A 72,089-nucleotide genomic window follows, 5' to 3' on the forward strand; every position below is an offset into this window, starting at 1 on the left:
ACTTCACCATTTAAGGATCAAATGGCTGTTGTGTTTGTCCTTTGCTCTCAAAGAGGACCATGACATCAAGGTGATGACATGACTTGCAGCTGACTTTGATTTGAGGGCTGTGCAAGTCACCAACCTCACTTTCTTCTCCTGAGCCATCTGGGTTCAATGGCCTGATATTCATCAGGATGGCTGGAGATGGCCCGAGATGCAATGGGGGACCCTGGCCCTTTCAGGCTAAGGTCTTGTCACATTCTCACTTTGAGTGAGATACCAAGGATCAAGTGAGATAATATACGTAAAGCACTTTGCAAATCTTAAAGCACTGTATACATTTTAGCTACTATTATGAAGACCATAGAATACAGTACAAAAGAGTGCTGGGGCAGAACCTGGATTGGGAAGACCTGGCTTTGAGTTCTGACTCGGTTGTTATTAGCTGTGTTGTTGATGTTCCTGTTCCTGTTATTTAGTCATTCAGTTGTGTCCGACTCTTTGTGACACCATGGACCATAGCATGCCAAGTCTTTCCATCATTCACCATCTCTCCAAGTCTCTCCAAGTTCATGCTCATTGTTTCATGATGCTATCTATCCATCTTATCTTCTACCTTTCCTTTTTTCTTTTGCCTTCAATCTTCCCTGACATCAGAGTCTTTTTTTTTAATAAGTCCCATCTTCTTGTTATGTGGTCAAAATATTTAAGCTTCAGCTTCGGTATTTGACCTTCCAGTGAATAACTTGAATTAATTTCTTCAAGTATTGACTGATTTGATCTCCATGATGTCCACAGGACTCTCAAAAGTCTTCTCCAGTACCACAATTCAAAAACACATATATGGCACAAAGCTTTCCTTATGGTCTAGCTTTCACAACTACGCATTGCTACTGGAAAAACCATAGCTTTGACTATGTGGACCTTTGCAACCAAGGTGATGTCTCTGCTTTTTCTTATGCTAAATAGGTTTGACATAGTGTTCCTTTCAAAGAGTGAACATCTTTTAATTTCATGACTGCAGTTGCCATCTGCACGGATCTTTGAGTTCAAGATTATAAAATCTGACACTGCTTCCATTTCATTTTCCTCTATTTGCCAAGGAGTGATGGGACCACTTGCCAACATCTTAGTTGTTTTTTTGATGTTAAGCTTAAAGACAGCTTTTGCACTCCTCTCTTTCATCCTCATCAAGGTTTTGTAATTCTTCTTCACTTTCTGCCATCAAAGTGATATCATCTGCATATTTGAGATTATTGATATTTCTCCTGGCAACCTTAATTCCAGATTTTGATTCATCCAGACTGGTATTTCACATGATGTATTCAGTATATAAGTTAAATAAATAAAGTGATAATATAGAGACTTGTCATACTCCTTTTCCTATCTTAAACAAATCAATTGTTCCCCATTTGGTTCTAACTGTTGCTTCTTGACCTACATACAGCTTCCTCAGGAGACAAGTAAGATGAAGTGGTACTCCTATTTCTTTGAGGATTCACCACATTTTGTTGTGATCCACAAAGTCAAAAGTTTTAGTGTAGACAATGAAGCAGAAATAGATGCTTTCCTGGAAGTGCCTTTCCATCCTCAGTATCCTAATATATGAAACTAAAATTTTTGACTAAATGATCTTTCACATTTCTGCTAATTCTAAATCATATTAAGGACTGGTAGGAAGGTAGGAAATAGATCCGACTGTGAATAAAATTGGTGAAAGAGGGAACAGAAAAAGAGGAAAATATAAGACATGTTGTGGTGGTAGAATCAACAGTCTTCTACAAAAGCCTCATACACATTCACTTAACTGCCAACATTTTGGGCAACGAATAGTAGAAGAATTAATATGCTTCTATGAAAACTGAACCAAATGAATATTGACATCCTTGGTAAAAAAGTGAAATAAGAATAATATTTGGTAAACACATGTTTTCAAAGTATTACCAAATGGAAAGACTATTCAATAAAAACATTCTTGGAGTAGAAAACTGCAAAAAGAATTTTTACAACTAATGTCTCTGATAAAGGTCTCATTTCTGAAATACATATAGAGCTGAGTCCAATTTGCAAGAATACAAGTCGTTCTCCAATGGATGAACAGGCAGTTTTCAGAAGAAGAAATTAAAGTTTTATATATTCATATGAAAAAATGCTGTAAATCACTACTGATTAAAGAGATGCTCACGAAAACAACTCTGAGGTACCACATCACACCTATCAGATTGGCTAACATGACAAAACAGAAAGATGATAAATGTTGGAGAAGATGTGGGAGCATTGGAACACTGATTCTTTGTTGGTGGAGTTGAGAACTGATCTAACCATTCTGGAGGGCAATTCGAAACTATGCCCAAAGGACTATAAAAATGTGCAGACCCTTTGACCCAGCAATACTGCTTCTAGGGCTATATTCCAAAGAGACCATAAAAATGGGAAAAGGACCCACATGTACAAAAATATTTATAGAAGCTCTTTTTCTAGTGGCCAAGAATTGGAAATCGAGGGGATGCCCATCAATTGTGGAATGGCTAAACAAGTTGTGGTATATGAATGTAATGGGATGCTATTGTGCTATAAGAAATGACAGACAGACTTCAGAAAAGTCTAGAAAGCTTTATATGAATTGATGCTGAGTGAACCAGGAGAACATTGTACACAGTAACAGACAGCGTGTGAGGACTGTTTATAATCAACTTAGCCCTTCACAGCAATGCAAGGACCTAAAACATTTCCAAAGGACTTGAGGCAAAATGCCATCCACATCCAGAGAAAGAAGTATGGAGTCAGAATGCAGAATGAAGAAAACTATTTTCTATTTTGTTATGCTTTGCTTTGGTTTGGTTTTTCTCATGGTTTCTCCCATTCATTTTAATTCTTCTATGCAATATGACTAGCAGGAAAATGTGTTTAATAAGAATGTATGTGTAGAACCCATGTGAGATTGTATGCCATCACAGCATATATATATATATGTATATGTATGTATATATATATGTATATATATATATATAAATATAAATATTTATATATATATATAAAATATAAAAACATTCTTGGGAAAATTGGATAATTCTATGCTGAAAAACAAAACAGAATCCCTACCATATATCACAATAATGTAATTGGGTTGGCAGTCTATTTTTTAAAATTATCTTAAAACTGGAAGAAAAAATAAATAATATAGTTTTGTGAAACATGGCAAGAAGAAATATGTTTTGCCAATCGAACAAATAGAAAAAAAATTAGCAATAAAAATTATTGAATTTGATTGCACAATGGATTTTTTATTGATGCTTATTTTTTGTCCCTTATTTTTTAAGAGAAACAATGACATCAGGAGGGTGAAGTCTTGACTTGCAACTGAACTAGATTTCAGTGAGGCAGGCTGTACAAAGTCATCAGCCTCACTGTCTCCTCCAGAGTCATTCAGAGGCCAGTGGCAATAGGTCAGTACAACTGGCCATCTCCCCAGGTGTAGTGGGGGATCTTGGCTTTTTTAAGTCAATGTCTTTCTTAGGTTTCAATTTGTCTGAGGCAAAACCCATTCAGTGATTAAAGGACTCGTAAGAATTGAGGCAGAAAGTGGACTAGTTTGCCTTATCAAAAGAATCAGTCTAGGAGAGGAAGACCCTCAGTTTATAAAAAAAAGTTAAAGGAATTTTGTACAACAACAACTTTTTAAATTTAAGAGAAAAGAAATGGATTGGGAAAAATATTTGAAGAAAATATATTAGACAAAGGTCTGATAATCAAAATCTACAAATAATTTATACATATTTATAGAAACAAATACAAACTTCACAATGGAACTAGGGCCAAGAGAAATGGAGAATCAATTTTCGAAGACAAATTGCAGTTACTTTAATAATTCCCAAGCATATTCCAGAAAAGGTCTGATTTTTTAATTATGAGCTTATCATCAGCAAACACAGATATATCATATAGACAAAGAGAAACAAAACTGAATCCTAAAATAACTGGTGAATTTCTATTCTGTACAATGTGGTTTTAAAAATATATGCATACGGGGGCGGAGCCAAGATAGCGGAGTAGAAAGACACACGTACACATAGCTCCGAACCCACAACCCACAAAACGGGTAGAGAGGACCAACTCACGGTGAATTCTGCCCCCAGAGGCCACGGAATATTGGAGCGAGGGAGATTTCTGTTCCAGAGAGACTTGCAAACCTCTCCGCCGGGACTGGGAGCAGAGGGCAGCCCTGCAGCGGCCGCAACCCCGTGAGGAAAAGATCCGAGCAGGCTATGGGGACAGGATCTCCAGCGGCCACGCGGGTCCCTCCACCCACAGAGGGACCTGGAAAACCTCTCGCAAAAGGTCCGTCGCGCTGCAGACGCGGAGCCCAGCCCAGACCTGCAGCGGCCACGGCTCCGAGAGGTACAGATCCGAGCAGGCTTCAGGGACGAGATCTCCAGCGGTGGCACAAGCGCCTCCACCCACAGGTGACGGGAGTCGGTGAGAGAGTCTCTTTGGCGGGTTGAGAGGGGAGTGGGGTGCCCCCATGGCTCAGGCCCCCCCGAGAGATAGAAGCTGAGAGGCAGCTGCAGATAGGGGCTCCCCAAGCGGGCGGGAGCCTGGATCCATTGTGGAAGGTCTGTACATAAACCCTCTGAGGGAACTGAGCCTGAGAGGCGGCCCTGCCCCGACCTGACCACCTGAACTTAATCCTCACACTGAATAGCAGCCCTGCCCCCGCCAAAAGCCCTAAGGTGGGAACCAGCATTTGAATCCCAGTCCCCAAACGCTGGCTGGGAGGACCAGGAGGTGAAGTGGGTGTGAGGAGAATATTCAGAGGTCAAGTCACTGGCTGGGGAGAATGCCCAGAAAAGGGAAAAGAAATAAAACTATTGAAAGCTACTTTCTTGGAGAACAGACATTTCCTCCCTTCCTTTCTGATGAAGAAGAACAATGCTTACCATCAGGCAAAGACACAGAAATCAAGGATTCTGTGTACCAGCCCACCCAATGGGCTCAGGCCATGGAAGAGCTCAAAAAGAATTTTGAAAATCAAGTTAGAGAGGTGGAGGAAAAACTGGGAAGAGAAATGAGAGGGATGAAAGAGAAGCATGAAAAGCAGATCAGCTCCCTGCTAAAGGAGAACCAAAAAAATGTTGAAGAAATTAACACCTTGAAAACTAGCCTAACTCAATTGGCAAAAGAGGTTCAAAAAGCCAATGAGGAGAAGAATGCTTTCAAAAGCAGAATTGGCCAAATGGAAAAGGAGATTCAAAAACTCATTGAAGAAAATAGTTCTTTCAAAACTAGAATGGCACAGATGGACGCTAAGGAGTTTATGAGAAAGACAGATATCACAGAACATAGCGAGAAGATTCGAAAAATGGAAGATAATGTGAAATATCTTATTGGAAAAACAACTGACCTGGAAAATAGATTCAGGAGAGACAATGTAAAAATTCTGGGACTACCTGAAAACCATGATCAAAAGAAGAGCCTAGACATCATCTTCCATGAAATAATCAAGGAAAACTGCCCTGAGATTCTAGAACCAGAGGGCAAAATAAATATTCAAGGAATCCACAGAACACTGCATGAAAGAGATCCAAAAAGAGAAACTCCTAGGAACGTTGTGGCCAAATTCCAGAATTCCCAGGTGAAAGATAAAATATTGCAAGCAGCTAGAAAGAAACAATTCAAGTATTGTGGAAATACAATCAGGATAACACAAGATCTAGCACCCTCTACATTAAGGGATCGAAGGGAATGGAATACGATATTCCAGAAGTCAAAGGAACTAGGACTAAAACCAAGAATCACCTACCCAGCAAAACTGAGTATAATACTTCAGGAGAAAAAATGGTCTTTCAATGAAATGGAGGATTTTCAGGTTTTCTTGATGAAAAGACCAGAGCTGAAAAGAAAATTTGACTTTCAAACACAAGAATAAAGAGAACCATGAAAAGGTGAACAGCAAAGAGAAGTCATAAGGGACTTACTAAAGTTGAACTGTTTACATTCCTACATGGAAAGACAATATTTGTAACTCTTGAAACATTTCAGTATCTGGGTACTGGGTGGGAGTACACACACACACATGCACACACACACACACATACATAGAGACAGAGTGCACAGAGTGAATTGAAGAGGATGGGATCATATCTTAAAAAAAAAATGAAATCAAGCAGTGAGAGAGAAATATTGGGAGGAGAAAGGGAGAAATTGAATGGGGCAAATTATCTCTCATAAAAGAGGCAAGCAAAAGACTTATTAGTGGTGGGATAAAGAGGGGAAGCAAGAGAAAAACATGAGGTCTACTCTCATCACATTCCACTAAAGGAAAGAATAAAATGCACACTCATTTTGATAGGAAAACCTATCTCACAATACAGGAGAGTGGGGGACAAGGGCACAAGCAGGGTGGGGGGGAGGATGGAGGGGAGGGCATGGGGAGGAGAATGCAATCCGAGGTCAACACTCATGGGGAGGAAAAGAATCTTAAGAGAATAGAAGTAATGGGGGACAGGATAGGATGGAGAGAAATATAGTTAGTCCTATACAACACAACTAGTATGGAAATCATTTGCAAAACTACACAGATTTGGCCTGTCTTGAATTGCTTGTCCTCCAAAGGGAAGGGGTGGAGAGGGAGGGAGCTAAAGAAGTTGGAACTCAAAGTGTTAGGATCAACTGTAATGTTCTTACCACTAGGAAATAAGAATTACAGGTTAAGGGGTAAAGAAAGCTATCTGGCCCTACAGGACAAAAGAGAAGACGGAGACAAGGGCAGAGAGGGAGGATAGAAGAGAGACCAGATTGGTCACAGGGGCAATTAGAATGCTTGGGTTTGGGTGGGGGAAGGGGATAAAAGGGGAGAAAATTTGTAACCCAAAATTTTGTGAAAATAAATGTTAAAAGTTAAAAAATATGTATATGTATATGTATATGTCTTAAATACAAATACATATTACTCATATATGTGTTCAGTGTGTATGATTGATGTGTATCTGTGTGTGTGTGTGTATGTGTGTGTATCACTAAAGGAATAAGAAAATGGTTTTATTTGTGTTTTCCCCTACCTATTTTTCCTGTGCTCAGCTTTCTAATATTAGCATTCTTGGTGGTAGGTACAGTGGTATGTTGGATAGAGCATTGGACTCTGAGTCATGAAGATCCAAATTCAGCTCTAGACTGAGACACTTATTAACTGTGTAACCCTGGACAAGTCACTTTTCTTCTGTCAGTCTGTTTCTTCTATAAACTGTAAAACTAGAAAAATAATAGTATCTTCCTCATATGGTTATTGTGAGGATAACATTAATTAAATTTGTAAAATGCTCAGCATAATGCCTGGCACATAGTAAGCACATATAAGTGTTCATTCCTTTCTCTCCTCCCTTCAGGAGTAGTTACATTACTCTCAGTCACAGGAACTGAAGCTGCATGTTACCCAAAGGGGAAAAAAGGACACATGACAGGTGTGCACAGGCTCCAGGCACAATACAAAATAGGAATTCCAAGGAAAAAGAAGTACTAAAGAGGTCAACAAAAATGTTTAAAGGAAAAGGAAAAAAATGGTCTGGCCACATGGCAAGAGTGAAGGATGTTTCATTTATTTCCTCACAATGTCAAAGGAAAGCAAAGAAAGTTCCCTTTACTCTGAGAAGACCACTTGCAACAAACATGGAGAACATAGTCAAAGATCAAACAAAATACTCAGGCATGGATGGAGTGTAACGTTCACCACTGGAAGGAATATCTATATGAATAAAATCAAAAGCTACTTGAATATTTACATTCATATCTATGTTATAATATAAAATAAATTAATTAAATACAGCATATCAACATGGTCAAATGGACTGGGACCTCTCTGGTACTACCTGAAGAAGACGAAAAAAAGAAGTCAGTAAATTTGAATTCATTGTGTGACCAAAGCAAAGATGGAACATCTTTGTATGGCACTTGCTCATTTTACCTCAGTGTTCTTAATGAGTATAAACAAAAAAAGTAAAAAATCCTACAAAGTTAACTGAATGTTATTTCCCAACATCTATCTATGCTTTACCTCAATAAAGAAATGGAGGATTTCTACAAGAACTAGAAGTTCAGTCAAGTCAATGGACTTCGATATTCAGTGACTTTGATATGAAGGTCAAAATATAGGAAGATGGAAGAATATTAAAGGAAAATATAGTTTGGGTTAATTTACAAAATGAGGTTGAACTAGATAATCTCTGAGATACTTTCCAGTCCTAAATTATGGTTTCTCTTAAAAAGGGAAAAATGGCAAAAGCTTGTTGACTGTTGAGCAGGCTCACACCTGTGTTCCATGAATACATTTTTCCCAAAAAGAACAGAATTACATTACTTAAAAAATAGATTATAATTTAATAGATGGAAATGACTGGTTTCTGATGAGAGATTAATTTCTAATTCATTGGTCTTTATGACTGAGGCCTAATTACATCAAAGGTCAAAATCATCATCAAATTCAAAGAAAGAATAATATAAATAGATACATATGCAATTATAAGAACTCCAATTCCATCATTAAAAACAAAAGTCTGTTGATTGTGAAAAAGACAAGAAGACTGAAAGTAATAAGAGGAAGGGGATGTTATGATCAGTTCCTGGATCCATCCAGCAGTTAATACCTAGTACTGTAGTATAGTGATCTACCTCCTACTGTTACTTTTCTGGGTTCATCTTTTCTGTCTGCATTACGTTTGTTTATTCAATCTCTGACTCATACCTCATTCCTACTTAAATCAAACCTATTACAAAGCCGCATGCTGTGTCAATCAAGTCTCAAAATGCTTTTATTTTAATAAGTAGTTTCCAAGAGTGGAGAAGTTGTGGCCTTAAGGCCACATGTGGCCTTCTAGGACCTTGTGTGCAGCTTTTTGACTGAGTCCAAATTTTACAGAACAAATCCTTTTATTAAAGGGATTTGTTCTGTGAAGTTTGGAGTCAGTCAAAGGGTCACACTTGAGGACCTATAGAGCCACATGTGGCCTCAAAGTTGCAGGTTCATGAGTCCTAGAACTTAAACCAAAAGGTGATAAAATCAGAAGCACTGCTTGCATATAGTAGACTATACATTTTTTTCTATCCCAAACCCAACAACACTCTATGGCAGGAAAACTCCTGTTCTCATTAGCATCTGTTTCTCCTCAGCCCCCAGATCTCCAGATGACTTAGATCATGGGAACACAGAAATCAATATCTGAGCATAAATGATCCAACTCCCAACTGGGGAACATAGGAAAACAAAGCATCTTGAAGTCACAACTGCCATCTTCTAGGAAGTACTTGAAGTCTCCCAAAATCAACCACCACAATCTGGAGTCCAAGACTACCTTTTCTCCTCTTTCAAATCAATTAATCTCCTAAAAAGTGAGGAGATGTGGAAGATGAGGGCAGTATCAGTACAGTAAACAAAACCCATTTTCAACTCATTACAGAAGAGCATGAAAGAAAAAAGGAATTGTTCTGCCCCATAGCAAACAATGAACAGCAGAAGGGAAGAAAAACCTGCAGAAAAATAAAGACCTAAATCATTTCAAGATTATTTATACTTGGAATTATAAAGAGAATAATAGACAAATATAAAATGAAAAGGATTGTGCAGTTGATCTATACTGATCTGCTAATATATTGCTCAGTCATTTCAGCCACGTCTGATTCTTCATGACACCATTTGGGGGTTGTCAGAGTTTTTTTGGGGGGGGGGTGGGATTTGGTTTTTTTGTTGTGGGTTTGTTTGTGTTTTGTGTGTGTGTGTGCTTTGTTTTTTTGTTTTTTTTTTTTTGACAATGATACTAGTTTTCCATTTCCTTCTCCAGATCATTTCATAGATGAGAAACTGAGGAAAACAAGGTTAAGTGATTCGCCCAAGATCACATAGGTAGTAAGTGTCTGAGGGCAAATTTGAACTCAGGAAGATGAGCCTTTCTGACTCCGAGTCCAGTTCTTTATCCACTATACCACCTAGCTATCATCTATTAACATAATTAACAACAAACCAGTCCCATTGAAATCGTCAAATTGAAGTAGAAATGGATCCCTACCAGGGATATTGACTTAGAAAACTACAAATGAAGATTAAGTATGCTGTAATGTATTTTTATTCATTATTGTCAAACATTTCCCAATTACATTTTAAACTGGTTTGGACTACACTCCTAAGCAACTCACCACCCATGAGTCTAGAGTGACGGTCTAGAATGAAGAAACAGAAAGGACCCTTACAAAGGTGAAGCCAGAAAAAGTAACTGGGACTCAACAAATACACATAAAAGTAATCTAAACTTAAAGGTAACACAACTTTAAGACACTGAGGTATCAATATTCAAGATATTCCAAAAAAAGGAAAAACATAGTATTAGAAAATATCAACAAACACCATTATTATCTTCAAAGTATTTTTTAGAAGACTCAAGAACTATTGATCCATAAGTGTATTTTTTCATCTCAATAACATTTTATAAGAATTTACTGTGCAATCATCTAGGGAATAATCATGATGAAAATATGAAGAAGTAACATGGAAACATTCTTTGACAATTTTCCACAGTAGATTACCTCTGTTATCTATACTGTTCATGAGATTACAGGATCATAGATTTAGTATAAGAGGGATCTTCATTTTCCAGATAAGGCAACAAACTGAGAGAGGTTGAATGACTTGAGCAATGTGACCCAGGTCATGAGATTCAGCAATGGAATTTAAAGCTAGGTCTTCTGGCTCAGCTGTCTTTCCCCTCCACCTCTATGGAACCCTTCTCCATTGATGAGTTCCTCCCATAATCACTTAGAGGAAAGGCCCATACCAGCAATTCTTTATTATCTGAGCTTATGCACTTGCATGAATACTTCTCCCTGCTTCACACATGTACTTTATGTCGCCTTTTATATGTTATCTTCCTCATTAGAATATAAACTCCTAGGTGAGAGGAAATAACTTTCTTTTTTGGTTGTATTTGTATCCCCTGTGCTTAGCACAGTGCCTGGCACATAGTAAGTGCTTAATAAATGCTTGTTTACTTGTTAACTCTTAGGACAATCTGCAATATTATGCTGTTTCTGACTAAAATGTATAGAAAACACAAAATATTACTGGACTTATTGTTTGTTGGTAACCCAAAAAAAGCATTTGAGTCAGGAGAATAAAAGATAATTTGAAAGCCTTTATACCAACAAAGGTTTCTACTACATATAATGTCAAGATCATAAAATTTTCTTTAGTAGATGCAACTACAGAAATAACTGTTTAATGGCCTTTTAACCTTTTAATTATGAGTTTCAAGGTATGAAACAGGAAAATGTATGATCTCTAAAATTATTCACAACTTTCATGGAAGATAGAAGATCTGAGCAGCCAAAAAGAGAGGAGATTCTTTGTAGTTAGTGAGATATACCAGATGTTCCTGTCTGTGGGAGACACTGTGTCAATTTTCAATGCCCAGAATATTACAGTATCTATCAAACGAGATTGATGGCCACTCAGATAGGTATTTATGTACGTGTGTATGTATACATACACATACACACACACACACACACACACACACACATATATGGAGGAGGGGAGCAAGGGAGACTTGAAAAGCTATACAAGAAGAAAAAAACAAATGAAGGAAGAATGTGTGTTCACCAAATGATGAAATGAATTTAAAAAGCTTACTACCTGAGATAGTCCATTGGTACATGTGTTGTATCTTGGACAGGATCTATAGATTAACGATAATTTGGTCTTCAGATCAAAAAGGAAGAAGGTAGAGGGTTGACTTGTTTTTGGAAAATTGTATATTTTCAATCACCATACCAAAGTACACACATACACACACACATATATACATATAAACATGCACACAGGTAATCATTAGAATTCATACTGTCATCATTTTTACAACAAATGTCCATGCCCTAACTTCATACCATTTTTGAACAGTTTCTTTGTCCTGCAGAAGAAAATGACCAATTCACCTGCTTTGAACAAACAAATGGTGAGGAGAAGTTACTTCACTTTCCCTGCTGACAGTCACAGAAAGTAGAACAGGTGAAGTCATAGCCAGGGGTGGGGAACCTATGGCCCATGTTTAGATTCAGTAGAAGAGCCTCAATTAAGGGCCTTGAGGGCCACAAGTGGCAGAGAGGTGGGAGGTTTCCTACTCCCTGTAATAGCCAATAAACGTGTAGAGAACGTTGAAGCAGAACTGATGACTGTCATTCAAGGAGCAATGGACTATCCAGATCCTATTGTCCAAAAAACACACTTTTTTTACCCTCTCAAAGCTTTCAGTCCTATGAGGGGGCAAAGATGAACTGGTAGGATTGGCTGATTTTGTTCCTGCATATTTCTTAGCACCTTTAAAACAAGCTTTTGACCCAGTGAATACACAAATAGTTTTGACTTTATCTGATTTGCAAAAAGGGGGCCCAGAATATGTTCAATATCTTCAGCAAGGATACCTCCCTTCTCTACAGGTAAATCCTGAAATAATACAGGAGTTCTGTCATGACTTTCAGTAGCTCAATGCTAAACAGCTTAAATATTACTTAAAGGTATTCTTTCAGAGAGCAAAGCCCTAAGGATGATACTGGAAATCCATGTATCAATTTCTGTGATAAGGAACCCAGTTAATTTATACAAATAGCACTTTTTTATTTGTGCCATTAATACTGGTGGTAGGGACTGACAGGGCAGTGGTGGCGTGGAAGGGAAAGCAGCCTCCTGTGGCTACTGCAGCACTAGGGTGTCAGTTGTTGATCCCATCCAGAACACTTCAGTTCTGCCCTGCAAGGATATATAGTACTGATTGTCTACCCATTTAATCTAAGAAAATGGAGACTGAGCAGCCAGAAGAAACTTTCCCCAATACTGAAACCAATGGTGAATTTGGTAAGCGCCCTGCTGAAGATATGGAGGAGGAGCAGGCCTTTAAAACACTGATGAAATGGTTGAACTGCACACTTTGCTTCAAAGCAAGAATGCTGAAGCAGTGATTGGGAAAGGAGGCAAAAATATTAAAGCACTTTGTACAGACTACAATGCCAGCGTCTCAGTCCTAGAGAGCAGTGGCCCTGAGCGCATATTGAGTATCAGTGCAGATATTGAAACAATTGGAGAAATTCTGAAGAAAATCATCCCTACCTTGGAAGAGGGCCTGCAGTTGCCATCACCCACTGCAACTACCCAGCTCCCAATCAAATCTGATGCTGTGGAATGCTTAAATTACCAACACTATAAAGGAAGCAACTTTGACTGTGAGTTAAGACTGTTGATTCACTAGAGTCTGGCAGGAGGAATTATTGGGGTCAAAGGTGCTTAAATCAAAGAACTTCAACAGAACACTCAGACAACTATCGAGCTTTTCCAGGAATGCTGTCCTTATTCTACAGAGTTGTTCTTATTGGGGGAAAGCCTGATAGGGTTGTGGGGTGCATAAAGATCATACCAGATCTTGTATCTGAGTCTCCCATAAAAGGACATGCACAACCCTATAATCCCAACTTCTACGATGAAACCTATGACTATGGTGGTTTCACAATGATGTTTGATGATGTACGAAGACATCCTGTCAGATTTCCCATTCAGGGAAGAGGAGGCTTTGATGGAACGCCCCCAGGTTGTGGTGGGTATACTATACCCCCATCTAGAAGAGATTATGATGACATGAGCCCTCGCAGAGGACCCGCACCACCTCCTCCTGGACATGGGGGAGGGGGTGGTAGCAGAACTCAAAATCTTCCTCTTCCTCCACCACCATCACCTAGAGGAGGAGATCTTATGGCTTATGACAAAAGAGGAAGACTCAGTGACCGTTATGATGGAATGGCTGGTTTTAATGCTGATGAGACTTGGGACTCTGCAATAGATAACATGGAATCCTTCCAAATGACAGATGGCTTATGAACCACAGGTTGAGTACCATGACTTTAAAAAACTCATGGTTCTAGATATGATTATTCCTACGCAGGGGGCCATAGCTCATATGATAATCTTGGTGGACTCATTATTACAACACAAGTAACTATTCTCAAAAATTTGGCTGGATCTATCATTGGCAAAGGTGGTCAGCGAATCAAACAAATAAGTCATGAGTCTGGAGCATCAATCAAAATTGATGAGCCTTTGGAAGGATCTGAGGATCGAATTATTACCATTACAAGAGCACAGGACCAGATACAGAATGGACACTATTTATTGCAAAACAGTGTGAAGCAATATTCTGGAAAGTTTTTCTAAGACTAGTGAAGAACTGAAGGGGTCCTGCATCTTTTTTTTTTTTTTTTTATCCATTTCTGTTTAAAAAGCCAACATTGCTCTGCTTCACAGGTGTTCTGCATCTGAGGTGTAGTGAAATCTTTGCTGTTCACCAGATATAATGTTTTAGTTCCTTACAAACGGGGTGGGAAGGGTGTGCAAAACTAACATTGAAATTTTGAAACAACAGAAGAGAGAGTGAATTTTATTTTTGTTCATTGTTGGTGGTAAAAATAATAATAATAATTTTTTCACCTCTTGTAACTATTGTGAACACTTTGCTTTGTGGTCACTATAATTTTTTTGGAGGGGTGGGGAAAGAGGAGAAAGAGTATCAATAGTCCTCATGTCCCTGGCATCCATTCAGAGCAGTGTGCAGAATGTAATGCTCTTTTGTAAGAAATGTTTTATGATTTTTAAAATAAATTTAGTGAACCTTAAAAAAAATACTGGTGGTATTTTTAAAGATGTTCTGTAGTTACTCTAACATGTATTTTATTTTATTAAGTGCTCAAAGACAAAAGATTTTATTATTTCTCCCAGGAGTTCATCCTCTTCTAATAAGAAAGGATTCAGGCTAGTACTTGGGGAGGAAATTAAAAATCACAGGATGATTACCTCAGATCACTAAAGACTATATGGAGCTTCCTTCAGGTTTTAAAAAATAAGTTATTGGAGGAAGTGGCAGCATGGTGGGACAGCATTCAGATTCTTAAAGGAGAAGTTAAGGGAGGTACGGGAAGAAATAGACAGCAAAACTATACTAGTGGGGGACCTCAGCCTCCCCCTCTCAGAACTTGATAAATCTAACCTTAAAATAAACAAGAAAGAAGTTAAGGAAGTGAATAAAACTCTGGATAAGGTAGATATGATAGATCTCTGGAGAAAACTGAAAGGGGATAGAAAGGAATATACGATTTTTTCAGTGGTACATGGCATATATATAAAAACTGACCATGTAATAGGTCATAAAAACCTCAAAATCCAGTGCAAAAAAGCAGAGATAGTCAATGCATCCTTCTCAGATCATAATGCAACAAAAATCATATGTAATAAAAGGTCATGGAAACACAGGCCATAAACTAATTGGAAACTAAATAATATAATCCTAAAGAAGGAGTGGGTTAAACAACAAATCATAGAAACAATCAACAACTTCATTCAAGAGAATGGCAATAATAAGACAACCTACTAAATCTTATGGGACACTGCAAAAGCAATTCTTAGGGGAAGCTTTATATCTCTGAATGCCTACATGAATCAAATAGAGAAAGAGGACACCAGTGAATTGGGCATGCAGCTGAAAAAGCTTGAAAAAAAAAACAAATTGAAAATCCTCAAGTAAATACCAAATTAGAAATGCTGAAAACCAAAGGAGAGATTAATAAAATTGAAATTAAGAAAACCATTGAACTAAAAAATAAAAGTAAGAGCTTTTATGAAAGAACCAATAAAATTGATAAACCTTTGGTCAATTTGATTTAAAAAAAAAGAAAGAAGAAAACCAAATTACCAATATCAAAAATGAAAGGGGTGAACTCACCTCCCATGAGGAGGGAATTAAAACAATAATTAAAAATTATTTTGCCCAACTTTATGCCCATAAATTTGACAATCTAAATGAGATGGATTATTATTTTAAAAAATATAAATTGCCCAGATTAATAGAAGAGGAAGTTGAATACTTAAACAACCTCATCTCAGAAAAGAAATTGAACAAGCCATCAATGAACTCCCTAGGAGAAAATCTCCAGGGCCAGATGGATTTACAAAGTAAATTCTATCAAACATTTAAAGAACAGTTAATTCAAATAGTATATAGACTATCTTTCAAACTGGGAGAAGGAGTCCTTCCAAATTCTTTTTATGATACAAGTATGGTTTTGATACCTAAACCAGGGAAAGACAAAATGGAGAAAGGAAATTATAAACCAATGTCTCTAATGAATATAGGTGCTAAAATTTTAAATAAGATTTTAGCAAAAAGAATACAGCAACTTATCATGAGAATAATACATTATGATTAGGTAGGATTCATACCAGGAATGTAGGGCTGATTCAATATTAGGAAAACTATTAGCATTATTGATCATATCAACAACAAATCTAACAGAAACAACATGATTATCTCAATAAATTCAGAAAAAGCTTTTGACAAAATACAACACCATTCCTATTAAACAACACTGGAGAGCATAGGAATAAAGGGAACTCTCCATAAAATAGTAAGCGGTATCTATCTAAAACTCTCAGCAAGCATTATATGCAATGGAGACAAGCTAGATGCATTTCCAATAAGATCAGGGGTGAAACAAGGATGTCCATTATAACCACTATTATTCAATATGGTATTAGATGTGTTAGCTGTAGCAATTAGAAAAGATAAAGAAATTGAAGGAATTATAACAGGCAAAGAAGAAACTAAGTTATCATTCTTTGCAGATGATATGATGATATACTTAGAGAATCCCAGAGATTCAAGTAAAAAGCTACTTGAAATAATAAACAATTTTGCAGTTTACAAAATAAACCCACACAAATCTTCTGCATTTCTATATATTACTAACAAAGCTGAACAGCAAGAGACAGAAAGAGAAATTCTATTTAAAACTAGGGCAGACACTATAAAATATTTGGGAGTCTACCTGCAAAAAGAAATCCAGGGACTATATGAACACAATTACAAGACATTTTTCGCACAAATAAAGTCAGATTTAAGTAAGTGGGAAAACATCAGTGGCTTATGGGTAGACAGAGCCAATATAATAAAAATGACAATTCTACATAAATTAATTTACTTATTTAGTAACATACCAGTCAGACTATCTGATAATTATTTTCTAGAGCTGGAAAAAATAATATCAAAATTTATCTGGAAGAACAAAAGGTCCAGAATATCAAGGGAACTAATGAAAAGAAATGCTAGGGAATGTGGCCTAGCTCTACAAGAACTCAAATTGTATTATAAAGCAGTAATTATCAAAACCACTTGGTACTGGCTAAGAAATATAAGGGTAGACAAGTGGAATATGCTAGGTACTCACGACACAGTAGTCAATTAATATAACAATCTATTGTTTGATAAACCCAAGGACCCCAGCTTCTGGGATAATAACTTACTGTTTGACAAAAATTGCTGGGAAAAGTGGATAAAAGTATGGTGGAAACTAGTAATAGGCCAATGCCTGACACAGTACACAAGAATTAAGTCCAAATGGGTACATGATCTAGGTATAAAGGTTGATACTATGAACAAATTAGTGGAGGAAGAATTAGTATAGTTATAAGATTTATTGAAAAGGGAAGAATTTTTGACTAAAGAAGAGATAGAAAACATTATGAAGTGCAAAAATGGATAATTTTGATTACATTAAACTGAAAAGTTTTTGCACAATCAAATCCAATGCAACCAAGATTAGGAGGGAAGCAGAAAACTGGGAAATAATTTTTGCAACTAGTGTCTGTGATAGAGGCCTCATTTCTAAAATATATAGAGAACTGAGTCAAATGTACAAGAATACAAGTCATTCTCCAATTCATAAATGGTTAAAAGATATGAACAGGCAGTTTTCAGAGGAAGAAATGAAATATATTGATAGTCATATGAAAATATGCTATAAAAAAATATTGATTAGAGAGATGCAAATCAAAACAAGTCTGAGATACCACATCACAACTATCAGATTGGCTAACATGACAGAAAAGTTAGATGATAAATGTTGGAGAAGATGTGGGAGAGCTAGAACACTAATTCTTTGTTGGTGGAGCTGTGAGTTGAGCCAACCATTCTGGGGAGCAATTTGGAACTATGACCAAATGGCCACAAAAATGTGCATCCCCTTTGACCTGGCAATACCTCTTCTAGGACTGTATCCCCAGGAGATCATAAAAATGGGAAAGGGTCCCACATGTACAAAAATATTTATAGCAGCACTCCTTGTGGTGGCCAAAAACTGGAAATCAATGGGATGCCGATTAATTGAGAATGACTGATTGTGGTATATAAATGTAATGCAATACTGTTGCACTATAAGAAATGATGAACAGGAAGACTTCAGAGAGGCCTGGAAAGACTTATATGATCTGATGTTTAGCAAAAGGAGCAGAACCCGGAAAACTTTGTGTATAGCAATAACCACAGTATATGAGAGTTTTTTTTCTGGTAGACTTGTAACTTCATCGAAATGCAAGGACTTAAAAAAAATTTCCAATGGTCTTTTAAGGCAAAATGCCTTCCATACTCAGAGAAAGAACTTTGGAATTCAATCGCAGAATGTAGTAGATCATTTTTTTTGTTTTATATTTTGGTTTATTACATGATTTCTCCCATTCATTTTAATTCTTCTACACAACATGACTGTAGTGAAAAAGTATTTAATAGGAATGCATGTATAGAACCTATATAAAATTGTATGTTGTCTCAGGGAGGGAGGGGGAAATAAGTTATATGGTGGTGATTGTAGAATACTGAAAAAAAAATAAAAAATAAGTTATTTCAGCTATTCCTTTACAGCACAAAACATTGCGTAGAATCTCCCTTCAGAATTTAACAGAATCAGTTGTTAGTCTCTATGAGCTTAGCATGCTACCTACTGTTAAAGTGAACTTAAAGACCACTTATTCATCTAGTGAAGGCAGCAATGATTTCACAATTCAGCAACAAGCCACAATCTTTTCTGAAAAGACAAGTTCACTGGTAGGGGATAGCAGAACAAATCTTCTACTTCAAGTCCTTAACCAAAAGACTAATACCTTTCAAATATCTTTTAGATAATGTCACAAAACAAGAAACAACAGACTTCCAACATACTTTTCCTGTTAAACTACTGCCTCTCTATTCTTGACCAAGAAGGAAACAAGAAACAGGGCTCTTGAACCAGTGCCTTGATTCTAGAGTAACAGTCTTCTTTAAGAAGAAGCTCTTACTAGTAGCAACTAAGATGGAAAATAGGAATGTTCTTTACCAAAGAAAAGAAGTGTCAAATATTTATCTTGCATTAAATATGCAGAAAAAGTCTACTAGAATTATTTCCCTTGCCCCCTGCAATCTAATTATATCGATCGATAATTGGCTGTAGTTAACTGTACTTTGAGAAATCATTCAGACTAACTTTGGGATGTTACAGAATAGGTCTTCCTGCATTAGAAAGATTCAAGCTTTGCACAAATATTTAAAGAAACAATCACTACCTCCCCAGGAATATTATCCTCAGCAGAATTGTAAATGGATAACATCTTTTCTGTGTCAAGTGGATGGTGGATGGGGAAGAAAGAAATGTTTAAGATATTCTCTCTGTGTAACAGTGAGTGGGTTCACCAGGGAAAGAAACTTTGCTCATGTGAAAAGGGAGCTTTAGAATCCTGTAGTAGCCAACACATTCATGTCTCCTGGTTTAATGTTATGGGTTTGTAGAAGTTGTTTCTTCCCTCCCATCACTGGAAGGTCCATCTTAGGTGACTTGAAGGCTGCTGGGTCTTCTGCAATTTTAGTAGCGTGGACCCAAATGAGCTCCACTGGTGATGGCTTCTGAGCACCTCTGTAGGACTGGACACTGAAACCCAAATAGGATTTCTGAAGGGTTCTTGGTCCAAAAATACTCCATTTTTCAGATGAGGGTTTGTCTCTATCTCCATTTCCAGAGTCCATGCTGCTGACATCTAGGCCAGGTAAGGAAGTAGAAGATCCATGAGTAAACCAGACTCTGGGCCTTTGTCTGGGAGAAGAAGGGGGTGTACTACTTGGAGAAGACTGGGTTGAAGCAATCAGTCTATCTTCTTTTGTCATTTTCCATTTTGTAACTTCAATTTATGGACAGCGTCTGCTACATGGTAGTACTTCATTTCTTCTGTGGTGATATCTTTATCAAGAGTGTATCCTACATCTGTCAACCCTGACTGCTGCTCAAAGCACTGGATGCTTGTGTCTGCTTTGTAGAGAATTCATGTTGATGCCCGTAGCCTTGGTGTTCACCACTGGCTCCTTGTTCATTTGGTCACTGGAAGTTGAGGGGGTTACAGAGAAACTATTCGTTCCTTCCTCAACCTTGGAGAGCTGTTGGTACTTCTGATCTGGGATGACTGGCTTTTTCCACAGAACCTTACTACACATGTCAGATGAAGTTGGAGTCATCAGTGTGGGATCCTGCAGGACATCATCATTACTGAATGTCCAATGATGCATTCCAATTGGCAAAGACATCTTGCCTAGAAGCCTACCTGTACTGTGCTCAATAGCAGGCACATCTGGCCCTCTGGATGGTGCCATGAAAGATTGTGATCCAGGTATTTCTCTAGACAGATACTCAGAACTCTTATTGCCATGGTGGGAATTTACAGAAGTTATGCAGGTAAGACAAAGATGTCAAAAGGGAACATTCTGCAAATAGTGATGGACTAGCAAAGAGTTCCAAGCAGCTGGCATGCAGAGGGTCTACAGACATCTGAGTTTCCATGAGGAGGGGGGTAGAAGTAGGAAAGGGGAGTGCGGGTTTGGAAGAGACCATCAGCAGCCTGAGGCCCGCCATGGACAGCAAGCTGAGACTAACAAGGCTCCAGGCCCCCATCACTCCCTAAGCGCCAAAGCATGGAGGGAACCAAAGCCATATGTGTCATGGCCAAGACTCAAACGGACCTCAGGGAGAAGTAGAGCAAAGCCTCTAAAATGTATTTTAGTATTTTACTGTAAAAATGAGGTATGACTGAGTTGGCCTAAATACAGGTATGTAACAATAGGAAAAGTTGACCTGCATGCATACTCAGAGATTGCTGTATAGTAAAAAAAAAATTTTTTTGCTGTAAAAAAAATACAACAAAGTAGTCATGGTATCTTTAATTTTTCATCTGAAACTTAATTTTAAGTCTATAAAGATATATTGGTAATTTAAATGGGGAGATCTTTCATAGTCAATAATAGGCCCATGTGGCCTGCCTGGGTCACATGGAAGTTTGAGTCACATGAGTCTGTGTCACATGGAGCCAGTGGTGGGAGGAGTTTGCTTCATGGGTGTAACAGGAAGAGGAAGAGCTAGAGTACAGCTGAGAGGAAGGAAGTTGTGAGAGCAGTCAGAGCTAAGAAGGATGCAGGCTCTTAGGTAATGTGAGAGAGCTTGCTTGTGATTGTGTTTAAAGGAGCAGGTTTGTGGGAAGCAGAGCCGGGGGAAGGCTTGAGGATGATGTTGTTCTCTGCATTGTTGTTGTGTATAGATTTTTATTACTGTGATGGATTTGACTTTCTGGTGTCTGAATAAATGTTTTGGTTCTGTCTTCCACTTAGAGATTCTGCGGCATTTCATGATACAGAATTGTGCTGGGCTATTCATGGCTGCAGGTAGGCACTGTGAATATCGCATTGGCTCTACTAAAGACCATAGCAGTGATTAAGCAATGTACATTCTTTTCTTTTTTTATTTTTCATTTTTAACACAGTTCATATCACATAACACAATTCCAACTTTTGGTCAGATGATATTTCTTTTAAAGCATTTACAATATAGACCAGAAACAGATTTTTTTTTTTTAATTAACCAACTGAGACACAAATAATAGCTATGTATGCTAATTTCACAAACCCTTGACCTAATTGTCTCCACAGTATTACTAAGAATTAAAGGACCCTAATTTATTGTTGTTGGTCTAAAATCCTAAGCCTACTAGCTTAATTCTAGACTTGACCTCAGATGTTCCCCTACCAACAATCTATAATTTAATAGATCTGGTATTAAGCTTACAAACCTTTTGATTATAAGAAATTGCTACTAAAAGTAGGGACATTACAGGAAACAATATCTCCCCAACTTCATGTCAGTTCCAGGCAGGAGCAGAATGTCAACTTATATTCAGTGAGGCTTAGAGTCTTCCAGGTATCAGTGGAGAAATTGAGTCAGGAGAATCCTACCTCAGCCCAAGCTGAACAACCACTCTCCCACCCTTCCCATGAGATCATCTTTTACAGTTCATACCAGCATCTCACAGGCTTACTGGCATCATGGATTGGAGGCTCAGACTGTCTTTCTTGCTATCCATACCTGGAATTAGACTCAGAATAACAGTCACTTAATAGTCCCATAGTATCTTAAAATATCAAGTTTTAATAACCAGGTTTCATATATGACTATAATTTCACATTGCCTAAGGAACATCTTTTGAGGCAAGTATTAAGTGGCTTACATGTCTTTCTATACCTGTTCTAGATCCTGCTTAAATAACAATCATAAAATCAAATTTACCATTAAAACCTTAACTTTTCCATCAATGCCAAATTTTACCCAAAGTTATCTGCCTCTAGGAGACTTAGACTAAAATTCATTTCCCCAAACTAAAGATGTCTCTGATTTAGTCTCAGTGATTAGTTCAGTCAATTGTTTTAATACTAATTGCTTTTACATCACTTTGTAACACATACAATTTTTCTCCCCATCTCTCCCCTCCCCCTACTCCTTAATACTTTGCATTCTGATTACCCCTTCCCTCAATGAGCTCTCCCTTCTGTCACACCCTACCCTTCCCTTATCCTCATCTTCTCCCTTTTCTTGTAGGGCAAGATAAATTTCTATACGCCCATTACCTGTGTTTCTTACTTCCCAGTTATATGCGATGATAATTCTCAACATTCATTTCTAATACTTTGAATTTCAACTTCTCTCCCTCCCTACCACCCTACCATCCCCACTGAGAAGGCAAGCAATTCAATACAGGCTATATATGTGTCATTTTGCAAAAGATTTCCATAATAATCATGTTGTATAATACTAACTATATTGCCCTCTATACTACTCTATTCTCCCTTATTGTTTTATTCCCCCATTTGACTTTGTACCTTCCCAAAAGTGCTTATTTTGAGTTACTCCTTTCTCCCATTTGCCCTCCCTTCTCTCATTACCCTCACCCCACTTGTCACCTTCTCCCCTACTTTCCTGTAGTATAAGATAGATTTTCATACCAAATTTAGTGAGCATGTTATTCCCTCCCTAAGCCATATGTGGAGAGAGTATCTTCGCTTTTCCCCTCTCCCCTTTTCCCTTTTCTCCTCCATTGAACAAGATTTTTCTTTATCTCTTTTATGAGTTATATCTTGCTCCATTCCATTTCTCCCTTTCTCCTCCCAGTATTTTCCTTCCTCATCCCTTAATTTTTATTTTATATATATTTTTTGGGGGGGATATCATCTCCTCTGAGAGTGTGTGTGTGTGTGTGTGTGTGTGTGTGTGTGTGTGTGCGTGTGTACAATCCCTCCACCTACCCAAATACTGAGAAGAGTCTCAAGACTTATAAATATTTTCTTTCCATGTAGGAATGTAAACAGTTCCACTTTCAAAAGTCTTTTATGATTTTTCTTTCCTGTTTACCTTTTCAAGCTCCTCTTGATTCTTGTGTTTGAAAGTCAGATTTTCTACACAGTTCTGGTTCTTCCAACATGAATGCTTGAAAGTCTACTATATCATTGAATGACCATTTATTCCCTTGAAATATTATACTCAGTTTTGCTGGGTAGGTGATTCTTGGTTTTAATCCCAGCTCCTTTGAATTCTGGAATATCCTATTCCAACCTTTCAATCCCTTAATGTTGAAGCTGCCAGATCCTGTGTTATCCTGACTGTATTTCCACAATACTCAAATTGTTTCTTTCTAGCTGCTTGCAGTATTTTCTCCTTGACCTAGGAACTCTAAAATTTGGCCACAATATTCTTAGGAGTTTCTCTTTTCAGGTCTCTTTCAGGAGGTGATTGGTGGATTCTTTCAATCTTTATTTTGCCCTCTCCTTCTAGAATATGAGGACAGTTTTCCTCGATAATTTCATGAAAGATGATGTCTAGGCTCTTTTTTTTTTATCGTGGCTTTCAGGTAGTCCCATAATTTTTAAATTGTCTCACCTGAATCTATTTTCTAGGTCAGTTGTTTTTCAAGTGAGATGTTTCACATTATCTTCTATTTTTTAAAACTTTTGGTTTTGTTTTCTAATTGCTTGGTTTAACTCATAGTCATTCATTTCCCCCAACTCAATTCTCTCTTTCAGAGAGAATTGCAGTGAGCTTTTGAACCTTCTCCTCCATTTGGCTAATTCTACTTTTTAATGCCTCCTTCTCCTCATGGACTTTTTGAACCTCTTTTTCCAATTGAGTTAGCCTCTTTTTAAAGGTGTTATTTTCCTCAGCATTTTTTTGGTTCTCCTTTAGCAAGCTGCTAACTAGCTTTTCAAGTTCTTCTTTTGCCTGAGCTCAATTTAAGTTCACTTTCGAGGCCCTGGAGGCAGGGGTCTTGACTTCCTGGGACAGTAAGCCTTGTTCTTCCTCTTCTGAAAGGATGGGAGGAGACACCTGTTCACCAAGAAAGTAACCTTCTATGGTCTTATTTTTTTCCCCTTTTTTGGGCATTTTCCCAGCCAGCTACTTGACTTCTGAATCCTTTGTCAAGAGATTAGACTCAGCTGCTTGGTTCCCCTGGGCTTTGGGTAAGGTCAGGGCAGTCCCTCGGGGCTGGGTTCAGATCAGCTGCTCCCTGCTATTGCTTGGGGCTATTGCTGGAGAAACCCTGCTCTATCTCACCCAACTGAGAAAGCCCTCCCCCCCTAATCTTTGGAGCTTTCTTTCTTGCTGGTGGGTTGAGGTATCTGGGACCTTCCCTGCAAGAACTCTGCTTGAAGGTAAGTTCAGGTCCTGTTGCTCCCAGTACAGTGTGGCCAAGGCTGTGCTCTGCTCTGCTCCGTGTCCCATGAGATAGGCCCTTCCTCTATATTCTTTTTTTAAAAATTGCCTGATATATCATGATAGATACAAGGATTTAATTTTCCCTCATATATGTCAATATTAAAATATGGAAAAAAAAACATCAAAACTGATTTTTTTGTAGATAGGCATGACATTTCTTTAAACTGTTTTAATTCTAATGTGTTTCCTATGGAACACAATGATTTCATAAATTAATTGATTTAAAAGTAGGTGAGAGTTTTGCATTTTATATTTTAAAAAAATTTTATGTAGTATGAAAAAAACCAGAAATTCCCCAAATCCCCCAATTAAATGTGAGGTGGAGGAAGGGTGGAGGGGAAAGGGAGAAAAGGGAAGTAGGGGAGAAAGAGAGAGTTGTTTAATGGAATTTCTAATGAAAAGACCTCAGTTGAGTAGGAACTTTGAAATGCAAACAGGAGTCAAGAAAGGAAAGTTTAATTAACTGGGAGGAGCTATAAGATAATGTAGAATTAACATTCTAATGGGGAAAAATACAAGTATCCTCTCAACACCTTAATGTTTTTAAAAGGAATTGGAAGGGGTTTGTTAAAGAAGAGAAACAGAAATACTAGTGGTATATTGGTTCTATTTCTAGGATTAGAATAGGAGAAAGAAAAGGGAGGGTAAAAGTAATACTTTTTTAGAGAAAGAAGGAAGAAGAGAGTGCAATTTTCTATTTCTCATATTTTGAGTGCATGCGTAAACTATATAAATATGGAGAAAAGCAATACAGGGAATGGGCTTCAGATGTACCTCACTCTTATTCAAAATAGACAAAGGAGTGTAAATATATATATTCACAAAAAGAGAGTGATATAAAAATATGTCAAACTTAACCAGGAAACAACTGGAAAAAAGGTGATGTGGAATAAGATGGGGGATAATACTGGGGAGGAGTAGCTGTAAGCAAAATAAACTTCCTGATCCTGAAAAGAGGACAAAAAGTAGAAAAACAAAAAGGAAATAACTAGAAATTAAAGGGATGTACTCAACTGCAGCTTAAGTAGCTATGGAATGGTAGAACAAATTTTAGTATATTCATGTAATGTAATATTATTGCACTATAAGAAATACCAAAAGATGACTCAGAGAATTCTCACCAATATGAAGTGACAAAGAGTGAAGTGAGCAGAAGAGGAAAATAATTTATATATGGAAAGCAATATTGTAAGGAAAAAGTAAAGCTTTGATCAATACAGGGACCAACAATGGCTCCAGACATCACCCTATGATGCAGCATGGTATTACCTACTTTCTGCTAGAGAGGGGATGACAAAAGGTACAGAGGCATCCATTGTCTTTAAATGGTCATTGTGTAAATTCAATTTGTCTGACAATGCTTACTTTGTCACTTTTCCTTTTTTTCTTTCAGTTTTTTTTTTAATAGAGCAACTCAGAGAGGAGAAAATTTTTAAAAAGTCCACTAATTTCAAATTTTTTTTTAATACACAAAAGTAAATTCAGAAGGAAGTGTATACAAATGGAGTAGTTTTTAAAGCAATGTGTAAAATATTTTGCATATGTATGTGCATGTTTATACATACATGGACATATATATACATGTGTGTGTCTGTGAGTGTGTGTGTGTGCGTGTGTGTATGGAAGTGGATTAAAATGAAGATTCAGAATCCCACAGGCAGTCTTTGAGGGTTGTGCAATGTGTTTGGCAATGCTCATTTTGGGTTTTTATTTTCTGAATAAAAATAATGAAGTATTAGAGAAAAGGATTGTGAAAGATTAGAAGCACTGCCTTACACATACACACACACACACAAAACATAGTCTTTTAAAGAAACAGAAAGCATTAGAAGTGGAAGGAAAGAACTCTAGAAAACTTATGATGCTCAAATGAACCACATTATCACAGGTGCATCCACAGATAAACCTAGCACAAAGACAATAAACAGACATAAAATGAGTATATGTCAACATTTTTCTAATAATATACTTTCATCTTCAGTGCCATTTAGAGCCTTACAAACTATGACTTCAGTCTCTGGTGTGTTAAATGAAAAAGTTGTAATTAAAATTAGTAATAAAGTTGGAAATGTGCCTGGATAAGGACAAGTATACTATAATTTGAGGAAATCTATGCACATAAAGTGCAATATTAAAGTATGATGGAATCACTTTAAATGATAGGTCAGTAAAGGTAAGATACCAAAAGAAAAAAACTATGGATTGTATGGCTCTCAAAAAGGTAACTGACCTACATGCCTACTATGTTGTCCTTATAAAATCTTTATAAGATTCATCACCATCTTTTTTCTCCAAGTCTTTTTTCTCCAATTCACTCATATATTAGAGGGGAGTATGGTCAGAAAAGAGAAAGCTGTCACAATTTGGGATATTACTCCCTGGAAGATGCCCTTCTGAGCTGCTTTTGAAGAATAGCCTAACTTATGGCCAGAATTATCAATTGTGGGGATTCCCATCTGAATCTCTCTCATCCCACAACATGTACATTGAGAATCTCTTCAAAGGAAATATTAGAAGGAAAGAGATAAATTTCCACAAATGATTCTCTATAATAGATCTTACCATTATGGTCACACTGCAAGATATAAATAAGATACACCCATGTTTATTGTTTATTACCCCCATGAAAATAATTTTACTTGGCAAAATAAAATAGATTCTTAAAGGTTTACTTACACAAAAATTTTAACATTTCTTATGAGATAATAGGTCCTTTTCTGCCCCTTCCAGCCAACAAAGTGTTCACCTATGAAAATGGCATTACCTTGAATTCTTCCAAAGTTGATTTATATTATTTCTTCAAAAGCATGGGTTTTTTTAGCCTGCCTGACTTTCTTCCTTCCTAAGAATGTTCCAGGCTCAAAGATTGGGTGGAGGTTCCTAGGTTTGAGGCTCACAAGTTGAAAAGATTCTAAGCTTAACTGCCAAGGAACTGCTGTTCATCTCTTCTGGCTTCCCTGGCTTCCTTCAAGTCTCAGCTCCAGTTTGAAGGAGCTGTAAGACGGCATGACTCCACCTAAAGCCATGGCTTTCGCATGGCCACGCTGGCCTGGTGAGAAGAAGACAGGTGAGTTGCCTCTAGACATCAACATCCGTGATCCACGATGGGACCAGAACACCTTTATGGGCCGAGCTAAGCATTTCTTCACTGTCACCAACCCCTTGAACCTTCTACTATCTGAAAAGGAACTGAATGATGCCCGAACCATTGTGAAGAACTACAAGGCAGGGATTGTGACCCCTGGACTGACTGAAGATGAGCTATGGAAAGCCAAATATAAATATGACTCTGCCTTCCACCCTGACACTGATGAGAAGGTCTTTCTCATTGGCCGAATGTCAGCCCAAGCACCCATGAATATGATCATCAGTGGCTGCATGCTCACTTTCTATAAGAACATTGCAACTGTGATATTCTGGCAGTGGGTGAACCAGTCCTTCAATGCTATTGTCAATTACTCCAATAGAAATGGAAATATCAAAGTTACTGAGAAGCAGCTTGCAGTAGCTTACATGAGTGCTACCACTGGGGCTGTGGTCACAGCTGTGGGATTCAGAAGCCTCACCAAATATCTACCCAGGCTTGTTGGCCGCTTCATCCCGCTAATAGCTGTGTCTGCTGCCAATTGCATCAATATCCCACTGATGCGGGAGAGGGAGATTCAGATGGGAATCCCTGTGACTGATGATTCTGGCCATAAGTTAGGCTATTCTTCAAAGGCAGCTCAGAAGGGCATCTTCCAGGTGGTGATATCTCGGATTGCCATGGCTTTTCCTTCTCTGACCATACCCCCTCTAATTATGAATGAATTAGAGAAAAAAGACTTCTTGAAGAGAAGACCGTGGCTCTCAGGCCCTGTGCAGGTGGGCATGGTTGGCATTTCTCAGTTGATTGCCACTCCCTTGTGTTGTGCACTTTTCCCCCAAAGGAGTTCCCTTCTAGTGAAATACCTAGAGCCAGAGCTCAGAGCTCAGATCAAGGAGCACAGCCCGAATACTGAGACTGTTTATTTCAACAAGGGACTCTGAGGGAAGTGGGGCCCATCCCAGTATTCTCCACTTCTGCGCCAGTCTCTAGCTTCCTGTCACTGATTTTGAGGCATCTCTGCTGTGATATCTCTTCTACCCTCCCTAATCTCCTCTCGTGCTCTCTGCTCTACCCTGCTCTCAGGGAATGTACCTCCAGTATACCCTAGAACCTAACAATTGGAGCTTATCTTTCTCTTGTGCTAAAATGGCATATGCCCTCTCCTCCCATCAAGTACTAAAGATCAAGGAAAGACACATAGTCTTTAAGGGTAATGGTGGTGGAGAGTTTGTCAGGCTGTTAGAGAGGAATAAAAAAACAGCCATTGTGAACTTTCAGGACCTTGCCCATATTGGACTAGGGAGGCGGGGACAGGGAGGGGTGCGGGGAGGGGGGTAGCATTATGGCCTAGAAATTGTTTACTCAGTTCCTGGCCTGCTTAGGTTTTCTGTATAAACTCAAGATTTCAAGATTGAGGGTGAGGGGACTAGAAAAGGAAATTCCCATAGGGATACCTGAACCCTTCTTTCCCATTAGAACAAAGTGTGTACATGTGTTTTCTTGTGTTCCCTTGATTCTCTGGAGAGAGTTTTTCTCTCAAATGAAGCAGAGCAACTACAGGATGTACAATAAGTTGTAAAGACTGAGAGGCAGATGGTGAAACCAGGACCTGAGTAGTCTCCAGCTTAAGAACTCACCTAATCCTATGGAGGATCCAGGAGGGATGAGTTCATACTGGCTCCCCACCCTTACCCTATCCTGTGGAGAACAAAGGTCATGGAATCACTTGTGAATATGTATCCGTAGTTTAAGCGATTGTGCTTGTGTCTCTGTGATTATGACATAAGTTTGTCTGTTGTAAGTGCATGACTATACTGGAATATCTATGAGGGTCTAATTGTATGAGTCTGGCATATCTATGTTTCTGTAACTATATTCTCACATGTGATTCTGTTGCTATCAGAGGCAACATAGTCCTGGGGAGCCCATTGCATTAGCAGACATTTTCTGTTCTCTGAATATTGGGTTTCAAATTAATTAAAAGTCTCTTTCAGCCCATAGTTTAATGCCTTCTTTAATTTCAGCCTGGCCTTAGACTCTGGATAGTTAGTAGTGATGGGATGTGAATGGTAGAGGATATCTGGTGTGAATGGGTATGTCTCTGTGTCTGAACTTTCCATCATTCATCTCAGATAACATAAGACCATATTGTCATGATTGAGCTCAATCAAAGCCCTTCACACCTATCATCTTGCTCTCTATCTCCCCTTACCCTTCTCCCAACTATTACCAGCAATGACTCCCATCATACAAGTGTTTGTACCAAAATAAAATTGATTCTTTTAAAAATATGTACTTGTTTTTACACTTTCAGCATGCAAACTGCAACCATATTAAACTATACTTACACTATTTTACAACTATATGGTAAAATTGAGGTGACAAATGTAAAAATACTTTTCCTAAAATAAAAGAATGAGATTGGAAAGTTGGTAAAGTGAATATTAGAGTCAGGGGCGGTGTTTATTACAGGGGAACATGTTTGTAGATGGAAGGGAAAGACTAATTGAGAGAATAGAAATGAAAGAATTTGAGGATTAATTAATGGAACAAAGTCTCAGAGGAGGTAGGAAGAAATGGGGTAGGATCAAGGGTAAAGGAGTAAGGTGAGAAAACCTTGGGATGAAAGAAGAAAAGGATGAAAACATAAAAAAAAAAAATAAGCTTCATTAATGTACAGTCTTTTTCCTTTTTCTTTGCATCCCCACCACTTAGCACAGGGATCCCTGCTGCTTGAAACTTGGTTTAAATGTTGAGAGCAGGACTTGAGGAAAGGTAATCTGGAGAGAATAAGAGATGGGGGTAACACTGGGACCCTCAAGAAAGTGAGGCTTTGGAATAGTCACTACACAGAACACTGTGAAAAACTGTTCATAAATGAAAATGTAAAGGAATTCCCAGCCCTAGCCCTAGTGAAGGCCCTGGCAAAGGTATGAAGCAACAGTTTTTTCATTGACTTAATTTGCATAGTTTTATAGGTGTTTTCAGGAATGTTTTGCTTTCAGGGACTTGGAGCAGAGCATGTGGGCAGTGGTGAGTTTGGAGTGGGACGAAGGTCCTCAAATATTGTACTAACAAGGCATATGTTAAGCAAGGGAAAGAAAATAAGAAATTACACAGTAACATCAAGAGTATTAGTGGCTGATAATGATGTACTAACTAAGAAAGGAAGCATATGAAAACAGAATAGAATCCATGAATTGGAATCAGAAATATTCATTCACAAGTTGATGTATGTTGACAGAGATTCTTTGTACATTTAAAAATATTTAAAGATGCTTTTTTAAAAAGCCAATTGGGAAACTGAGGAAATGAAGTTAAAAATATGTGCAATGGAAGGAGAGAACACGTAGGAGCTTGGGTATAAAAAACTATGAGAGATGAGAGAGACAGAGACAGAGAGACAGAGACAGAGAGAGAGAAGAGAAAAGCAGCATAGAACAGTAAATAGAGAGCTGGCCTTAGAAACAAAAAGACTTAGGTGTAGGTCCTGCTCCTGAGACAATAGAGTTTATGTAACTCTTTTCAAATCACTTAACCTCTCAGTGCTCTAGGCAACTCCTTGACACTATAAATTGTAGAGAAGGTGCCAAAAGTAATGGGTAATACCATTTTATATGCTGTTATAATTTTTACCTATCACAGAATGAATGGAGACTGAAATAAATGTCATGTTGAGGTCTTTGGAAATACTACAAAAATGAGGGGAAGCTAGATTGAATTTTGAACTCCAGAGTTTTTTTCCCTTCCCTAAATTCAGCATAACACTAGAAAAAAATCCATCTTCGTATTACCACTTTTCCCAGTCCTATTTTCTATCATACATCTAGCCCAAAAGATTAGTCAATACTGAAATACATGAAAAGGTAAAATGAAAACAACAATGTAAACAGTTTCTAAATGAGTTAGACAGTGAGAAAGTGAATAGTAGGCAATAAATTGTGCTTTTAAGTTAGCAAAGGAGTTTACATGCATTATTGCAAGTTCATAACCACTCAGCAAGGTGGGATACTGCAAGCCATTATTACTAGTCCCATTTTATAGATATAGAAACTGATGTTCACAGAGGTTAATGACTTGTCCATCATTACAAATCTATTAAGGTTCACAAACAGAATTCAAACTTAGGTCATTTTGAGTCTGTGTCCTTTAAGCAATCCTATACACCATGATGCCTCTAAACTGAAAAAAGCCAGAATGTGGGGAAACTTTTGTGATCAAGTAATGATTTCAGGGCGCTCAGATGGCAGAGTAAGCAGTAAGTTGCTATCACTCTCCCTTTCTGACCTCTTAAAAAAACAGAAAGCCCACTCCCCCTCCCCTAGGAAAAATCCTGGAACAAGAGAGTCAGCAAAAAGACAGAGTAGAGAAGTCTCTTAATCCAGGATATTTGGAGGATCAGCAAGAAAGGTCTGTAAGGTAAAAGAGGAGCACATTTCTGGAAAGCAAGTATCCCAGAAAGCCCCACCTCAGCAAACCAGGAGATGATCCTGAGCCCCAGGGTGGTGGAGCAGGCAAATATTAACAGTAAGATCCCTCACATGCTTTAGTATAGTCAGGGGAACTGGCAGACTACAGTTCAGAAATTATCACATGTGCCAGCAAATCCCAGAATTGTCAGGCATCTTCCAGCAGTAGATCTCTCCCACTTCAGCACAACAACAGGCAAGCAGGTATCCTCATGCTTCAGCTCAACCCCAGGGAAAGGCAGAAAAATCCCACCTGGTCTCAGCACATGCCAGACACCACCACTAGGACCTCAGCTAAGCACCAGGTAAACTGCCAGACCTCTAGAGCTCCCAGATGTCAGCACCTGAGGCCCTACCACACAAAGTCAGTGACCAGGCCCCTGGCTCCCAGCACAAGAAGCTTGGGACAGTGCTCCCTGTGCTCCAGCAGGAGAACTCAACTTTAAAAGCCAGGAAAGAGGCAAACATCATGAACCAAAAAGCAGAAAAGAATACTGAATGCAGAGAATTATGATGGTAACAGGGAAAATCAAAACACAAATTCAGAAAAGGACTACATTGTCAATATACCTACATCTGAAATCTTAAAGGCAAATAGGAATTGGTCCCAAACCCAAAAAACCTTCTTGGAAATGCCCAAGAAGGATCTTAAAAGTCAAATAAGAGAAGTAGAAGAAAAAATGGGAAAAGAAATGAGAGGTATGCAGGAGAGAGTCAATAACTCGGAAAAAGGACAAAAATTTAGTAAAGAAAAGAGTGTCTTAAAAATATAATTGGGTGAATGAAAAAGGAGGTACAAAAACTCACTGAAGAGAACTCCCTAATAAGAAGAACTGGCCAAATGGGATAGGAGGTACAAAATCTAACTGAAGAAAACAATTTGTTAAAAATTAGAATTGGGCAAGTGGAAGCCAATGACATTCTGAGACATCAAGAATCAGTCAAACAAAATCAAAAGAAGGAAAAAGTAGAAAAAAACATAAAATACCTCATTGGAAAAACAACTGAACTGGTAAATAGATGCAGAAGAGATAATTTTAAGAATTATTTCTCTGTCTGAAAGCTATGATCAAAACAGACAGCGTCTTTCAAGAAATCATCAAGAAGAACTGCCCTGAGGTCCTAGAACCAGAGGGTAAAATGGTCATTGAAAGAATCCACTGATCACTTCCTGAAAGCAATCCCAAAATGAAAATGACAAGGAATATTGTAGCCAATTCCACAATTATCAGGTAACAGAGAAAATACTGCAAGCATCCAGAAAGAAACAATTTAAATATCATGGAACCACAGTGAGAAATTCACAGGACCTAGTAGCTTCCACATTAAAGGATCAAAGGGTTGGAATATGATATTCCAGAAGGCAAAGGAGATTGGATTACAACCAAGGATCAACTACCCAACAAAACTGAGCATAATTTTTAGGCGAGGAGATAAACATTCAATGAAAAAAGGGACTTCTAAATCTTCCTGATGAAAAGACAAGAGCTTAGCAGAAAATTTGATCTTCAAATACAAGACCCAAGAAAATCACAAAAAGGTAAACAGAAAAGAAAGAAAAAACATGCTATTCAATAAGGGTAAACTATTTACATCCCTGCATGGAAAGATAGTACTTATAACTCTTCAGAGCTGAATCATTATTATAACATTTAGAAGGGATATACATAGTGTGGGTATAAGCTGACTTTGATACGATAATAAAAATATTAATTAAAGGATGAAAAAAAGATTGTACTGGGAGAAGAGGAAAGAAGGAGACAGAAAAGGGTAAATTACATCATATGAAAGAGACACAAAGATCTATTACAATAGAGGAAAAAAGGGAGGGAGATAAGCAGTCTGTATCTTACTCTCATTAGATGTGTCTCAAAGAGAGAATAACATACAAGCTCACTTAAGTATAGAAAACTATCTTACCCTACAGAAAGTAGGAGGCAAAAGGGGAAAGAAAATGGAGGGGGTGAATAGAGGGGAAAATAAAAGAGAGGGAAGAGAGAGGGGAAAGAAAAAAAGAGTGGGGCTGATAGAAGGGAGGGCAGATTGAGGGAAGTGGTGGCGAGTAGCAAAATTCTTGTGAGGAGGAAAAGGGAAAAAAGAGGGAGAAAAGCATAAAGGAGGGGGTGGGGGAAAATAGGATGGAGAGAAAAACAGTAATCATAACTGTGAATGCGACTGGGATAAACCCTCACATAAAGCAGAAGTGGAGAGCAGAATGGATTAAAAACCATAATCCTATAATATATTGTTTATAAGAAACACATTTGAAGCAGAGAGATATAGAGTAAAGGTAAAAGGCTAAAGCAAAATATATTATGCTTCATCTAAAGTAAAAAAGCAGGGATACTGATGATCTCAAACAAAGCAAAAACAAAAACAGATCTAATTAAAAGAGATAAAGAAAATATATCCTACTAAAAGGTACCATAGGCAATGAAATTATATCAATATTAAGCATATATGTACCAAGTGATACCGCATTCAGATTCTTAAAGGAGAAGTTAAGTGAGTTACAGGAAAATACAGAGAGCAAAACTACACTAGTGGGGTCCTTGAAATTCCCCTCTCAAAACTAGATGAATCTAAACACAAAATAAACAAGAAAGAAGTTCAGAAGGTGAACAGAATTTCAGAAAAGTTAGATATGACAGGCCTCTGGAGAAAATTGAATAAGGATAGAAAGAAATATACCTTCTTCTCAGTGGAACGTGGCACCACCACAAAAATTGACTATGTACTCAAGCATAAAAACTTCATAATCCAATGAAGGCTGAGATATGAAATGAAATATGAAATGCATCCTTTTTAGATCACAATGCAATGAAAATTACATGTGATAAAAGGCTATGGAAAGACAGAATGAAAATTACTTGGAACTTAAATAATCTAATCCTTAAGAACAACATGCCAAAAGCAATTCTTAGGAAAAGTTTTATGTCTCTAAATTCTTACATGAATAAAATAAAGAGGAATCCAATGAAGTGGATATGCAAGTAAAAAAACTAGAAAATGAACAAATTTTTAAAAACTCAATTAAAATAACCAAATTAGAAATTCTGAAAATCAAAGGAGAGATTCATAAAACTGAAATTAAGAAAATTATTGAACTAATAAATAAAACTACACACTGGTTTTATTAAAAAAAAAACACAATAAAATAGATAAACCTATGGTCAATTTGATTAAAATGAGGAAAAGCTAAATTACCAGTATCAAAAATGAAAAGGGTGAATTCACCACCAATGAAGAGGAAATCAAAATAATAATTAGGAGCTATTTTGACCAACTGTATGCTAATAAATGTGATAATCTAAGTGAAATGGATGAATACTTACAAAAATATAAATTGCCCAAATTTACAAAAGAGGAAATAAAATACTTAAGTAACCCCATTTCAGAAAAAGAAATTGAATCAGCCATCAATGAACTCCCTAAGAAAAAACATGTCCAAGATCACATGGATTCACAAGTGAATTCTACCAAACACTGAAAGAATAATTAATTCTAATGCTATATGAGCTAATTGGAAAAATGAGTAAAGAAGGAGTCCTGACAAATTATAGACCGATATCCCTCATGAATATAGATGTGAAAATTTTAAGTAAAATATTAGCAAAGAGATTGCAGCAACTCATCATGAGGATAATATACTATGACCATGTGGGATTTGTAGGGTTGCTTCAATATTAGGATAACTATCACCATAATAGACCATATCAATAGCAAAATTAAAAGAAAGCATATGATTATCTCAATAGATGCTGAAAAGGCTTTTGACAAAACACAGCACCCATTCCTATTTAAAACACTAGAGAACATAGGAACAAATGACGATTTTCTTAAAATGATAAGTAGAATCTACCTTAAAACCATCAGCAAGAATTATACGTAATGGAGATAAACTAAAAGCATTTCCAGTAAGATCAGGGTGAAATAAGGATGTCCATTATCAAACAACCATTATTCAGTATTGTACTAGAAATGTTAGCTATAACAAGAGAAGAAAAAAGAAACTGAAGGAATTAGAACAGGCAATGGAGAAACAAAGCTATCACTCTTTGCAGATGATCTGATGGTATACCTAGAAAATCCTACAGAAACAACTAAAAAACTGCTTGAAATAATTAACTTTAGCAAAGTTGTAGGATACAAAATAAATCCACAGAAATCATCAGCATTTCTATATATTACTAACAAAGTCCAGTAGCAAGAGATAGAAAGAAAAGTTCCATTTAAAATAACTGTGGACAACATGAAATATTTGGGAGACTACTTGCCAAGATACAATCAGGAATTATATGAACACAACTACAAAACACTTTTCACATTAATAGTGTTACATCTAAATAACGAAAAATATCAGTTGCTCATGGGTAGGCTGAGCTAATATAAATAAAAGGAGAGTTCTACCTAAATTAATTTACTTATTTAGTGCTATACCAGACTATCAAAAAATTAATTTATAGAGTTAGAAAAAATAACACAATTCACCTTGAAGGACAAAAGGTCCAGAATATCAAGGGAAATAATAAAAACAAATAAAAGGAAAGGTGGCCTAGTCACACCAGATCTAAAAGTGTATTATAAAGCAGCAATCATCAAAACTACTTGGTACTGGCTAAGAAAAGGAGTGATGGAACAGTGGAATAGAGCATTCATTGACTATAGTAATCTACTGTTTGATAAATCCAAGGCTTCCAACTTCTGAGATAAGGACTTATAATTTAACAAAAATGGTTGGGAAAACTGGAAAATGGTATGGCAGAAACTAGGCATAGACCAACATCTTACATTGAATACCAAGATAAGGTCAAAATGGGTACATGATTTAGATATAAAGGATGAGACTATAAGCAAATTTAAGAGAGCACAGAGTAGTTTACCTGTCAGTTCTATGGAGAAGGGAAGAATTTATGTCCAAACAAGAGAGAGAGAACATTATGACATGCAAAATAGATAATTTTATTACATTAATTTTTTTTTTTGCACAAAAAAAGCCAATTCAACCAAGCTTAGAAGGGAATCAAAAAGTGGGGAAATAATTTTGACAACCAGTGTCTCTGAAAAAGGCCTTGTATCTAAAATATATAGAAAACTGAGCCAAATTTATAAGAATATAAGTCATTCCCCAATTGATAAATGGTCAAAGAATATGAACGGGCAGTTTCTGGTGAAGAAGTTAAAGCTATCTATAGTAATATGAAAAAATGTTCTAAATCACTATTGATTAGAAAATTTCAAAACAAAAGAGTTCTGAGAAACCACATCACACCTATCAGATTGGCTAACATGACAAAACAGGAAAATGATAAATGTTGGAGAAGACACGGGAAAATTGGAAGTCTAATGCATTGTTGGTGGAGTTGTGAACTGGTCCCACCATTCTAGAGAGCCATTTGGAGTTATGCCCAAAGGGCTATAAAACTATTCAGACCTTTTTGACCCAGCAAAAGCACTTCTATGGGGGAAAGACACCACAGGTGTTTCCTCAATCTTTCTCTTTTGACAGAGAAGGAAAAATCAAGGAAGGGATAGACCTGGATTATGATAATTCCTCCTAAGAGTTGAATGCTACTTGAGATAATATTGTTTAGCTAAGACCGGGATATGCAATTAATGAGTGGGTGTTAGTGGTGAGGGATAATTCAATTTTTTCAGTTGAGATACAAAATCATAAAAAGTAAAATATCAAAAGATCCAAGGGGATAAATTGGAATGCCTTCAGATTCAGCCACAAAATGTGAAACAAATATCATTGGAAATCAAATTACCGAGTCTTATGATATAAAAATTCAAGTTAATCCAAAATTAAAGAAAAAAACATTAGCTTTATATCTATGATATATATAGATAGATATACAAATATATTTCATATGCACTTATTTCCACTCAAATTAATATGTAAGCTCATTGATAATAGAGGTTATTTCATTCTGTGTAATTTTCATTTACCTAGTGCCTAATATAGTAGTAAACGCTTAATAAAAATTTGTTGATTGATTGATTGATGTTATCTATAGAGCAAATACAATTTTATTTTGTAAGGAGATAACATGGTGTAGTTAAATAAGCATTACTCTTGGAATCAGGACATCTGGGTTGAGTATTGACTTTTGAATTATCTGTGCAACACTGGACAATCATTTAGCTTCTCTGGTTGTTAGTTTTCTCACATATAAAATAAAGGTAATTATTTAACATTATTTATCTGGAAGTTTTATTGTGAGGATAGTGCTTAATAAACACAATCATTGCAACTCTGAGTTGGATGAGATCTCAGAGGTCATCTCATCCAACCTATGCCTTAATGAGAATCCTTTATCAAAAAAAAAAACCCTAGGAAGTGGTTATCTAGACTCTGTTTGAGAAAAGGAGAACTTTTGACTTCAGTGACATTCATTCTACTTTTTTGATAGTTCTAATTCTTAGGAAATATGTTCCCTTATATTGATCCTAAATCTACCTCTCTGTCAATCATTACTCTTACATCAGTCTTCTAGGCAGAAGCAGAACAACTTAATATTTCTTCCATATGATAGTCCTTCAGATATGTGAAGACAGTTATCAGGTTCCTTTCCTTCCCAAGCATTGTCTTTACCAAACTTAACAGCCCCATCTCCTTCAACTGATCCTCCTGTGGCATTATCTGAGGTGTTCTCATCATACTGGTACCTCTTCTTGGATGAGCTCTACTTCATCAGTATTCTTCTCGTACTCAACCAAATCTGACACATCCAAAATTGGATTGGCCAGAGGTGCTCTAACCAGGGTAGTGTATACAGCAGATTACCTCCTCCAATATACTAAATACAATATAATAAACACATTCATTAATGCGGTCCGTGATACCTTTGACATGTTTAGGTGGTTGTCTGCTAAAACCCTCAGAGTACTGTCAAACAAATCATTATCTAATCATCTTGTATTTGGACAGCTTATTCCTTGGATCCAAGTGCAAGATTTTACATTTTAGATTTCATATCTATGTATTTGACTCTTTGTTCTGGACAATCAAGATTTCTTCAGATCCTGTCACCATTATTTAATATGCTTGCTATCCATCCCAGCTTTGTGTCATTTAAAAGTCTGAAACATATCCCATCTGCATGTTATCTCAAGCTAGTAATAAAAATGTTGAACAACAGAGATCCAAGGATAGCTACCTAGGATATTTCACTATAGACTTCCCTCTAAAGTGACAGAAGACTCAGTCACTGCTATTTGTATTCAATCATTCAACCAATTCCAATCCAGCTGTACTGTCATCCAGCCTTCCTTTGTCTGTCTTGTCTATAGCATTGTAATGGTAATTTAAATGGGAAGATTTTTCCCATTCATTAATAGGTTCATGTGACCTGCCTAGGTCACATGGAAGCCTGAGTCATATGGAACCTATGGTAGGAGGAGTTTGCTGAATGGGTGGAACAGGAAGAGGCAGAGCTAGAGCAGAACTGAGAGAAAATTTTGGTCAGAGATCAGTCAGCACTGAAGGAGGCAGGCAAGCCCCTCAGCGGACTGTGAGTGAAGGAAGGGCATTTTGTTTAAAGGAGCCTGTTTGTAATTTGTTTAAGGGAGATGGTTTGTGGGAAGCCTGGCAGAGGGAAGGCTTGGGGCTGGTGTTGCCCTCTGTATTGTTATTGTGTACAGATTATGGTGGATTTGGCTTTCTGATGTCTGAATAAATGCTTTGGTTCTGTCTTCCATGTGGAGAGTCTGTTGTATTTTGAGATTCAGAATGATGCCTGCACACTCATTAGTCCCATAGGCACTGAATATTGTGTTGGCTCTACACGTATAAGGACAAAATGAAAGACTTGCTGGAATCCAAGTAGAATCTACCACTCTAGGGACCCTGTTAAAAAAGGAAATGAGACTTTTCCTGATGTGATTTATCCTTTTATGTAGCCATGATGGGATCCTCAGGCCTGAGGAATTCTTTACATATTTAAAAAATATTGACAACCCCAAAGAGTTTGTTTATACGGTTTATATCCATCAATATTTATTATCTTAGAAATTAAAATATTTTAGTATTATAAAAACAGTATTGAATTTATAGATAACTCTGAAAGGGTTTCAGGGACCCCAGAGATACCCAGGCCACACTTTCAGAGTTGCTGTTTTATTTATCTCATTTCCATAAATTCTTTATAAATAAAAATCATCATAAGGAATTCACTGACAACTGTGTTTCGTAAGTATCTTATTCTTCATATGAACCTTCCTCTCTAAGCCTTTATATCACAATCCATGGTGCCTAGAAACCAATAGTTGTCAGCATCTAGGGTAACCAGGAAATCAGCAACAGCAGCAGTAACAACTAGAGGTCAGCACTGAGGATCAAGGTGGTCAGTTTTTACTATATACTGATATGGAAGTGAAGGCAGATGGGAAAGTGAGTAAGAGTCCTGATATGAAGTGCTTTAAAATAAACATCAGAGTGTTGACGGGGATATGGTGAGGCTAGCAGAGCAAGGGAAAGTCCAGGTCAGAATTTCTGTCATGTATTCAACAGGAGAATGTCCAAGGAGAAAAACTCAGATTGTCCACCTCCAATATGGTAAGGATCCTAACAACTGTTTTTAGTTACTCTGAAAGAGTTATCATGAAGATATCTTTGGAGCTGTCAAAATCTAAGTGGAAAGTAGTCATATATCTCCTTGTCCTTGATTGGCATTTGCCAGTTCTATCCATTCTGAGATTCTAGTAGAGATTCTGACTGGTCCAGTAGTTGTGACCTCCACCTTTCCCTTACACTATTCCTCCAGGTCTGGGTTGTGCCGTTGTCCACAAACCTGTACCTCCATACCTTGGAGTAGAACTATGCCTCCTCCTAGTGAGTCAGGAAAGCTTTGTTTAGTAAATATTTATAAAATCATCATTAGTTATGATATCATTATGATTCTATCAGTGTTTCTGCTTCCCTAGGTGGATCTTATTCCACAAATGAATTTGTCATTCAGGGACAAGGATCATGTTCTCTTCATTCACCATATGGCCCAGGCCAAGGTCACTGGTAAAGGGGAGGGGCTGAGCAACGATTCAGATACCACCTCCTTGGAAGCGGACATGGAGGGGAGGGGGAAATGTGCCATGGATGAAGACAAGGAGGGAGAAGGTCTCCAGGTCACCAGCTTCCTCATTCAGTCAGAAGTCCTGAGTTTTTCCACAAGGTGGGGGAGAGGGAGGCAAGGAAGAATGAGGAAGGGGTCTTGCCTGTCACCTATAGGTTATCAACCACTTCTGCGTCCACCTCTAAGGTTCTGCTCTCACCACACCCACTGAGGGATTCATGGAGACAGAGAAGCAAGGAGGGATGATCTTTGGAGTCTATAGGGCCCTGAACTTGATGCCCTTTCCCTGAGTCCCTCTTGCCCACCCACCCACTCACATTTCTTTCTAAAGGTTCACAAAGAATCCCTTTTATGAAAAATTATAGAATTTTATCAGAAATCAAAATCAGGATCACCTGCCTGTATCCTAAAGACTCATTGCTCTTTTGAAAAGCAGAACAATTCTGTCCTTCAATCTTAGATTGCTCTCTCCCATGCTCAGGGATATTTTTTTCAAGACTCATTAGCAACATTGTGGCATAGCAAGTACTTATTCTTTCAGAATTCTGGCATGTGGTTTAGTTCATGGCTGATGATTTGAAGCCTCAACATATTGTATAAATCTTATTATTACTGATGTCAATTTTACTTTTTTTGCCACTTCCTTAACTACTTGCCCTTTTCTGTGCAATTTCATACTTAGATAGTTACCTGCTACCTATATGTATAACAGGGTTATATACTAGATTAAAAATTCTTTAAGTGTTAATACCTATAGAATAAATTGTTTTGTTTTATTAGTTTTGTAAGTTTGAAATTTTATAAATGCATTTACTTAAGATGAAAATACCATGTCTCAGAGACTGTGTGAAAGTATCATATAGCTATGTAAATAGAGGATTTAGCATCCTACCTTTGTCCTGTTGGTTATGTGGCCATGGACAAGTCTTGTACTCTTTCAGATTCAATTTCCTCATCTAAAAAAGAAGGGAGCTGGATTAGATGACCTCTAAACTCAGTTCTAGCTCCAGATCTAAGATACATCTCTATGATACTATCTATAGCTCAAAAGAACTGTGATTTCTTTTAAAAGGGTTGATAGTTCTGTTAAGTTATACCCTTCCCTTTGGTCCATGCTCTTGGGGCATATGGGATATTCAGGGGCAACTAGTACCGCTGGTATGAGGGTTTGTTGGGCCCTTTTCTGGGCTGCTCATCAACCTTTAGTGTCCACCTTCACCCAACTCTCACCTGTGGCATGTGCAGAGGCCACACCTCAATAAACTATTTTGGCAGAAGGGTTAAACCAGGCGGGAGGTATCTGACAGGCCTCAAACTTGTCAGTGAGTTAGAGGGATGTCTATCCTAAGCATGTGAAGACTTTCCCAGTGGAATGGGCAATGAAAACAGTTTGTTGCTCATGCTCTTTTCATGCTCTTAGCATGATGGCAGTTGATGCAGGCACTGTAGAGAACTTAGACTTTGGTCAGGCATCAAAGATGTCAAGATCATCCACTGCATCCTGGTCCATTGCCAAACATCTTAACTTTTCTTCTGCTATTGGACTTCAGTAACTCAGGAAGATAGCGTGAATCTGATGACTTTGTGCAACTTTGCCTCACTTAAATCTAAATCACATGCCACTCAAAACATCACTTGTGATATCACTGGTCTTCTTTGAAAAATGAAGGACCACCACCAACAAAAACAGCCCTTCTCTAGAAATCTGAGAAAGATCTCTACAATGAGCAGGTCAGTGAGCTAGCTAGAGCTACCTAAAATTCAAACACCACACCACATTATTATGACAGAAAATATTATTTTAAAAAACACACCAGCAATAATTACATACTAACTCACAATTAAATTAGCTTTTGATTTTTCTTTGTCATTGTAAGCTTCCTAACAATAAAAAATACAAACCATTCATTATTCAAAGAAGAAAAAAAGGATTTTATGTGTAGTAACAAAATTGTCCTGTTTACTTTCATCCCTTCCTGAATTTATTTTTGTCTTCCTCTGTACATTTTAAATGTTTTATTTTTTTTTTCTGTTTTTTAATTGTATTCTATCATTACCCATTAAATCATCCTTCCCTTGAAAGCCATCCCTTCTAACAAATAAGCAAAATAAAGAAAAAATCAAGATTAGCAATTTTGGAAAATGTATGCCTCCTTCTACACCTCTAATCCATTTCCTCTCTCCCAAGAGGTGGGGGTGGGTGACATAATTCACTATACACCTTTTAGAATCATAATTGGTCACTACTTTGATCAACATTCTGAAGTCTTTTACATTTTATGTCTTTTCCAGTATTATTATCTTCATATAAATTATTCTCCTGGTGCTGCTTATTTCACTCTACATTCATCCAAATCTCATTTATCACTTCATATAGAGTCATAATATTCCATTCCATTCATATTCTACAATTATACAAATACTCCCAAATTATGGGCACCTAGTTTGTAGCCCTTGCTTTTGGTTGTTTTAAATTTCATGTAATCTCTCCATTTGATTCAGGGATCACACACAGAAAATATACTGCATAGACATAGATGAGTCAGTGACCAAAAGATGAGTCCTATCTCTGATACATATTTTCTATATGATTCTGGGCAAATGATTTAACCACTCAGTACCCTGGACAACTTTCTAAGATTAGAAATTGCAAGGAACATATCAAACTTCATTGGTAGAACTTCCTATACCAATGAAATCAATTTGTGCACCTATCCCAATAATGTTTTATATTATCAAGTGACCTGAATTTTTAAACAATTCTTTCTACATGCTGCACATTCAATGTAGTTGTAACTGGTCAGAGGACCAAGGTGAGTCAAATTAATTGACTGAAAGATATCAGGTTATTATATCTATCACGAAAAAGTGATTCATAGAGTTCTGAGAGTTAAGAATTTGTTTCTAGTGTACAGGAATCTTGAGAAGGTAACATATAAGTGGAAAGAAGGCCACAGAAGATGTGTACAGAGGATAAGTAGCAAGCCACAGTTATGTCACATAGAGGTGAGGAAGCTAGGGAGTTGGGAGTCTTTCTCTGTTATAACAATTCAGTAAGACTGTTCAAAGTGATCACTGAGACAGATCTTGGGGAAAGCAATGTGTCCCCAGGATAGGTCGTCATTAGAAGACTTCAAGTGGATTCTGGATGATGACTTATCAAGAATATTTATGGAAGAGATTCAAATACAGGCTGGACTAGATGGTCTCTGAGGCCTCTTCCAGTTAGATTCTAAGATTCTATGTCTCTAATAGGGAGAAAAACAGAGCCAGTAAGGACCTTAAAATTCACGATGTCCTACAAGGAATATTTTCCATTTCTATTTATAATTTCTAAAGAATAATAATTTTCAATAGGGCCCTTCAATATACTCTTAGGTTCTGGATTAAACTCTGTAATACCATCTTTTTTCCAGAACCTTATCTTCTGCTGAGTTCTTTGCTTGCTCTAGTCTGGGCCTCCTCATTTCACTTCTTGGTCTATTTGATCTTTTCCGGGGCCATTTTATATTTTAATATGTTCACTGGGACTAGCTTCTACCTCACAAGATTCCCCCTAAGCAGCCATCAAAGAGCTCCTTCGGCTTGTTGTTGGGCCCAACTAATATAAGAAATTCTTCCTTCTGATGCATGGTGAATTTCTAAAGCAACATCCAAGAACTCTGGCAATTTGTTCCTCTCTATTGAATGATATGTCCCCTGGCTTTTTAAGCTGGGGAACATGGAACTAGACCAGCCTCTCTGATCTTCTGGGCAAGACAGAAACACTAGTGGTGCAAACTTGAGTATTTATTCTCCCAAATAGGTAGCAGATAAGTTACAGCTTGGAACAGATATTTCAGTATTGACTTTTACCCACTATTGTACTGTTTTGCTATTACTGCTTTTCTTTTGGCCTAAATTTGCCATTTTTTTTGTAATTTATAATATTGGAGAATTGCATGGAGTAAATGAAAGGCTAAATGAATTGAGTACAATCACATAAGGAGCACAGGTCAGAGAAAGGTCTTGAACCCAGGTCTTCTTGACTCAGAGGCTAAATCCCGATCTACTACATCACACTACCTCTTGTAGCATAATTATTAAAAGATTTTCTTTTAAGCAAAAATAAAAAACAAAACACTTTTTTGGCTTCTAGCATAAACTGTCAAGCCAGAACATATTTATTAAATTCTTGTTATGTGCCAGGCACTGTACTAAATGTTGAGAACACAAATACAAGCAAAAAGAGAATTATTTCCCTCAAGGAGTTTATTATATCCTACAATGTTCTGACTAGAGAGTCAGGAATATAGCCTGGAGAGGAAGGAAAACATGGCTATCTTTGGCATCTTCCTTAAAATGGAAGTTCTGGAAGGAACCAGGCAATCAGAGGGAGTGAGTGCAGAAGAGTGGGTCATTTACACTATGTGAAGTCACGGGGGTAGCATGAGCTCCCTAGGTAAAAAAGTCTGTGGGGCATTGTAGAGAAAATCCAGAGTCATGAGTGGAATCTGGAACAGAATAAACTACTACAAATAAATTATTTTAAAGTTTTGAATTCAAATGTTTTATTTCATTTTTTGTTTTATTGATGCTGACAAGTACATTTTTAGAAAAAATAGTATTGAACATATATTATATCAACAACGATTTCTAATCCCTCTGTAAGGGGGACCTAGAATGTCTTTCCTTGATTTCTTCAATACTATTAGCAAGGAGAAATCCTATATTACTTATAATTTGAAAAGAAAGTACATGATGCAATGATATATATGCAGCTGTTTTTATAATGCACAGTCTTCTAGCGTCTTTCTAGGAAAAGCCTAGTCTCTTTGTAGTATGTCAGAGAGCATATTTAAGAAATATCAAGACAAAATCACCATGAGTGCATATACTACACTATAGAGAACTTTATCTGTTGCAATGTTTCCTAACTTTGTTGGGCACTTTATCTCTAATGAATCCCCTTTCTTGAATGTACTAAATAAAGAACTTGGCATATAACATATGATGCAGATGGATCAACTCTATCAGTTTCATAGATATTGAAGTATGAATTTGCCAGCTCCCCAGCTAACAGGCAGATTTTTTCATGGATAATAAACAGTTTTTTAGAGATGAAAAGTTGCCCTCTTGAACTACTAGCAGTGATAATCTTCCTATTAAAGAGCCTGGGTCATGAGCTGAAGTCATAATCTGGGAACCAAAATGTCAGCATAGAGATGCACAGACGGGGCTGGGACAAGCCCTGACCTTCAAATGACTTTCTATGATGAAGCAATAGACAAACACAGAGTAGGAAACCATGGATTCAAAGTTTGAGACCAAACAGAAATTCATTTTCTGTTTGGGCCATCTTTATTGAATTATTTTGAAGTTCAAATTGAATATTTTAAAATGACACTCACAGAAGTCTTTAAGAGTCTGTGGTTGTGGTGGGCTGTCAAGAGATGGGAGGATTTAGGAAGGATTATACTTTTCATGAAAATAGGAAGTGAATTTTTCAGTTCTGAACCACCACCAAATTGAACAGATAAAAACAACTAGATTCTTATGAATTCATTTTATTAAGAATGAGTACAAAACTAGACTTTGTCTTTTACTGAGCAAGAAATATTTCAGTCTTTCTTTTCAATAAGGCTTTGAAAAATAAAACCTATTCTTTAATGGAGAAAGTATCATTGCTGGTCTGAAAAAAAAAAAAACAGATACACAAATTAAATATGATTTTGTGAGACTGCTCCCTGAAAAATTTACTAACATTTTAACATCTGTCCTGTGTTATACATAAATTATTTTAACTTTATTTTAAGTTATTTTCTAAGCAAGTACAGGAAGTTTTACTCTTACAAATTCAAGACTCAAGTACCATACAAATTACTTGCATTGTAACATTCTCAAATTAAGAAATCCGAATGTTTACATTTTTGTCTTACATCTCAGCTTTCATAGTATATGTTACTACAGCGTTTCCCTATTGCTGACTACCTTATTGGGAGCTTGATAATGAGTCCAACAAACAGATGAACAGGAGGAATTGGAGAAGTGTCCTTGAATTTAGCCAAAGCCTAAGGAACACAAAATGGATAACTAAAGCCCGATTCTACTTTGTAAATCCACTTCAATTTAGCACAAAGTCAGGCAGTAATAGAGAATGATCCACATATTTTGCACTTTTCCAAAGTTGTTGAGAATAAATATGTCTTGTCCCTTGAGAATTTCATTTTGCTGATTTGAAATCACGGAAACAATTATATCAGAGTGTCCTCTCATTCCGAGGAGGCTGGGGAGCCAGCTTTCAGAAAAGCAAGATCATATATAATGCAAATCCTTTGCTCTTTAATTTGGATTGTAATCATATGTCTAATAACTGGTTCCAATCTGCTACCTATGATAGTCAATAGTCAATAAACATTAATTAAGTCCCTGTCAGGCACTCTGCTAAGTGCTGGGAATACAAAGAAAGGTAAAAATAGTACCTGTCTTCAAGAAGTTTGCAATGTAAACATAAAAAGAAGCTGAAAAGCCAAGAGGGGTAGGGAGAGTATTTCTTATTGGGGATAAAGACCTATAGATAAGATAGAAAATGGCAAGACAGCTGCACTAGACCTTCTCTTTAAAAGGAAGATGAGAAGACCACTCTCCTTTCTATGGTCTCCCATCTCCACAGAGGGAGGAAGATGTCCCAGGACCAGGGGGTATTAAGGAGGTGCAAGTTTTAGAGGTGATGACATCTTGTAGGAAGATAAAGAGAGAAGCGGTTGATTAGTTGCATAACCTGAACTCTGGTGCATTTAAAAGGAACCATTGAAGAATGTCCTTTTTGTCACTGTAATTTCCCAGACTGGCTAGCACTGGAGAAGTCAAAGACTAATTCCTCAATAGTGAAAGAGGCTGTAGGGTCTCTTCCCCCTTCCCGGACTACTGAATAGAGACTACTGTTGTTTCAGTCTATTCTTTCCGAGGAGAATGATGTTGGAGATGACTATGATCCTGTAAGTTCCAAAACATCAGGAGAGTGAGTCACCAGAGCAGGTAGAATAGTCCTCACTGGAACTTGCTAGAAGCCAGACTGAGGAGAAAAAACATGAACACTTGTAAGAAATAGCCCATGATAGTTGAGATGTAGGCTCATCCAACAGTTCTTTCACAACTGAGAGTGAACTTCGTGGGACCAATACTATATATAAACTTGCATTAACTTTGAGGCCACTCTTGCCAGGGACCACAGTGGTGTAAAAGAGCATTTGGGAAAACAGTTGTACTTTTGTTCTTGCTACATAGTTAAAGTCAATATTCCTTTGTAGGATCTAATTGAGGTTAAATGAATGTGAGGGGCTAATCAATGTGGCTAAGATTGGCGGTACACCAGAATAGGAACTCAAGATGATAGCATTAAAGATATCTCCACCTCCTCAAGGATACTCTTAAAATCCTGAGGAAAGTGAAGACAGAATAAAATTTAAGTCCCAATCCAAACTTGAGAACAAAGATAAATTTTTAAAATTAAACACCAGTGTTATAAGTTAGTCAAATGCCATACTGCTCGATCTAAGTACAATTGTCTTTTTAAGAAAATAACTATTTTTAAATTATTCATCATTAAATGTTAAATCATTTTATATAATACAGGTTAGAGAAGGGGAAAGTATGGGGGAAAAAAGTAACCAGTCTGTTCATCACATGGCTAAGTAGCATATAGAAAGCTGCATTCCTTTGGAACTAAAAGGAAGCTTGGCTCAGGAAGATATAAATATTGGGGAGCAAAAAGGGGTAGGCTTTTGCCTTTGATTTTTAGATACATTGAACCTATCTATGTGACTCTGCGTGTATGTGTCTACTGACACCCTTCACTCGACTATACCTGTCTCTTAGTTTGGTATGTCTCCCTGAGATTCTCCAGATCACAATAAATACTTAGAGAGGTAACTAGGTATGTTGCATAGACATACAAATTTGGTATTAGGAAGACCAGGGTTCATAGCACTAGAAAGTACCTTAGGAGCCATTTAGTCTAAGACAACTATTTTGTAGATGAGGAAATAAAGACTTAGAGTGGTTAAGTATCTTATCCAAATTCATACAACTAGTAAACATTAGGCTTGGTATTAGAACCTAGGACATACAAATTCACAATTCAACAACTATCTAAATTCTCCAGGTTCATATCTTCCCTCTGACACACACTACCTGTAGAATTGTAGGCAAATCACTTGGTTTCTCTGAACTTCAGTTTTCTTACTTCATATAAGATGAGGAATGCCTGCCTGAATAGGTTGTTGCAAAGGTCAAATGAGAGACTGCATATAAAGTCCTACATAAATATGTTGTTATCACTTAACGGAAATTCCCACAAATAAATTTTACATGAAATATTCTATTGCTGAGTTATTCATTTTGTAAAAGTATATCCTGAGATCTCCAAGAGTTTACTGCTTATTGAATCACAAGGCTTCAGAACAGATGCAAAAAGGAACATGTAAGTAGAACCTAGTACTACATTTCACAATGGAGTTCACAGAGTTCTTAGTGCAACCTGTAGCAAGAAATAGATGAGCTTAACAAAGTAGTCTTTGCCAATGGAAGCTTTATCTGTAGGCAGAAATTCAGAGAGTCTATAAGAGGATGGAAGGATCTACAGTCAGACAACTTGGGTCTCAATCCTAGTTTTGCTAATTGCTAATTGTATGACATTGGGAGTTGCATGTTCTAAGTATAAAATGATGTGGTTTCTAAGTTCCCTTCAAGTTTTAAATCCTATTCTCTAGAATTCCTGGTCATCTAAAAGTCCTCTATTTCATTCCCTCTGATTCCTTGTGTTCTCTCTTATCTAAAGGCAAAAGTTATGTAATTGTGCAATGACCTTCTACATTCATACTTAATGAGTGAAGCCTTTTTGAAAAACATTTTTCCCTAACCATCAATTTCCTGCCAATTTAGTCTTTGTTTTACATATTTTTTCCTTTTCTCCCTTTTGATCTGAAGTCTTGGTTTCTGTCTGTCTAATGGTCAATAGCTTAGCTGAATTTTGTGAAAAATAAATTTACATTCACTTATTTCCATAGAAACCATCTCAGAAACAACTCCTCTCTAACACAGAGCAATGTCTTTCATAGTAACCTTACCTCCTTTTCTACCTGCAACTGTTTGAAGATTTCATACTTTATTTTATGGATGATTTATAAGACTTTCAAGGTTAATATTGATGATGTGTGAGTATTTGCTTAAATACTAACTTCAGAACCTAGCCCTGAGTGAGATGAAGCTCAACTACATTTTGTCTTCTCCACATTTTTAATCCTTCTATATTATCAGCAACAACAATATCATTATATATTAAAAAACCATAATCAACAAGTATGATAACAGTCCAATATAATTAAAAGAGAAATATTGTTGTGTTCGTCCTTCATTGCTGAAGAAGACCATGCCATGAGAGAAATGATGACATGACTTGCACTTGACTTTGTTTTGAGTGACAGAAGGCTGGGCAAGGTCATCAGCCTCCCTTCTCCTCCAGAGCCATGTGAATCCAGTGACCTGATATTCCTCAGGGTGACTGGAGATGACCTAGGATGCACTGGGAGACTTTGGCCCCTTTAGGCCAAGGTCTATGCAGGTACTCACTTAGGGTGAGGTAATGCCCATTCATTGAATAGGCTCTTTTAGGAAGTAGGGAAGGCAGGGTCCCTTTAATGAGACAAGAAAAAGAAAGCTCTCAGGCTGGGAGGGAAACAATAACAGTTACTATTGATAATCACTCTGAAGCCAGGAGGGTTCAGAAGAGAGCCTTTAGACAGGGGGAAGGTGCCCCATAGTGTCTGAGGTTCAGAGTGTAATAGGCTCTGGGGAACAGAAGGGGAGGGGAGTGGAGGGGAATGGAGGAGACCAATGAAACTCAGGTCAACTGGGAATCTTTTGGCCATCCAAATTTACCTTCCTTTGGGGAGAAGAAGGAAGGGGAGGGGGAGACAGACAGGAGAGGAGGAGCTGAGTTTACTCACAGGATTATGTTCATCCTCCATTGCTGAAGAAGACCATGCCATCAGAGAAAAGAGAAATATACTTTGAGCAAAAAGGAAGCAAAAAGGGTGTAGGGAGTTACTCAATCCCTGATCTGCTACTTAACTATAAATATCACCTTAGTCAAGGAGCAGATTCAAAAAAATGAATGATTACTTAACTAAAAGAGTTGTTGGATGATGATATTCTAACTTTAAAGGGAATAGGGATGGGACTAGTGATATCATTGGTAAGGAGAAATTACCAGATGAAAAAATTGCCTCTACCAAGGTGGGACTACAAGATTAAGCAGTTTGCCCAAGGCCACATTCAGTATGGGTCACAGATAGGATTTGAATGGAAGTCTTCTTGGCTTTATTGCCACCTGTCTCCACTAAGTCATGATGCCTTTATTAACCTGAAAGGACTTTATAAATGCCAGCTACTAATAGCCATAAAGAAAAAGGGCAAACTTAGAATCATCAAACTGTTTCAGCAATCTATTTTACAAGAAACAAAGTTCTAAATATGTCCCCTAATAAAATCCAAGAAGAATCAAAGAGTTCTCATTGAAACACAACTGATAATCATGGTGTTTCTCTATGGTATTACATACTTGAATATACATCTATACCTCAATAAGCTAGAAAGAGCAGGATATAACAGAAAGTACACTGAATTTGGAGTCAGAGGACCTGTGTTCAAATCCTGCCTCTGTTATGTTTTCAAAGTGACCTTGAGCAAATCACTTAACTTATCTATGCCTATTTCCTCATAACCTTCTCAAGTCCTCTCATAGCATGTCCTTGGAAAACTCCCATAATACAAACTCACTAGTTCATGATGACAGTCCATTCTATTTTTGTTGGAAAATTATCCTTTTATTGAACCAAAATCTTATAGTCTATATTCCTAGCTCTGTTCTCTGTGAAAAAGCAAAATAAGCTCCCCACCAAAAAAAATTAAATCTTATTTTGTGCAAGTTAAACATCCTAAATTTCTTAAACTTCCTTAACGAAGACCCAAGTTCAAATCCTGCCTTACTTAGTTACATTTAACCTCTATTTATTTCAGTTTCTTTCATTTATAAAATGGGGAAAATAATAGCACCTACCTCACAACATCAATGTGAGGATAAAATAAGATAATATTTGCAAAGTGCTTTGCAACCCTTAAAAGTACTATGCAAATGTCTTTGTCATCATCATCATCATCATCATCATCATCATCATCATCATCCTCATTGCTTACTATATTTGTTACTTTCTCTGCCCTGGTTCAAATATAACTGGAATATTGTGCTCAGTTCTACCATATTCTTAGAGAGACAATAATAAACCGGAACCCATCAATGAAGGAATAGCAAGGTGATGAAGGTACTTGAAATGAAGCCAAACAATATTTGGTTTAATGCATTAGAAATTCTGACTTTGGAGAAAAGAAGATTTAGGGAGTATGTGGCTACTGTCTCCAAATATCGGAGGGCATTTATGTGGAAGAGGGATTAAATTTGTTTTAAAGAGTTCCAAATCGGTTGAATCTTTCCAATACAATCTAGCTGTTTGTTTGGTTGGTTTTGTTTAAGGTAGCTTCTAGAGTCACTCATCAGTATTTACTCAGGGGAAAGCTCAAATGTGTGTCTTCTATTTGCAGAGAATATTTACCATTTGTTAATTATTCTAATTTTTATGAACTGCTTTACTATTAGTGTAAGTTCTTTGTACACTTGATCAACTTTGTTCAAAACGAATTCATAGAATTTTAGAAACATCAAATTTATCTAGGCTGGGTGTTCAAACTGACTGAATTTCACTAATTCCAAAGTCTGTTCAAATTCCTTTGAACAAAGTAACTTTCATTGAAGTCTTAAACCTCTATTCTATCATTTTAAACACACTATCATCCTAATATGTTCTCTTTCTGCCTTTGTGAAAAAAATCAGACTACCATGAGAACAAGAACAAATAATTAATGAATGTTGCTAGAAAATTTCTGAATAAAATATTACCAAAGAGCCATAGCAATATATTAAAAATTGACTTTGGCAGTGTTGGATTTATACCAGGAAATTGGGCATAGATTAGAATTCAGAAGGATATAAAATAATAGTAAGTATTATTAATGTGAATAACAAAAAACAAAGTTAAATACAGTTGTCAATAGATGTTAAAATCATTTGAAGATACAAATAGTTAATTTAGGTTCAAAACATGGGAAAACATAATAGTAAGTAGATTTTTTGTTACCATAATATGAAAAATAGTCTCAAACTATGAGTTAACATTTTTAGGGGGAGAGTAACAGGAAAACACTAGATGTCTTTCTGGTAGCATAAAGGGTAAAAGTAAAAATATCAATTGTTGATATTATTTGATATAATTTTGGAAACACTACTTATAGAAATGAGAAGTAATTGAAAGTATAAGGATAAGCAAAGATGTGGCATAATTATTCCTATTTGAAGATGAAATAATGATTAAGTTAGAGAATCCTAGAGATTTAATTAGAATGTAATCAAAGCAATATAAGGAAAGTGGAAAGTTAAATATAAGTTCACAGAAATCTATAGCTTTTTTTACAATTAATAACAAAAGTTAGCAGAAGCAGATAGAAAAAATATCTTTTTAAAATAACTACAAAGTATATTAGCCATCAGGGCATCAGTCTACCAAGACAAAATCATGACATGGAAATACAACTGCAGGGTTTTTCTTAAGAGCAAATGAACTAATATATGTAAAGCATTCTGAAAAATATCCAAGGGCTATGTATGTCTATTATTACTATTGGCTTTTAGAGAAATAAAATTGGATTACTAATAGGAGAGATATTCACCATTCTTGTTTGGGTTGTGTCAATATGTTTTAAAATGACATCATTTTAACTAAATTAATTTGCAAAATATAATTCCATAACATAAGTTTATACAAATCTTCCCAGGTTTCTCTAAAATGAACCCTTTATATTTCTAGCACAATAACTTAGCTTGGTACTCACTGTGAGATGTTAATCTACACTGTTTCTATAAAACTGCTTTCCTGTTTTCCCAATAATTTTTTGTCAAATAGTGAGTTCTTATCCCAATAGCTAAATTCTTTCAGTTTATCAAACACTAGGCTACTGTGCCCACTTACTTCTTGATTTAATATACCTAATATTTTCCAATGATCAACCTGTTTCTTACTCAATACCAAGTTGTTTTAATGATTACTGTTTGGTAGGGTACTTTATGATCTGGTATTACTCAGACTTCTTGCTTCCCATTTAAAACAAAGTTATTTCCTTGATATTTTTGACCTATGAATGAATTTTATTACTTTTTCTAGTTCTATAAAATAATACATTGATAGTTTATTGGTACGATATTAAGTAAGTTAATTTAGATAACACTCTCATTTTTATTATGTTAACCTAACCATGAACAATATTTTTCCAGTTATTTATATTAATTTTTATTTGTGTTAAATGCTTTATAATTGTTCTCATACAATTTCTCTATATGTCTTGGTATCTAAACTCACAAATAGTTCATATTTTCTGCAATTATTTTAAATTCAATTTATTTCTATTCTTACTGGATTTTTTTGGTAATAAATAGAAAGTTGATGTTTTATGTTTTATTCCTACTTTGATGAAGTTGCTAATCATTTCATTTAGTCTTTTAACTGGCTCTTTAGGGTTCTCTAAGTAAACCATCCAACCATCTTTAAAAAGTTACAATTTTCTTTCCTATCTTACCTATGTTTATTACCTTAAATTATTTTTCTTATTTTATAGACAGCATTTATAATACTATATTGGGTAGTAATGGTGATAATGGGCACCCTCACTTTACCTCTGATGTTATTGGAAAAGCTTTTAGTGTATTCCTATTACAGGTAATTCTAACTCTTGGTTCTCAATAGGTTCTACATATCACATTAAGGAAAGGTTCTTTTGTTTATATGTTTTCAAGTGTGTGTGTGTGTTGTTGTTTTTGTTTTAAACTGGAATAAGTGTTGAGATTTGTGAAAAACTTCTGCATTTGTTGATACAATCTTTTTAAAATTTTTATTAATATGATCAATTATGTTTATAGTCTTGTATTCCTGTTATATGCCCAATTTCATCACAGTGAATAATCTTTGTGACATATTTCTGAAGTCTCCTTGTTAACATATTTAATTTTTTTCCAGTAATATTCATTGAGGAGTTTCAATTAAAAGTTTTTTTTTCTCTTCTCAGTTTTGAATCTCCGTAGTTTAGGTATCTAGACAGCATTTATGTCATAGAAGGGCAAAAGACATGGAGATAAAGATGAAATATCATGTTTATAGAACTGTGAGGACAGTTTGTCTTGACTGTTCTGTGTGTGTGTGTGTGTGTGTGTGTGTGTGTGTGTGTGTGTGTGTGTGTAAGGGGGGTTGGGTGTGTGGGTGTCTATGAAGTAATAAAATAGAATAAGACTATAAATGGAGGATGGAAACAAGTTGTGAGGGGCTTCAATTTCCAGAGAGGTACTTACATCTGTTCTACATATAATTGATTGTGTCCTTTTTTCTCAAAGAGGACAAAAATGATATCACTACATTGGAATCCAAGATATAGTGTGTTTTCAACTGTCCCTGATCATACCAATACAAACTCAAAAGCCTGAACCATAGGTTGGACACAAATAGTTCATATGAACATCTTTGGCAATCATCTATATTATTTTTATTTGACTCAGTTAAACACAGTGATTCTTCTACCACAGAGTGTGCAGCTCTGAAAGGCTGGGCACATTTTTTGAATGCCAAATGTACATTTGCTTTAAAGACCATTTTATGGGGAACTCTTGTTAGGCAAGTGCTCACATGGTACTCAGAAGAAGTTATACAAGGATACCCTCAAGGTCTCTCTAAAGAACTTTGGGACTGACTGCATGACGTAGTAGACACTGGCAACAGACCACCTAGATGGTGTGTCCACATCAAAGGTGTTGTGCTCACTTGGGGAAAGGGATCACCAGAAGCAAACACTATTGTGGGAGGACAGGTCAAGGGAGAGAATGGAATAAATTGAGGGAAGGATAGGACAGGGCAAATGTGGTTAGTCTTTTACAACATAACTAATACGGAAGTGCTTTGCATTATTACACATGTATGACCTATAATGAATTGCTTGTTTTCTCAATAGAGGTGGGTAGGGAGGGAGGAAGAGAATATGGAACTCAAAACTTTAAGAATTAGTGTTAAAAATTGTTTTAGCATGCAACTGAAAATTAGGAAATATAGGCAATAGAGTATAGAAATCTGTTTTGCCCTACATGAAAATAGAGGGGAAGGGGAAGGGAAGAAGGGTGAGTAATAAAAGGGAGGACAGACTGGATGAAGGGGTGGATGGGGTTCATGCTGTCCTGGGGTTGGGGTCAGGAGAGATGGGGAGGAAATTTTGAATTTAAATTCTTGTGGAAGTAAACGTTGAAAAATAAAAAATAAATACGCTACATCTTAAAAATTAGTTTATTTTTTAAAAAGGTGTTGTGCTCTACGTTCTATGCAGTAGTTCAAAAGAAATGTGAGATGCACAAATTTAGAGGCATCTCCACTCCAAATGTTCATATGGACCATTTGTGCCCAACCTATGGTAGAGGCTTTTGAGGTTGTTTTAAAGAGCTCCAGGTAGGCTGAATCTTCCCAATGCAATCTTCTTCATTTTTTTGTTAAAGATAGCTTCTAGAGTCACTCATCAGTATTTACTCAGGTGAAAACTCAAATGTATCTCTTCTATTTGCAGAGGATATTTACCCTGTTTCTTTGTTAATTATTCTAATTTTTATAAAATGCATTACTATTAGTATAAGTTCTTTGTATACTTGATCAGCTTTGTTCAAAAAGAATTCATGATTTGTGGGGACTGAATTTGGGGAAAAGGGCAAAGATCTAAGTTGAGAATTTCTAAATATGGCCATGTTCCCTTTGGAACTGTGTCCCTCAAAAGACTATATATGAATATGTAGTATCAGTCTGCAAGGTAGTCAAAAAGCATTTATTAAACTCTTACTATGTGCCAAATATTGTGTTAATATTTAGGCATACAAAAAAAAGCAAAAGAAAAGGAGTCCTAGCTTTTAAGGCTCACTTTCTAATTTTCAAACATGAAAATACATATTTATATAGAAAATAGATACAAAGTGGACTGAAAGTAATCTCAAACCTACTTCAGAAGGTGAAATTTGAGCTCAGTATTAAGGTAAGGAGGAAAACTAAGAGACCAAGCTATGGGGAGAAAGCATTCTAGGCATAGGGAATATCCAGAAAAAAAGACCTAGACATTGTAGGTGAAGTATTTAAGGGAAAAAATAGCTCAATGTGTCTCTCTCTTCTAGACTACATGCGTTGTTACTTGGCCTTTATTTTTAAAGATAACATGGGTGATGTCTTGACTTGTGAGTGGATCTGATTTAAATGAAGTAGAGTTGCACAGTCATCAGCTTTACTCCCTCTTCCAGACTCATAAAAGTCCAGTAGCAGGACAAAAGTTAAGACAACTGGCTATGGCTTGGGATGAAATGAATGACCTTGGCATCTTGAATGAATGTCTGACTCTGATGTCAAGCTCTAATCACTCCACAGCACCTGCCTTCATGAACTTTGGAACAAATTGTTGTCATTTCACCATTCTGCCAAAAGTCTTCACGTGCTTCAGGTAGACATCCCCCTATCTCATCGATAGATTTGAGATCTGTTGGTTACCCTCAATCTGGGTTAGCCCTTCTGCTAAGATGGTTTTACTGGGGTGTGACTTGTGTGCATGCTACAGCTTCTTGGAGAGACAGGTAAAAGTTGGGTGAGAGTTGGAGTCCAAAGGTGGATGAGCAGCTCTGACCCTTACTCCATAGGGTGTAAGTACTCCTTGAATACCTCATAAATGCCAGAGTAAAGTATAAGAATATTGGAAAGGTTTAAAGGGACCAGTTTGTAAAAGAGCATTAAATACCAAAGCATTTTATATTTGTTTCTGGGGGGTAATAGGAAGCTAATAAAAGCTAATGAAGTTGAATGAACTGACATAATCAGACTAAGCATCAGAAATAACACTTTAGCTACACAGTTGAAGGACAGATTACACTAGGGAGAAACATGAAGTAGGGAGAACAATTAGAAGGCTATTGCAATTGTTGAGATGGGAATTGATGAGGAACTGAATGACTACTGGGATGAGTGAGAGGAAGGAGACAAATACAAGAAACCTTGTAAAGATAGGAACAACAAGATTTAGCAAATCATTGAATATTTGAGGTGACTGAGAGTGGTAAGCTGGAAATGCTGTCAAAGTAGCCACATAGTCCAAACAAGAAACATAATAAAACAGACCACTTTTATAAGAAACAATTAAATAGCTCATCAATGAACATAGAAAATGGTTACAAGATGGACAAATGTCCAAAGAACAAATAACCCTTTGTTGTATGAACAATTTTCTGAAATGGAGAAAATATATTAAACAATAAGTGGGAAAGTGTGGACCAACATTATTGAAACAGATTGGACAAATAGAGTAAGTTTGGTTTGAGGATAACATCAAGGTTTCAAGCCTAGGTGACTGGGACAATGGCAGTTTGCTTGACAATAACATGAGAGTTGGAAAGAAAGGAGGGCTTGGAGGGAAAGATAAAATTGATAACAACCCTCCAAAACTACCTTGAATTTAACTACTATTTATTTATTTATTTTTATTCTCTTCATATTAATTCAGTGTCTCTTTCCATATGCGCTAAGTATCTTTCTCACTAGAATTATAATTCCTTGAGAGACTGTTTTGTTTTATGTTTTATATCTTTACCCCCAGTGTCCCGCACTAGCACTATAAAACCAAATCAAAAGGAAAACAAAACAAAAATTACAACTGTTTCATCCAACACAGCATCAAGAAGTAAATGAATATACAAAATGTATAAACTGGTAATTGAATAAAGATCTTTCCAGCATCTGTCAAGTTTTCTCATTTGTTAGGTCAGTGTCTGTACCGATGTTATGAACTTAAAAAATAGTCTCTAACAGGAAGGCCAGCTTCAATCATTGGTCTCAAAGTCTGTAGACCCTGTAGGACCTAGTAGGAACTTAAATAATACTTATAGATTGACTGATTGATTGACTGGGAGAATGTTGATATCCTTAAGAATAACAGAGAAATTGGACAGATGGGTGGATTTAGGAGGAAAATTCAGTTATGTTTGGGTATGTTGGTTTTGAAATATCTATAGCCATCCATTCCAAGATACCAAAGAGGCAGTTGGTGATATGGGACTGCAGCTCAGTAGAAAACTGGAACTAGATATATGGATTTGGTGATCATTTGCATAAAGATGAAAACTGAACACATGGAAGCTGAAGGGATTGCCAAATTGATATGGAAGAAAAAAGATGGAGATTTCAATGGGCACCAATAGTTAGTACAGATGACCTAGATGAAGAAATAATAGAGGCGATGGAGGGGGGGAACTAGGAGGAAGCAATGCCATAAAAACCAAGAGAAGAGATTATATACAAGAGAAGGGGAATAACACTATTTATCAAACACTGCCAGAGAAGATAAGAAGATTGAGGATTGATAAAATGCCAGGATATTTGGTAATTTTGAGATCACAAATAAATTTGAAGAGGAAATTTTCTTTTGAAATATCTGGTCAGAAGCCAGATTTCTGAGGGTTAAGAAATAAGAATGAGGGAAGAGGAAGTGGAGAGACCTAGTATAGATGGCTTTCTGAAAAAGTTTAGTTGAGAAACTGAGAAGAAAGATAGGATAATAGCTAGTAGAAATGGTCAGATCAATTGGATACTCTTTTTGTAAAGGAAGAGGAGTCATCAGGAGTGTGTTTGTAGGCAGAAATGAAGGAGTCAATCCATAAAGAGATATTAAAGATTAGAAATACAGTGAGGATGATAATAGGGACAATCTACTAAAGAAGACAGGGGATAGGATTAAGGGTGGGTCTAGAGGGATTGATCTGGCAAGCAATAAGGTCACCTCATCATCAGATTCCAGAGTGAAGGAGAATATAGTGAGAGAAGAGAAGTATGTGAAATGAAGATGAGGGGAATAAGAGGGAATTCTCAGCAAATGACTTTTTTTAATAAGTTTGAAACTGGATCCTCAGTAGTGTGCAGAATCTTCAAGCATAGATTTGAAAAACCTTAAGGGAAGTCTCATGAAGTAAATGTTGTGTTGGAGAATGACAGATATTATTACTCAAGTAGAGATGTATAGGAAATAGCAGCTATTTCCTAAGCTCTAACTTACATAATGACATTGATAATAATGGAAAAACCACAGCAAGTGATCATTTGTTCTTTGTGCAGAGAAACCAACATGCTCTATATTACCTGAGGTTTCTGTAAATGTCCTAAGCCTTTTTAGAGATGCTCAGCATCCTTTAGCCTATGGTCCCCATGCTGAGAAGCTCAACATTCCAAAACAAGCAGTAAGTTCGATGCTAGAAAACCTAGGATTCCCTACAGCTGCAGTGAATGTCTCTAGAATCTTTCCATGGATGACTGACATTACCTCTCTGCCCCCCGCCCCCAATACACACATTTACTTGGTGAAATAGAGTGGTTAGTCATCAACTAATGCTAGTCCCTAAGAAACATGTGGAGGTGGAAACCATTTAGGAATGGATGGCAAGAGCATTTCATAGCTGCTCCAGTTCCCTATTGTCTGAACATCTTATTTCACTTAATACTTTTGACTAGACATAATATGACTTGGTCTGGCAAAGGAAGCATTAGTAGTGACTTGATATTTATGAATTTGGAAAGATCAAATACAACAGTATTCTGGATCTGTATTTAGCAGTGGCAGGGCTAGGAGGCATATTGAAGTTTCCCACAATCTTTTGCTGTCTTGCTCTTTTTATCAAGTTTCTCTTGAACATGTCCCTTGATACTTTAAATTTGTTATCATCTACAGCATAGTTTCTACTTCTGTACTTAATCTGATCCAGCTAATATTTCTAATATAATTTCTCCCTTTACAATCCACAGAAAATAACAATTGAATTAATAGAAGAGTAATATTGAGAAGTAGGGAGGATATAGGCACATTGTATGTGGGTTAATCAGGCCACATCTAGGATACTGTGATCTATTCTGAGTATCATATTTTAAGAGAGGAACTGAAAAACTGGAGTATGTGCAGAAGAAGCTCACCAAGTTGGTGAGGATTCTCAAATTTATACCATATGGAAAAGGATTCTTGGTACCTGGTACATCTAGCTTGAAGAAGTGAATGCTGAGGGAGTGTATAAGTTCTGTGTTTAATTACTAGAATGGTTGTTATATCTAAGAATTAGACATTTCCACAAGGCTTTAGAAGACAGAACTGGGATTTCATTTTTCAGCAGGAGAGATATATTTTTGCAAATGGCCAAAGTGGTGACTGGCTTCTTTGATTATGTGTAATCATTACACGAACAGAATTAGGATTTTAAAAGGAGGCAGATAGAATGGACAATTTTTAAATGGACCATTACAAAGGAATGAGCTCCCTGTCCCTGGAGATTTAGATAGAAATTAAGATGCCTACTTTCCACTGGTATTATAGAAGGCATTATTTTTTCTGGTAGGAGCTGAGCTGTGCAATCTTTAAGTTCACTTAAAATTATTGTATGCTAAGATTTTATTTCTGTATTGGTATGTAGATATTACCATATACTTATTCTGTCTATTTCATGTCACTCTGCTAATCAAAAAAAAAAAAAAAAAAAAGAACAAAAGGGAAAGGGGGGAAATAGAGAAGAAACAAACAGAAAAGGAAGATAACAGAAGAGATGGGAAAATGAGCTACTTTTGTTCCTAAATCTTTACTTTCATTTGAACATTTTGAGAAATGTCTGGTTGAGATGTTCTTACCTTAATTTGTGTGTCACATTGCCCCATGTTAAGCATTATAAAAGAATCTGTCTTAACAAGAACAAAAAACGGGAAAGTTAAGGTGTCTAAGAATAAAGGAAAGATAGCTTTCTTCCTATATATCCATTAGATATGAACCTTGAGAGACTTCCTTCCTTTTTTCTTTTTAAGTGACAACATAGGAAAATAAAAGATATGAGCATCTTGCACTCACCTTTGCTAATTTTCTGCTACAAAGTAGTTGCACAATCTAAAAAGATCAAGTGAGATACTGTCATTTTTCACTAGCTTAATCTATTATCATTGATATACAGTTATACAACAAATAAACTATTCTGAGCATGAACTGGTGTAGTTCTGGGAGCCTGTGAAGTGAGGCGTGGTCAAGGAATTATGGCATTAGGCAGCAGATCAAGGTTCTTTCATCCATTCTGTTTTCCATCAATCACTACAGATCACATTATTTTGCCATTAGCATATTGATAAAAGTAAAATATTGAGACAATGTTCAAGAGTTTTTACAATCTGTATTCTGGAACAGTGAAATGGAAAAAGAAGTCAAGACTCTGAAGTTGTATAAAAGTCCTTTCTCAGTTAATTTATTTAAATGATCCTTGAGCTGATCTTGACTGGTTGCTGGCATTTCTGTTCCCAGGGTAACAATATAGAATGACTGAGTAAAGTCAAAGCATACTCTCAAAACTAACAGAGAGAAGTCCTTTTGTTGTTTCACTGTCAAGACATTTTAAATGTTATTAGATGCAAAGGATTATACAAGCATTTCCAATTTATGAGGAAAAATATATTTTATGAACTCTAAAGTTTGTCTATTACTTAATTTTAACAGTGTACAAATCATGATGGATCATTTAGTCTGTGGTCAAGCAGTTTATTTCATATCCGACTTGTTATATATTCAGTTTGTTTTGACAAATCAGTTTTCCTTTTAATTCATCCCCTTCTATTTGGCACTGGACATATGTAGAGGGTACAATAACAAAATGAGAGTAATTTTCTTGTAAGACTTCTGAAAACCAGTGTCATTCCTTCATGAGAATTTTTTTTAATATTAACTTCCTGTTTATATGAACATCCTGGGGGAAAAAAATAAATGCAGAGATTCTAAGTATTAACTATCAAGTATCCAACTTAAAGTCTATGCTGTATGAATTATCAGAATCAATTTAAAAGTCCCTAGAACCAGCAGGTTAGAAACAAGAATTTGAAGAAATATTAGAAAAAGTAAACTCACATCCCCATTCACAACTAGTTTGAATTTCTGACATTAAATTTAATGAATCAACCAATAATTCAATAAAGGGAGTGTGAGAAGAAATCAAATATATTCCTTGAGCCAACCCACCATTTCACTGGTATAGGAATTCAAGAGTCTACTGGAAGCAGTTTAAACCTGTCCACAAGAGCAGATTATTGCATTTTCAATATGAGCATTTATACTTCAGAAATCAGCAAATCCTTATGTTGACTTACTGTTTTGATTGTCTAGAAGATAGCAAAGGGGAAAACATCAAACATTCAGATTCAACTTAAAAATGTGTAATAAGTCCTTTGTTTTTTTTCCAGAATCGAATATGAAATATTACCAGCACACCACTGGATTTTACACTATAGAAACATCATGAATCAGAAAATATGGTGTTATTTGTAGTCTTCAAGGGTTTCTGGGGACACCGAGAGATTAAGTGACTTATCCACAGTCACAGAACCAGGGCATCAGAGAGAGGACTTGAACCAAGGTTATCTGATGTTAAGACCTGCTGTCTAATTGCTATCCCACGTTGCTCTTCTAAAAATAAAAACAATAAAAATTAAATAACAAATAAATAAAAGGAGACGTAGGTGGATATCTGGGAAGTAACAGGAGCCAGCAAACTTATATTTTGAGCAACAACCAAGAGCAAAGTAATTTTTGATGAAGAGAGCCAGATAAACCATTAACATAAAACTACAACTCGGTCAATATCCTTGGCAGTAGCATTAGAAAATTAATAACTGGTTAAGACAACAGTATTTGAGAATAGGATTTAGATTTCTCAGTCACATCTTAACGTATCTCAGTGCCAGTGGTTTCAATTATTATTTGTTTTTCAGATAATTCTCAGATCTCCTTATTCAGCTCAAACCTCTCTTCCAATGTCCAGCCCCACATGTCTAGTTGCCAATTGGACATCACAATGTCTACCTGAACAGAAGATGTCTATCCCATGACAGGAAGATATCTACTAGGCATATTAATTTGAACATGTCCAAAACTGAATTCATTACCTTCCCCCATCCCCAAGCCTTCTCCTTTTCTTAACTTTTCTATTACCATTGAGAGCATACTTTCTGTCCTCCCAGTCACGCAGGCTTGCAATATCCAATACATTATCAAGTTCTATTGATTCTATTTTCATAGCATTGCTACTTCTCTTCTCTGAAACTGCAGCAGCCCTGGTGCAGACCCTTGTCATCCCACACCTGAACTATTACAAAAGCCTAGTAGATGGTATCCCTATCTCTAGTTTCTACTCACTCCAGTCACTCCTTCATTCTATTGTTAAATAGATCTCCCTAAAGCACAGCTCAGACCTGTGCTTTACGGAGATCTATTTAACATAATACTTACATACATATATGTATGTATATATATACAACATATATATACATACATATACATATATATATGTGTATATATGTATATGTGTGTATATGTATATATGTGTGTATGTGTGTGTGTATATATGTGTGTGTGTGTGTGTGTGTGTGTGTGTGTATCTTCCATCAGACTGTGAGTTCCTTAAAAGCAGAAGCTGTTGTTTTGTGTTGTTTGGCTGTTTGTGGAGAATGTCTTTCTTTGTATTCCTTGTACACAGTGCCTGACATACAGTAAGCACTTAATAAATTCTTTTTGACTATCAGTGGTGTACACTGGGCCAGGGATTGGCTACATCCAACAAGGGCTGATAAAAATATTTTTGGTTAAAATAACTTGAATTTCCTCAAATATGTTTAACTTAAAGACCCTGCTAGCTCACAGGGGCTAGGTACTACAGCACTCCCTTCTCCATCTAGGTAACCTTTTTGCTCAGGACCAGAGCATGAAGTTGGAGAGGATTCAGTCCTAGGAAAGTCCTAGTCCAATGAGAGGGATTGACATACTTTGGTGCATGGTTTTAAGCTCCAGGGACAAATTATTTAAAGTTTTGGTTTAGGCTTATGTCCAAGGTCTCCTCATGAAAAGAGGAATGAGAAGTAAAAAATATTTAAGGTAAAATATTAATCAGGTATGACTCAGTTTATTCTTACATATAAAAGACATATTGAACAAAAATGAATTAGTAGAATTACTTTAAAAGGAATCATTAATTTAACTAATGCTTATATCTTCCTAATAGGCTGATACATAAAATTATCAGAACATAAGGAAGTGCAACAACTAAGTGGCATAGTGGATACAACACCAGTCAGGAGGCCCTGAGTGCAAATCCTGCCTCAGTCACTTACTAAATGTGTAATGTAGAGCAAGTCTCTAAATTCTGATTGCCTCAAAAACAAAACAAAACAAAACAAAAAACCAAACCAGTGTTCAGGACTCTTAACCAGGCATTTACATTTTACCTCAGTTCTGTACTGTCCAAAAAAACTACTTGTACATGTCTACAGGTAAAATGGCCAAATTTGGACCATTTTTCTTGCTTCAGAAAGTAATGCAGTAGTTGCCAGGGTCACTTCCTCAGCCATTATTCAACTTCACCCTGATGGTACTTAGAAACTTCCAACTTCTTAAACCCTCAAGGTTACCATCAAATTTAGACAAGCTCATCTAGAGGATGTTGTTCAGTCACCTATTCAGGACAGGAAATAAAAAAAGGCATTCAGGGTCCTAAGTGCAAACCCACCCAGATGAATTTTCTTGTATGAGCTTCCATATGGCCATAATCATCATGATACTTGGGTATAGAAAGGCAAGTCCTTCTTCACCATTCACTGGAAGTTTCAGAGTTATATAATGCCTCCTAAACAATCAAAAAAAAAGAAAGTGAGCTAGAATTTGTCTCTTTTTTATATTGATGAGGCATCTTACCTCTTTGACATTGTCAGTATGTAAGAGAGATCTAAGGGACTACTCAGGTCTTGCTACATACTTCCAAAACACCATTTACCTCTGGACTACCAAATAGCCAGAAGCTGGACCCAAAGCATTCAATTAACTGGAAACAGGAAAATCAACTGAGCATTTTCCATGGCATGGTTGATTGACCAAATGGTATAACCATAGTAATTGTAGCTTTCTGCAACCATAAACAGCTCAATTTATGTAGAGGTTGCATGAAAAGGAGCGTCAGTAACATCCCAGCAAATATTTGATGCCCACACGCTAATGTGTCACTATCACTGACATTTTCAAAGATGATGAAAGCACTAAAGAGATTGTCTGGATACCAAGTAGTTTTCCCAAATAAGGTCCTCACCATTTAAGCTTAAATGAGCCAGAAACAAGTGGGTTAAATTAGCCTTGCAAATCGCTACTTGCTGGTTTGCTCAAGGCAAATTAATTCTCTTCTTAAGAAGTTATAAATGTGGTAGGGAGGCCATTTTGAGACTACTTGAGCTCAACAAAGTACTGAATGGGTAACTAACATGTTATCCATTTAAAATTTGCTTTAATTCTAGCCCAGATTAATGAAATTTTTTCTTTTCTGGTTTTCCCCAATCCCACACTGAGAATATTGGATCTTTTTTTTTCTTTTTAACCTACTGATTTTTTAAGAAGTCATTGATCTAGTTTATATACATGTTCAAATGTATCTCATTCCCAAGTTCGAAAGGAGAGTTCCTTTTCTTCTTGAATGTGATACATCAAGGATTCTGCAGATTCTGGGGTTTTTTTTAAGCTGTAGAGTATCACTATGTCTCTTAAGTAAATATCACTTTATAAATGTTCTTTTGTGTTAATTGGTTAAATGAAATCAGTATATTAATCACTGGTGGCACACACCAGGATGGAGATCTTTAAGCCAAAAGCATTAGAGAAAAATACCTCAATTCCTCATAGGTACCCCTAGAATCATGTGAAAGAGACATAGACAGCCTTGCTATCATATCTAACTTTTCTATCTCAACTTCTTTCTTGTTTAATTTTTGGTTAGATTTCTCTAGTTCTGAAAGAAAATAGTTGAGGTCCCCCACAAGTGTAGTTTTACTGTCTATTTTCTTCTATAACTCATTTAACTTTTCCTCTAAGAATCTGGATCCACTACCATTTGGCACAAATGCTCACTATTGATATTACATCATTGTCTATGGTACTTTTTGGAATAATGCAGTTTCCCCACTTTTCTCTTTTAATTAGAGATGTTTTTGCTTTTGCTTTATATGGACATCATGCCTGTTACCCCTGACTTTTTTTTCTAACTTTAGGTGAAGCACAATAGATTCTCCTCTAGTCCCTTATTTTTATTCTGTGTGTCTCTTTGTTTGAAGTGTGTTTCTTGTAAACAACTTATTGTCAAATTCTGTTTATCCATTTCTGTTATCTACTTCTATTTTGTTGTTGTGTTCATCCCATTCACATTCAGAGTTATAATTACTAACTGTGTATTTTCTTCCATCCTATTTTCCCCCTTTTATTCTTTCTCTCTTTTTAACCTGTCCCTCCTCAAAAGTTTGTTTTGTTTCTGATCCTTGCCTCCCTTAGTCTATCACCTCCCATTTTCTTCCCCATTATAAAAACTCTTTCCTTTGCACCTCTTTTTTGTGAGATAATTTACCCCATCCTTATTCTCCCTTCCACCTTCTCCCAGAGCATCCATCTTTCACACCCTTTCATTAAATTTCTTTCATGCCCTTTCATTAGATACCCTTTTACGCTGAAGGATTATACTCAATTTTTCTGGGTAGGTAATTCTTGCTTGTAATTCTATCTCCTTTGTCTTCTTGAATATCATATTCTAAACCCTCCAATCCTTTAAAGCAGAAGCTGCTAAATCTTGTATGATCCTAATTATGACTGCATGATATTTGAACTTTTTCTTTCTGACTGCTTATAACATCTTCTCTTTGTCTGGGAGCTCTGGAATTTGACCATAATGGTCCCAGGAGTTTTCAGGAGGTGATTGGTAGATTCTTCAATTTCTGTTTTATCCTCTGATTCTAAGATATCAGGGCAGTTTTCCTTGATGACTTCTTGAAATATGATGTCTAGGTTTATTTTGTTTTTTTAATCATGGCTTTTAGGTAGTCCTATAATTCTTTAATTATCTTTTCTTCATCTATTTTTAGGTCACTTGTTTTTCCAATGAGATATTTCACATTTTCTTCTATTTCTTCATTCTTTTGATTTTTCTCATGGAGTCATTAGCTTCCACTTACTCAATTTTAATTCTTAAGGAAGTATTTTCTTCAGTGACTGTAATGGTAATTTAAATAGGAAGATTTTTCCCATTCATTAATAGGCCTGCCTAGGTCACATGGAAGCCTGAGTCATGTGAGTGAAATCACATGGAACAGGAAGGGTTGGAGCAGGAAAGGTGGAGCTACAGCAGGGTTGAGAGGAAATTGGTCACAGAGGTAAGAAGTGAAGGAGAAAGAGGACGGAGACAGTTAGGCTTGTGTGTGTGTGTGTTTGTAGGAAGGCCCTAGCAGGGGGAAGGCTTGGGGATGGTGCTGTCCTCTGCATTGGTATTGTGTATAGATTTTTGTTACTACAATGGATTTGGTTTTCTGGTATCTGAATAAATGTTGTGGTTCTGTCTTTCATGTGGAGAGTCTCTTGTATATCATGATTCAGAATTGTGCAGGGATATTCATGGCTGCCACAGGTGCTGTGAATATCACATTGGCACTAGAATGACCTTTGTATGTCTTTTTCCATTTGACCAATTTGGCTTCAAAAGAATTTCTTTACTTTGGTAGATTTTTTTTAATTTATTTTACCATTTGACCAATTCTATATTATTTTTTTCAGGTGTGTGTGTGTGTGTGTGTGTGTGTACGTGTGTGTTTGTGTTGCCAAGCTACTGACTCTCTTTTCACAATTTCATTGTATTATTCTCATTTCTTTTTCAATTTTTCCTCTATCTCTCTTATTTGATTTCTAAAAGGCTTTTTGAGCTCTTCAAGGAATTCTATATAGGAAGGGAGTGGGGTGGAGATAGGAGGGAGATTGTTCTAATTCACAATTTCCTTTGAAGCTTATTTTGCCTTAGTCTTCTGAGTTTGTGTCTTGAGCTTCCCAGTCACCATAGTAACATGTAATTGTCAGGTTCTTTTTTGTTGTTATTGTTTTCTCATTTTCCCAACCAATTTCTATGACTTTATATTAAAGTTAAGTTCTGTTCCTTGGATGGAAAGAGCACTATCCCAAATTTCAAGTGTTTCATACTGCTATTTTCAGAGCTTGTTTTGGAAGGTCTGTAAGTTTTCGTTTCTTCTAGGAAGATATGATATAAATAGAGGTGTGATCACTGCTTTCCTTACCTGTGCTCTACTCTGTGAGTGACCACAAGCACTTTGCCCCACTCTGGAACTGTGACCAGGGCCCAAGCTCCCCTGTAGTAGCAAATGTTAATACATTAGTGCTCCTCTTCACCCTGGGACTGCAACCAAGACCTGTGCCTTTGCAATGCAAAAGGGTCCTGCATGCAGTGTCAGCAGAGGATCTCCTGTAATTTTCTTCTCTGGGTTTACCATCTCTGGGCTGAGAGCTCCACAAGCTGCTGCAGCCATTAATGGAATCACTTCCAAAGTCTACTGCTGGCTTGCTCTGCACTGTGCTCCATGCTCAATCATCATCCAGTAAGAAAAATCTTTTTTTCCAACCTCCTAAATTTTCTTGGGCTGGAAAATTGTTTTACCCTTTGTTGATTCTGCCACTCCAGAATTTGATTTGAAATGTTATTTTGCAGGTATTTACAGGAGAACTTGGGAAAGTTCAGGTGAGTTCCTGCCTTTACTACACCATCTTGTCTCACTTCAAAGCAGTTTCAAGGTTCTACAAAGAGCCCAGAAAATGCACCACACTACATACACACACACACACACACATACAAGATATATATAGATATATATGTGTGTAGATATATATACATATAGGTATGTATATTAGATATATATAATATACATACAAGGGAAATATATTGAAGACGCCAGGAAAATGACTTCTAGGAGCTGTGAGTTACCTCACTGTATTACATTCTTTCTAAGATTTTGTCCATTTTCTCCTGCATGTAGGTACTTGTGGGAGAATGTGTCACAGACTTTTGAGGAAGTTTTGAACCAACTATTCTTACTCATTTCTTTAGGAAATAACACTTTTAAAAAGAGAATTGAGCCTGACTGATTAAATTATATCAACTAATAATCATGATAGGAAGCACACCAGTGAAGGCTCACAAGCTATGCATGCCATGAGAAATCAATACCAAGTCCCATTCCCAAATCCTCATGATCATCCTAAAACTCTGAAGGAGAAATGTTTCTGTGCTCTGGTGTTCTATCATGCCATTGCTACTAGGAGTTGGTAGAGTAACTCCTGAACTTTCATCTGCTACATTGGGCTAAAAACATTTATATTAGATACATAAGAAAATGCTTTAGAACTTCATGATGCTCAGTGAACTCTAAATATATTATAATTCACTCATCCATATGCCAGGATCTATTTTGAAGAATCTATCTCAAGAAAAAGAAGGTATAGACATATATTCCTAGTAGGGTTATAATTATTCACTCATATTTATCAGAGTATAATGACAGCATTTTGGCTATTCTCTACAGCACTTCTGTGAATTAGGCAAATGTTATTATCCTTATTTTACAAATGAGACAGCAGACAGAGAGAGATTAAGTGACTTACTCAAAGTTACACAGTCAACCTATCAAAATTTAGTATTTAATTTCAGAATTTCCAGTTCTACCTCTAATGCTTTTTTTTTAATGCCACTGAAAGTGAATACATTTACTAAAAAGGAGGAGGAAATCAAAACAAAACATTAACTTGTTCATACTGTCCCACTAGAAAGCTTCATGCAGTCTTTTTATGTTTTACGTTATATTGACTAGATATACTCAAAGTAACCTGATAGAATGAATTTATACATTCTTTTTGAGATTTAACTTTTTTCATATAAATATCCTATACTTGTTTTCAATGATTTCTATTTTAGTTCATAATATGTAACTATAAACATATATACACGTACTTTATTGAAAAATTGCTAATTCTTGCCTTGTGTATCTGATTTCAGCATAAAAGTCTTTACCACTGGAGAAAATATTTAATGTAGCAGAGGAGCTTTCTGATGGATGAATAGTAGCTGCATGACATCTTAAGCAAAGTAAGCTTAAAATTGCTTGTATTAGGTTATTTTTAAAATAATTAGCTAATTAAGAAAGGATAACTATTTCAAATATATAGGGATTCATCATTCATCTCTGGCATAACTATATATCATTGTTAAGCTCCTTGAAGTAAAGGATTATTTTATTTTTGTCTTTGTATCCCCAATATTTACCATAGAAAGTATGTCCTGTAATAGGGGCTTAATAACTTCTCCTTGATTGACTGATAGACAAATAAGGGTAAATTTTTGCACATGAGAACAGATAGTTGAGTGAACATCCTCAAAGCTTTCTAGTCATTGTATTCTTTGTTTCTCTA

At 36.5% G+C, this 72,089-nt stretch overlaps 3 pseudogenes; 2 read left to right on the forward strand and 1 right to left on the reverse strand.

The window, feature by feature from the left end:
- The first annotated feature begins 12,701 nt into the window (after positions 1-12,701).
- Positions 12,702-14,256, forward strand: LOC140511403 (heterogeneous nuclear ribonucleoprotein K pseudogene; annotated as a pseudogene).
- A 4,982-nt stretch (positions 14,257-19,238) lies between these two features.
- LOC140511404 (putative monooxygenase p33MONOX pseudogene) lies at positions 19,239-20,498 on the reverse strand (annotated as a pseudogene).
- Positions 20,499-27,839: 7,341 nt separating this feature from the next.
- LOC140509498 (sideroflexin-3 pseudogene) lies at positions 27,840-30,315 on the forward strand (annotated as a pseudogene).
- The last annotated feature ends 41,774 nt before the right edge of the window (positions 30,316-72,089 follow it).

This window comes from Notamacropus eugenii, chromosome 6, assembly GCF_028372415.1.
Source record: "Notamacropus eugenii isolate mMacEug1 chromosome 6, mMacEug1.pri_v2, whole genome shotgun sequence".
Classification (NCBI taxonomy): Eukaryota; Metazoa; Chordata; class Mammalia; order Diprotodontia; family Macropodidae; genus Notamacropus; species Notamacropus eugenii.